Source organism: Triticum urartu, chromosome 7 (assembly GCF_003073215.2).
Source record: "Triticum urartu cultivar G1812 chromosome 7, Tu2.1, whole genome shotgun sequence".
Classification (NCBI taxonomy): Eukaryota; Viridiplantae; Streptophyta; class Magnoliopsida; order Poales; family Poaceae; genus Triticum; species Triticum urartu.
Genome location: NC_053028.1, coordinates 674,963,551 through 675,034,929, shown reverse-complemented (window position 1 = coordinate 675,034,929; position 71,379 = coordinate 674,963,551). Strand labels below are relative to the sequence as shown.

General features: G+C 46.0%; 3 protein-coding genes and 3 non-coding genes across 9 annotated transcripts; 5 read left to right on the top strand and 1 right to left on the bottom strand.

The window, feature by feature from the left end:
- Positions 1-33,753: 33,753 nt before the first annotated feature.
- LOC125519367 lies at positions 33,754-35,729 on the bottom strand. The gene is made up of 6 exons (XM_048684201.1): positions 35,175-35,729; positions 34,967-35,069; positions 34,595-34,650; positions 34,270-34,434; positions 33,962-34,075; positions 33,754-33,855 (listed from the first exon to the last, which is right to left on the bottom strand). Exons 1-6 carry the CDS (start codon positions 35,727-35,729, stop codon positions 33,754-33,756), a joined length of 1,095 nt encoding a protein of 364 aa, XP_048540158.1.
- A 3,418-nt stretch (positions 35,730-39,147) lies between these two features.
- Positions 39,148-39,220, top strand: TRNAE-CUC. Its single transcript has one exon. It is a non-coding gene; the product is annotated as a tRNA-Glu (tRNA).
- Positions 39,221-40,636: 1,416 nt separating this feature from the next.
- LOC125521711 (E3 ubiquitin-protein ligase GW2-like) lies at positions 40,637-42,051 on the top strand. Of its 3 annotated transcripts, none has more exons than XM_048686774.1 (5): positions 40,639-41,043; positions 41,145-41,196; positions 41,370-41,415; positions 41,640-41,721; positions 41,784-42,051. In XM_048686774.1, exons 1-5 carry the CDS (start codon positions 40,855-40,857, stop codon positions 41,829-41,831), a joined length of 417 nt encoding a protein of 138 aa, XP_048542731.1. In that variant the 5' UTR covers positions 40,639-40,854; the 3' UTR covers positions 41,832-42,051. The 3 variants fall into 3 exon arrangements, with proteins under 3 accessions (XP_048542729.1, XP_048542731.1, XP_048542730.1); XM_048686773.1 differs by having other exon boundaries at positions 40,642-41,043; positions 41,812-42,051; XM_048686772.1 differs by having other exon boundaries at positions 40,637-41,043; positions 41,640-42,051.
- An 857-nt stretch (positions 42,052-42,908) lies between these two features.
- TRNAE-CUC lies at positions 42,909-42,981 on the top strand. Its single transcript has one exon. It is a non-coding gene; the product is annotated as a tRNA-Glu (tRNA).
- Positions 42,982-47,011: 4,030 nt separating this feature from the next.
- Positions 47,012-47,084, top strand: TRNAE-CUC. The gene has a single exon. It is a non-coding gene; the product is annotated as a tRNA-Glu (tRNA).
- A 2,326-nt stretch (positions 47,085-49,410) lies between these two features.
- On the top strand, positions 49,411-51,259 carry LOC125525672 (fibroin heavy chain-like). 2 transcript variants are annotated; one of them, XM_048690672.1, is made up of 3 exons: positions 49,411-50,272; positions 50,357-50,602; positions 50,833-51,259. In XM_048690672.1, the coding sequence occupies exons 1-3, from the start codon at positions 49,465-49,467 to the stop codon at positions 51,084-51,086; spliced, it is 1,308 nt and encodes a 435-aa protein (XP_048546629.1). In that variant the 5' UTR covers positions 49,411-49,464; the 3' UTR covers positions 51,087-51,259. The 2 variants fall into 2 exon arrangements, with proteins under 2 accessions (XP_048546629.1, XP_048546628.1); XM_048690671.1 differs by having other exon boundaries at positions 50,357-50,650.
- Positions 51,260-71,379: the final 20,120 nt, after the last annotated feature.

Genomic DNA, 71,379 nt, shown 5'->3' with positions numbered 1-71,379 from the left:
TGGCAAAGGTTGGCTTGCCGAGGCGAAGCCCTCGGTCCAGCTAACGTGACGAAGCTGGTCGACTGGTGACGCCGAAGTCACCGGATTATGTTGATGAAGAAATAGCCAAGTCCCTGGTCTAGCCGAGGTGACGGAGCAGGCCGGTGAGGAGTTGTTGTAGCTGCCATGGCAGCCGAGGTGTTGAAGTAGTTCGGCGTGATGGACATTGGCTCGAAGAAGCAACAGTGCGGCCATGCTGACCCAGGTCGTAACTTGTGACGCGGCCAATGCTGGTTTGATGAAGTGACCATGCGGCGATGCGTGTGCCTGCTCTGTGTAATCCGTGGGGCGGTGATGTTGGTGATGATTTATCCTTGGCGATTCCGAACTCTTATTCGGCTCGCCAAGGTGAGGATCCGAAGAAGTTGAGCTCGGCTTAAAAAGCGACGACATGTTTAGCGCAGGTCGGCAGTCGTGGAGCTATATTGCTGGAGTGGTTTGACACCAGCGTGATGGCGAAGATTACCTCAAAGCGGGATTAAAATTTTATGGGCGCGTGTTAAAAATAACACACAATACCTTAGAAGAAAATTCCTTTTAAAAAGGTTGTCAAATATCACATTCATAAAGAAACATGAATTCGGGTCGGATCCGTATTCGCGCAGGAAACAGATCTGAAAAGTGATGCGCTAATCGGAAGGTTTCCGAAGTTTGGACGGTTGGATCAAGCTGAAATTTTGAGGGGTGGTAGATATGGGAATTCTGCAGTAGATGAACGGTTGGATCTTCTAAAGGACTTCCGAGCTGGGCTCTGGACACCACGCCCTAAACTCGTCCAGATTCCTGTCTGGATTTGACAGGGCTCCGGTATATCGTAGATTGTCAGAGATTACTCCATCGGAACTCGACGAAATTTTGCATGGTTTTTGTAGACTCAATTCCGCACAATTCCACCAAAGGAATCATCAAAGCGATACTCGAGGAGGTGGTGGCAGCGGATACAAGTTTGTTGTTTGGAAAAACAGCACGGTCGCCCGAGGGCAATGTTGACGTTGAGCCCCCGAGCTCCATGGACGATTCCTCCATGATCTTGATAGAGATCGGAGTTGGTGTTGATGAAGGCCATTGTCGGTATCAAAACCGGCGGATCTCGGGTAGGGGGTCCCGAATTGTGCGTCTAAGGCGGATGGTAACAGGAGACAAGGGACAGGATGTTCTACCCAGATTTGGGCCCTCTTGATGGAGGTAAAACCCTACGTCCTGCCTGATTTATTCTTGATGATCGGAGAGGCTAAACCCTAAAAGCTAGCCTATGGTATGATTGTATGTTGTCCTACGGACTAAAACCCTCCGGTTTATATAGACACCGGAGGGGGCTAGGGTTACACAAGGTCGGTTACAAAGGAGGAGATATACATATCCATATTGCCTAGTTTGCGTTCCACGCCAAGTAGAGTGCCATCTGGACACGAGACGAAGAATTCAATCTTGTATCTTCATAGTCTAACAGTCCGGCCAAAAGATATAGTCCGGCTGTCCGGAGACCCCTAATCCAGGACTCCCTCAGTAGCCCCTGAACCAGGCTTCAATGACGATGAGTCCGGCGCGCAATATTGTCTTCGGCATTGCAAGATGGGTTCCTCCTCCGAATACACTACGGAAGAATTTTGAATACAAGGATAGTGTCCGACCCTGCAAAATAAGTTACACGTTCCATCGTAGAGAGAATAATATTTCCACAAATCTAATCTGCTGACTTGTTTTGGCAACATGACATTATGCCATGGCCCGATGATTATTCGAACCGTTTCCTTTAACTAGCCTCGCACATAACACGAGGCAGTTTTTTGACACGTCTTGTCAAAGCATAGATCGTGTCCCCCTTATTACGGGATTCTCATCAATACGGGCGTGGGTAACCCAACTGCGCCATTGATTACGGCGCTTGGGGGATAAGAGACTTTTACCAGGCTAGTGGGGGCGCATAGTTTCGGCCGCCCTTATAAAGGGACAAGGTTTAACCTTTTTCTACCCACGCCTTCTTCCACCTTGCTCATCCACTCTTGCACACTCGAGCTCCAACGCCCAAGCCCACATCCTTCCCCTCAACCTTCTCCAATCATGTCCGGAGCGGGATGCAAATGGACGGCTTCCTCCGTTACGGAGGGACAAATCAAGAAGCTGCGCGGAGCCGGATACTTGGCCGCGAATATCGCGCATCGGCTACCCGCTGCGGGGCAGATTGTTCCTACCCCTGAACCTCACGAGAGGGTAGTTTTTCTCCACCACTTCCTCCCCGGACTAGGGCTACCCCTCCATCCATTCGTCCGTGGTCTCATGTTCTACTACAGGCTGGACTTCCATGATCTGGCCCCAAACTTCGTCCTCAACATCTCGGCATTCATCGTCGTGTGTGAGGATTTCCTCCGCATCCGGCCCCACTTCGGCCTGTGGTTAAAGACCTTCAATATCAAGCCGAAGGTGGTGGGCGGTCAACAAGCAGAATGCGGCGGAGCCATGGTGGGCAAGATGCCCAATGTTATATGGCTTGAAGGATCCTTCGTGGAGACCATAAAGGGGTGGCAGTCGGCGTGGTTCTACATCACCGAGCCGCGCGACACCAAATGGGTGGCTGCCCCAAGTTTCGATCCGGAATCCCCACGCGGCTCGCCTCCTAGAAAGAGAAGGGCCTGTCCTGGGGTTCATCGATAGAGCTGGACGGACTCCAGAAATGTATCTGGAACATGGCTGGCAAGAAGCTCAAGCTTGTCAACATAATCCAGGTCATGCTCATCCGCCGGATCCTCCCGTGCCGACAACGGGACTTCAACTTGTGGGAGTTCGACCCGGCCCAGCACCAGACTCTGAGCAAGCTCTTCGGCACGACGCACAAGGACGTCTGGAAGGTGTTGTTCAAGGGCGCCGAGGTCCCTCCCTCTCTCATCGAGGACCGCAGGCTAAGCGCGAAGCACCGAGCACATTCAGTGAGTTATATACATCTGGTAGGATATTTTATTTCCCCTAGCTTAATCATGTGTGGGGTCTGAGCTCCATGCCTTTGACAGGACTAGGTGGAGACGTCGGGGCAGATTAACTGTCCGGCCCCTCTGCCCGAAGACACTACGGACGCTCTCCTGACGGAGATGCTGACTCCGGCTCCTTACAAGGTGCCGGAGAAGACCAAGAAGGCCCGGGGAACCCGAAAGAGTTCTCGACGCCAGGTGTTATCGGACTCATCGTCCGATAACTCTGTGACGCACTCCTCCCCCGAAGATGAGGAGGAAGAAGAAGATGCTCCCCCTCCAGTCGGGGGATACAAGAAAAGGAAGGCCGCCCCAACCGGGGGGCCGAAGAGTCCACGAAGGGAAGGACTCTCCTTCCGGACTACTCCACCACCGCCGTCGAAGGCGAAGACGAGTGGCTGCTCAGGGCCAGGCCCCTGGCGAAGTCGTAAGTATTCGGATGCCAAAGTAACTCATAGCATACCTTTGTCGCACTGCCTCTCCTAACGCCGAATTATGACCATCCAGACCGCCACGAGCCCATATCGACGTATCGTCGGACGGCTCCCTGGGCTCGTCGGATATGGATAGCGATCCACTTCCGACCGCCACCTCCCCTTGCCCTATGGACAACGTCGATGTATTGTCTCAAGAGGCACCGGGTCGAGGGGCGACAGTCCCGGAGGAGCCTCAAGGCGACCTTACGGACTCCGGGAGCAGAGGGAGCAAGGCTCTCGAGGGCTCCGAGTTCGGCCCTCAGCCGAACACCGCGCCGGAACCCCCAGTGGTTCCGCACTCGGGCAGGCGGCCTCCTTCCAAAAGGGGCAAGACGCCTGTGCCGGTGACCTCTGTCCATCCATAGGCACCGGACGATCTGCTGGGAGCGCTTCGCAGCGCTTCCATCGACGAAGAGCACCGCACTATTATGAGTGCGGTGGTCCAGAAGCTTCAGTCCCCCAAGAGCGGACTGACTGAAGCCTGTGCCAGCCTTCTAACAGGCTTTGAGATAAGTTTTTGGAATATGGGGAAAATATTACCGCATAGATAGTAGCCCCTGGTGCTCTGTTCGGTGTTCACAAAGAAAAGCCGAACAGAGGATCAAACAATATCGCAGGAGTCTAATATAAGTATGTCAATATGCGTATGCAGGCTTCGCTGCTGGCCTCTGCCGCACTGACTACGGAGGTCGCCGCACTGAAGCAGGACCTTAAAGGGGCCAAGGACGAGCTCGGCCTTGCCAAGAGGCAGCTCGAGGAAAACAAAGTTAAGTAGTACCTAGTATATGGATATGTATAGAAAGAATGCAATTGCAAAATGACAGGATCATCATAAATTTGCCAGGGGCCACGACCGAGGTGGCGATCCTGAAGCAAGCGCTATCCGAGGCCGAAAACAAAGCGGCCACGGAGCGCACCGAGCGGGAAAGGCATGAGGCTCGGGTAGGCGAGGTGCAGCAAGAGCTCCACGCTCTCGTGACGAAGCACGAGGCGTTGGAGCTTGACTTGAAGACACGAGAGTCTGAGCTTGCCGCGGCCCTCGAGAGTGCAAAGAGTGTCAAGGCCAAAGCCCAAAAGGCCCTCCAGGAGATTGATGCAATGAAGAAGATAGCGGCGGGTAAGGCATTCTATATGCAAAGCAAGCATGTGAAAGTAAATTACCTATTACTTACCCGAATTTGGAGCTCTCCAGGAGCATTCGCAGATTTGGCCCGCAGCGTGTCGGATGTCGCACAGTTTTACCAGGCCGAGGAGGGAAGCTCAACGGAGAAGCTGTTCTGGTCTCAGTATACTGGGACCGAACACCCGATGCCTCTGAGCGACCAGCTGAAGCAACTGGTCGATCTACACAAGGCGGCCGAACAGGCCATGAAGGGCTTTATAGTCCGGATGTGGCCTGGCGACGCCCTTCCCAGCAGCTACTTCGGCCTGGTGAGGCGGCCTGTGGATGCCTGCCCACGGCTGGAAGTCATCAAGCGGCCCGTCTGCATCGAAGGTGCGCGCCGGGCTTTCGCCCGTGTGAAGGTGCAATGGGCCAAGCTGGACGCCGTGAAGCTGATTAGGGAAGGTCCGCCGGAGGGCAAGGAGCATCGCCACCCCGAGATGTACTATGAGGGTGTCCTAAAGGGTGCTCGCCTCGTAGCGGACGAGTGTACGAAAGATATAATATTCGAGTAAACTCGCTCGTGTAATCCTGTAGTTATGAAAACTTGTTCATATGAGCTATGCAACGCTTGTTTGAATTTAAAATATTACCTTCTGTTTGGCTGTTTATCAAATCTGAGAGATGGCTAGTCGTCGGCTTCTGCCCCCATGCTACGAGTGATGGGGTGTTCGGGATAAACCTGAGCACTCTTGTTCCCATTGTTGGGTCCTTCGAGGGAGGTGCTCAGCACAACGAACAAGGCAATCGGACTATAATGCGTTATCACTCTCACTTAGCCATAGAATTCTATAATTTTAAATTTCGGCGAAGCCCCTAGTATTCGGAAGGCCGAATTTGGGGCGCGATACACACCTTAAGCCGGACAGGGCCGACTCCTCGCTCTAAGCGGCATAAGTCTTTAGGGACTTGAAAACCTCTCAAACAGCGACCAGTCTCTCGCCTTATCATGACAGTCAGTTTTAGCTTTCTCTACTGAGGTGCTTAGCCCAGCAGAACCGGGGCACAATTGCAGTAGTTCTCCCAGTGCTACCTTAGCAGATATAGCGGAACGTAAGGTACCAAAACATGGGAGCCGGGCAAACCGAACTATTGACCCAAGACATGATTTGGAGCTGATGCATATAATTCTATAAGTTCGGGGTGCTGCACTGTCGAAAGTGTTCGGACTTCTCACGCCGTATTATGGGGTATGCTTAAGCCCCTAGCGTATTGGCCGTACCAGAGTGTACGGGTGCTGGTTGTCATAAGTGAACATATATATAAAAAAAGAATGCAATAATAGTCTTAATGCTATGCATTTTTTATTCAAAAAGGTGCGTTAAAGCAGAATGATACAAGTAGTGCGATAAGCAAAAAGTAGGACTATTTGACATGTCGCTTCCAAGGGCAAGCTGAGGAATAGTATTAAAACAAATATTTCACTCATTATCGTAATCCACCTGGGAGTTCCGTGGTGTGACGTAGCTTTCTGCCTCCTTGGTTGCTGCATCATGTGTTCGGCAATCACGCTGCCGGACAGGGTTTCCAGAGATTAAAGTCCTGAAAGAGAAAAATAACAAAGCGGGAAGCCCCTAGTGCGGTTTAAGCCACGACTTGGAGCGTGCCTCCGTCGTGCCCCCCTCCCCACCTGTGCCCATGGTATTTTTAATGCGTAATCATGTACGCGTGGCACGGATTTTGCCGTTTGGCTGGGGCCGGGGTGGGGGCCGCATTACTATGCGAGCTCGGGACGTGGCAGGCGGTCCAGTTGCCGATTACTCCGGGCGCGCTTGAAGTTGTCCGGGTCCTTAATCACCGAACTAGTGGATTGCCTTAAGAGGCCGCTTTGCGCTTCTACTGCGAGGGCCGCAGTGTGCCCCTCCGTGCGGAGAGAGCTCTCTGTGTTTCCATTGACTGTGATGACCCCCCGAGGTGCTGGCATCTTGAGCTTGAGATATGCATAATGCGGTACCGCATTGAATCTTGCAAATGCGGTTCGCCCGAGCAGTGCATGGTAGCCACTGCGGAACGGGACTATGTCGAAGATTAACTCTTCGCTTCGGAAGTTATCCAGAGATTCGAAGACTACTTCCAGTGTCACTGAGTCTGTGCAATGGGCCTCTACACCTGGTATGACGCCTTTAAAGGTCGTTTTAGTGGGTTTGATCCTTGAGGGGTCTATACCCATTTTGCGCACCGTGTCCTGATAAAGCAGGTTTAGGCTGCTGTCGCCGTCCGTTAGGACTCGAGTGAGGTGAAATCCGTCAATGATTGGGTCTAGGACCAGTGCGGCGAATCCACCATGACGGATGCTAGCGGGGTGGTCCCTGCGATCGAAGGTGATCGAACAGGAGGACCATGAGTTGAACTTGGGGGCGACTGGCTCCAACGCATATACGTCCCTGAGCGCACGCTTCCGCTCCCTCTTGGGGATGTGGGTTGCGTATATCATGTCCACCGTCCGCACTTGTGGGGGGAACCTCTTCTGTCCTCCGGTGTTCGGCTGCCGGGGCTCCTCATCGTCATCGCTATGTGACCCCTTATCTTTGTTTTCGGCATTTAACTTGCCGGCCTTCTTGAACACCCAACAGTCCCTGTTGGTGTGGTTGGCTGGCTTGTCGGGGGTGCCGTGTATTTGACATGAGCGATCGAGTATACGACCCAAACTGGACGGGCCCGGAGTGCTTCTTTTGAATGGCTTTTTCCGCTGACCGGGTTTAGAGCCTTCGAATCCGGCATTGACTGCCGTATCCTCGGTATTGTCACTGTAACTGCGGCGCTTATGCTTGTTGCGACGTGACCTGCCATTGCCGTCCTTGGTATCCGAAGTACCATGGTTCTTTGATATGTTATTACTGCGAGCCAGCCAGCTGTCTTCTCCCGCGCAAAAGCGGGTCATGAGTGTCGTGAGGGCTGCCATAGATTTCGGCTTTTCCTGACCAAGGTGCCGGGCTAGCCACTCGTCGCGGATGTTGTGTTTGAAAGCTGCTAGGGCCTCTGCATCCGGACAGTCGGCGATTTGATTTTTCTTTGTTAGGAACCATGTCCAGAATTGCCTGGCCAATTCCTCTGACTGCTGAATTATGTGGCTCAAGTCATCGGCATCTGGTGGTCGCACATAAGTGCCCTGAAAGTTGTCGAGGAATACAGCTTCCAGATCTTCCCAACAGCCAATGGACTCTGCTGGCAAGCTGTTGAGCCAATGCCAAGCTGGTCCTTTGAGTTTGAGTGGGAGCTATTTGATGGCGTGTAGGTCATCACCGCGGGCCATGTGGATGTGCAGGAGGAAATCCTCGATCCATACCGCAGTATCTGTTGTGCCGTCGTATGATTCTATATTTACGGGTTTGAAACCCTCTGGGATTTGATGATCCATCACTTCGTCTATGAAGCATAAGGGGTGTGCGGTGCCTCTGTACTGGGCTATATCGCGACACAGCTCGAATGAGTCTTGCCCGCTGAGTTCGGCCCGGCCGGACTTACTTTTACTCTATCCGGCATGACGATTATCGTCTCGCATAGTGGCGCGCCCTCGTGATCCGTAGATCGATCTTGCATGTTTTGCTTTGTTCTCCAATATGTCTCGCAGGTCTGGCGTATTTCCCCCTTCCTTTTTGTTTGAATGACTCCGGGGTGCGGGTTGAGCTTTTGGCTGGAATGTCTCTCTGTCGCGGCCACGAGGTGGCCGATCAACCGCGTCATACGCCGGGGATGTAGGTTTTGGTGCTTCCTCCTTCAGTCGGGGTAGCAACCTGCACTTTGGGTAACTCTTGGAGGGGCGTTCGAGTTTATACTCTTCGGCCGCCAGGACTTCAGTCCATCTGTCAGCTAGCAGATCTTGATCAGCTTGAAGCTGCTGCTGCTTTTTCTTAAGGCTATTTGCCGTGGCTATAAGCCTGCGCTTGAAGCGCTCTTTTTCGACGGGATCCTCTGGCACGGCGAATTCGTCATTGCCGAGGCTTTCCTCATTCTTTGGAGGGGGCATGTAATTATCATCCTCCGCCTCTCCATCTGCTGCTCTCTCAGGAGAGCTGGCTCCTCCATCCTCCTGCTCTAAATCTTGCTGGAGGGGATTGTTGTTGTCTTCGGCACTGTCCAGAGTGCTATTATCTCCGGTGCCGGTATCACCACTTTTGCCTTGGCGGGACTTAGAGCGGCGCCGCTGACACCGGCGCTTGGATTGCTTCTTGGAGGGGTCATCCTCCGTTGTCTCGTCGCTATTGCCTTCTTTGGATGTGTCCACCATGTATATATCGTATGATGAGGTGGCTATCCAGTGCCCTGTGGGCAGTCATTCCTCTTCGACTCCCGCATCGTCGTCCATACTGTCGATGTCTTCGGAGTCGAAGTCGAGCATGTCGGTTAAGTCATCGACAGTGGCTACTAAGTGGGTGGTGGGTGGGCGGCGAATTTCTTCGTCATCCATATCCCAATCCTGCCGGACGTAGTTCGGCCAGGATCCTCCTGACAAGAAGAGAGACCTTAATGAGTTCAGTATGTCGCCAAAGGGCGAGTGCTGGAAAATATCCACAGAGGTAAACTCCATGATCGGCGCCCAATCGGATTCGATAGGAACGGGCGCAGGCGGTTTGGAGTCTGTGGCCGGAGAAGGATCCGGCAGTTTGGCAACACGGCTCTCGTGAAGTGTAAGGTCGATATTCGGCTCGATCGCCACTGAGGGTGCGGCCTCCGTGACGGGGTCTATCGACCCGTCTACGGATGGCGAAACTGGCTCCGAATTGAGGGTCGGAACGGCTGTCGGCACGATCTCCTGAATACGGTCCGATGGTAGAGCTAAATCATACTCATCGTGACCGCGCGGTGCACAAGGCAGGGGCTCGAATCCGTCGAAGATCAAGTCTCCACGGATATCGGCCGTGTAGTTTAAGCTTCCAAACTTGACCTAGTGGCCAGGGGCGTAACTTTTGATCTGCTCCAGATGGCCAAGCGAGTTGGCCCGCAGTGCAAAGCCGCCGAACACAAAGATCTGTCCAGGGAGAAAAGTCTCACCCTGGACTGCATCGTTATCGATAATCGTAGGAGCCATCAAGCCTAACGGCGACGACACATAGGAACTCTCAATGAAAGCACCAATGTTGATGTCAGTGGATCTCGGGTAGGGGGTCCCGAACTGTGCATCTAAGGCGGATGGTAAAAGGAGGCAGGGGACACGATGTTTTACCCAGGTTCGGGCCCTCTTGATGGAGGTAAAACCCTACGTCCTGCTTGATTTATTCTTGATGATATGAGTATTACAACAGTTGATCTACCACGAGATCGGGGAGGCTAAACCCTAAAAGCTAGCCTATGGTATGATTGTATGTTGTCCTATGGGCTAAAACCCTCCGGTTTATATAGACACCGGAGGGGGCTAGGGTTACACAAGGTTGGTTACAAAGGAGGAGATATACATATCCGTATTGCATAGCTTGCCTTCCACGCCAAGTAGAGTCCCATCCGGACACGACACGAAGTCTTCAATCTCGTATCCTCATAGTCTAATAGTCCCACCAAAAGATATAGTCCGGCTGTCCGGAGACCCCTAATCCAGGACTCCCTCAGCCCTCGTCCGGACATGACGATCGGAGGCAGGGCACAGTCTTTGATCAAGCCAAGGTGACCAGTCGAGCCGGTGACGAAGATGTCGACGTCGTAGTTAATCTGCAGACAAGCCATCGATCCTTTTGCCGATCACACAGCGGAATGATAACCCACAAGTATAGGGGATCGCAACAGCTTTCGAGGGTAGAGTATTCAACCCAAATTTATTGATTCGACACAAGGGGAGCCAAAGAATATTTTCAAGTATTAGCAGCTGAATTGTCAATTCAACCACACCTGGAAACTTAGTATCTGTAGCAAAGTGTTTAGTAGCAAAGTAATATGATAGTGGTGGTAGCGGCAACAAAAGTAAAGACAGCAAAAGTAATGTTTTTGGTATTTTGTAGTGATTGTAACAGTAGCAGCGGGAAAGTAAATAAGCGAGAACCAGTATATGGAAAACTCGTAGGCACCGGATCAGTGATGGATAATTATGTCGGATGCGGTTCATCATGTAACAGTCATAACATAGGGTGACACAGAACTAGCTCCAATTCATCAATGTAATATAGGCATGTATTCCGTATATAGTCATACGTGCTTATGGAAAAGAACTTGCATGGCATATTTTGTCCTACCCTCCCGTGGCAGCGGGGTCCTATTGGAAACTAAGGGATATTAAGGCCTCCTTTTAATAGAGAACCAGAACAAAGCATTAGCACATAATGAATACATGAACTCCTCAAACTATGGTCATCACCGGGAGTGGTCCCGATTATTGTCACTTCGGGGTTGCCGTAACATAACACATAGTAGGTGACTATAGACTTGCAACATAGGATCAAGAACTCACATATATTCATGAAAACATAATAGGTTCAGATCTGGAATCATGGCACTCGGGCCCTAGTGACAAGCATTAAGCATAGCAAAGTCATAGCAACATCAATCTCAGAACATAATGGATACTAGGGATCAAACCCTAACAAAACTAACTCGATTACATGATAAATCTCATCCAACCCATCACCGTCCAGCAAGCCTACGATGGAATTACTCACGCACGGCAGTGAGCATCATGAAGTTGGTGATGGAGGATGGTTGATGATGACGACGGCGACGAATCACCGTCTCCGGAGCCCCGAACGGACTCCAAATCAGCCCTCCCAAGAGGTTTTAGGGCTTGGCGGTGGCTCCATATCGTAAAACGCGATGATTTCTTCTCTCTGATTTTTTTCTCATCGAAACTCAATATATGGAGGTGGAGTTGGAGTCGGAGATGCAACAGGGGGCCCATGAGGTAGGGGGCGCGCCCTAGGGGGGCCCACCCTCGTGAGAAGGGTGTGGGCCCCCTCGTCTTCATCTTTGGCGAGGATTTTTTATTGTTTTTTCTAAGATGTTCCGTGGAGTTTCAGGTCATTCCGAGCATATTTGCTTTCTGCACATAAAATAACATCATGGCAATTCTGCTGAAAACAGCGTCAGTCCGGGTTAGTTCCATTCAAATCATACAAGTTAGAGTCGAAAACAAGGTCAAAAGTGTTTGGAAAAGTAGATACGACGGAGACGTATCAACTCCCCCAAGCTTCAACCCTTGATTGTCTTCAAGAAATTCAGTTGACAAACTGAAAGAAAGAAAAACTTTTACAAACTCTGTTTGCTCTTGTTGTTGTAACTATGTCAAGCCATCATTCAAGTTTTCAGCATAGATCATAACTAACCACATTTGCAATAATTCTCAGGTCTCACAATTACTCATATCAATAGCATAATCAACTAGCAAGTCATAATAATAAATCTCGGATGACAACACTTTCTCAAAACAACCACAATATGATATAACAAGATGGTATCTTGCTAGCCCTTTCTGAGACCGCAAAACATAAATGCAGAGCACCTTTAAAGATCAAGGACTAACTAGACATTGTAATTCATGGTAAAAGAGATCCAATCATAGTCACACCCAATATAAATTAACAGTGATGAATGCAAATGACAGCTGTGCTCTCCAGCTAGTGCTTTTTTAATAAGAGGGTGATGGCTCAACATAAAAGTAAATGGATAGGCCCTTCGCAGAGGGAAGCAGGGATTTGTAGAGGTGCCAGAGCTCGGTTTTGAAATAGAGATAAATTGTATTTTGAGCGGTATACTTTCATTGTCAACATAACAACTAAGAGATGGCAATATCTTCCATGCTAAACACATTATAGGCGGTTCCCAAACAGAATGGTAAAGTTTATACTCCCCCTCCACCAACAAGCATCAATCCATGGCTTGCTCGAAACAACGAGTGCCTCCAACATACATCAGGTCCCATGGGGAGTTTTGTTTGCAATTAATTTTGATTTAGTTTGCATAAAGCATGGGACTGGGCATCCCGGTGACCAGCCATTTTCTCGTGAGTGAGGAGCGGAGTCCACTCCTCTTGAGAATAACCCGCCTAACACGGAAGATAAGGACAGCCTTTGTTGATACATGAGCTATTCGAGCATACAAAACAGAATGTTTATTTGAAGGTTTAGAGTTTGGCACATACAAATTTACTTGGAACGGTAGGTAGATACCGCATATAGGTAGGTATAGTGGACTCATCTGGAATAACTTTGGGGTTTAAGGGATTGGATGCACAAGCAGTATTCCCGTTTAGTACAAGTGAAGGTTAGCAAAAGACTGGGAAGCAACCAACTAGAGAGCGACAACAGCCATGTACATGCACTAAAATTAATAAACATTGGATGCAAGCATGAGTAGGATATAATCCACCATGAACATAAATATCGTGGAGGCTATGTTGATTTTGTTTCAACTACATGCGTGAACATGTGCCAAGTCAAGTCACTTAAATCATTCAAAGGAGGATACCACCCCATCATACCATATCATAATCATCTCAATAACATGTTGGCACACAAGGTAAACCATTATAACTCATAGCTAATCAAGCATGGCACAAGCAACTATGATCTCTAATTGTCATTGCAAACATGTTTATTCATAATAAGCTGAATCAAGAACGAGGGACTCATCATATTTACAAAAACAAAAGAGGTCGAGTTCATACCAGCTTTTCTCATCTCAGTCAGTCCATCATATATCATCATAATTGCCTTTCACTTGCACGACCGAACGGTGTGAATAATAATAAGAGTGCACTTGCATTGGACTAAGCTGGAATCTGCGAGCATTCAATAAACAGGAGAAGACAAGGCAATATGGGCTCTGGGTTAAATCAACAATAATGCATATAAGAGCCACTTCAACAATTTAATTATGGTCTTCTCCAACCGACCCCCAAAGAAAAGAAAAGAAATAAAACTATTTACACGGGAAAGCTCCCAACAAGCAAAAGAAGAACGGGAAATATTTTTGGGTTTTCTTTTTAATTATTACTACTACAGCAGAAAAATAAACTACTACTAATTTTTTTGGTTTTTCTTAAGGTTTAACAAACACACAAGAAGAAAGCAGGAAAAAGAACATAAACTAGCATGGATATTACAGTGAAAAAGTATGAGCACCGACATCTAGCAATGAGTGTATGTGAGCATAAATGTAATGTCGGTGAGAAATACGTACTCCCCCAAGCTTAGGCTTTTGGCCTAAGTTGGTCTATGGCCACGGCTGGCCTGGCGGATATCCATAATAATAGTTGTTGGGGTCGTACTGAGATGAGGAGGAATAGTTGGGATCATACTGATGTGCAGCGGTTATCGCCTGCTAAGCTGCAGCGTGGAGTCGAGCTGCCTCCGCTCTCCTCTCGTACTCTTCTGCCTCCTCTCTGGTAATAACATATCTTCCCTTTGTCTGTGAATCAAAGAAGGCAGGAGCAGGGAGAGTAATACGGAAAACACGTCGTTTATCAAAAATTAAACGATATAAGAGAGGTGATTCAGGCCTCTCGACAAACTGGTGCGAAGCCATAGAGTTATAATCTAAATATGCAGGAGGCAACTCCATATCACCCTCAGGAATGTCTATTTCAAGAAAATGAGCTAAGCGGGTTGCATAAATTCCTCCAAAGAAATCTCCTCTATTATGATGCAACCTATGAGCTACAATGGCTCCCATATGATAAGATTGGTCTCCTAACACAGCACACCTAAGAATGCTAAGATCAGGGACACACATGTGACATGCTTCATCCTTAGCATTTATGCATCTACCGATGAAAAGAGCAAAATAATGTATAGCAGGAAAGTGAATGCTCCCTATGGTAGCCTGCGTTATATCTCTGGATTCCCCCACAGTTATACTAGCAAGAAAGTTTCTAAATTTAGATTTAGGGGGATCCCTAACACTACCCCATGATGGAAGTTCGCAAGCAGAAGTGAAATCCTCTAGGTCCATGGTATAAGATTTGTCATAAAGATCAAACATGACTGAAGGAGAATTACGCGAAGATTAATACTCAAACCTCCTCACAAATGAACTTGTGAGACCATGATACTGGGGGCATTTGTTAGCCTCAAAATCTTCAAGACCGGCATTGCGCAAATATGCTTTGAATTCTTCTTTAATTCCCGCACGGTCCATAAAATTTTTCGACGGCCATTCGCAAGGCCGTACTGGAGCGTCTCTTGGTGGATCCTCGTCAGCATCGCGCATAGCAATACTGGGTCCTTGCTTCTTAGAGGAACCACCTTGGAACATCTTCCTAAACATATTGTTTTTCTCTGAAAAATTCTGAAATTTTTAGTAACTTCAAAATAAAAGTAAACCAACTTCAATAAAACTGATAGCAACTACTCCTACAAGTGCCTAGAGCCTATATCAAGCATTAGAACTACTTAGAACCATATAAATTTGACATGCAAGCTCAAGAACATGGTCACCTATGCAGCACAAATTTGCAAAGAATAAAGCACTAGAACAAAAACTAATTGGACCAATGGAGGAGTCACATACCAAGGAACAATCTCCCCAAGCAGTTTTGCGAGAGGTGCTTTGAGCAAGGAGATCGAAAATCACAGCAAAAGTGGCTGGAACTCGTGCTTGAGTTGGTTTTTCGGGTTTGTGTGAGATAGAGGAAGAAGATGGGTGCTGGGACAAGTGGAGGAGGGCCACCGTGGGCCCACGAGGCAGGGGGCGCGCCCTATAGGGGGGAGGCGCCCACCACCCTCATGGCCAGGTGGCAGCTCCTCCCGCGGTAATTTTTGCACAGTAAATCCTCAAATATTCCCGGAAAAATCATATTAAATTGGCATGTCATTCTGAGGACTTTTATTTTCGGGATATTTTTATATTGCACGGATAAGTCAGGAAATAGATAGATAAATACTATTTTTACTTTATTTAATATAAATAACAGAAAGTATAGAGAGGGTACAGAAGTTTGTGCTTCTAGTTTCATCCATCTCATGCTCATCAAAAAGAATCCACTAACAAGGATGATCAAGTCTTGTTAACAAACTCATTCCGATAATCATGAAACCGGAGAAATTTCGGATAACACTAAGTTACCTCAACCGAGATATGCACATCCCCAATAATAAGAATATCATATTTCTTCTTGACAGTAGGAAGAGGGAATTCAAAACCTCCAAATATAATCGATGGAATTTTTCCAATAGAGTTGATACTATGAACTTGAGGTTGTTTCCTCGGAAAGTGTACCGTATGCTCATTACCATTAACATGAAAAGTCACATTGCCTTTGTTGCAATCAATAATAGCCCCTGCAGTATTAAGAAAAGGTCTTCCAAGAATAATAGACATACTATCATCCTCGGGAATATCAAGTATAACAAAGTCTGTTAAAATAGTAACGTTTGCAACCACAACAGGCACATCCTCACAAATACCGGCAGGTATAGCAGTTGATTTATCAGCCATTTGCAAAGATATTTCAGTAGGTGTCAACTTATTCAAGTCAAGTCTACGATATAAAGAGAGAGGCATAACACTAACACCGGCTCCAAGATCACATAAAGCAGTTTTAATATAATTTCTTTTAATGGAGCAAGGTATAGTAGGTACTCCGGGCTCTCCAAGTTTCTTTGGTATTCCACCCTTAAAAGTATAATTAGCAAGCATGGTGGAAATTTCACCTTCCGGTATCTTTCTTTTATTAGTAATGATATCCTTCATATATTTAGCAGAAGGATTTGTTTTGAGCACATCAGTTAATCTCATACGCAAAAAGATAGGCCTAATCATTTCAGCAAAATGCTCAAAATCCTCATCATCCTTTTTCTTGGATGGTTTCAGAGGAAAAGGCATGGATTTCTGAACCCAAGGTTCCCTTTCTTTACCATGTTTCCTAGTAACAAAGTCTCGTTTATCATAACGTTGATTCTTTGATTGTGGGTTATCAAGATCAACAGCAGGTTCAATTTCTACATCATTATCATTACTAGGTTGAGTATCATCATGAACATCATCATTAATATTTTTACTAGGTTCATGTTCATTACCAGATTGTGTTTCAGCATCAGACATAGAAATATCATTTGGATTATCAGGTGGTTCAGCAATAGGTTCACTAGAAGTTTGCACAGTTCTATCATTTTTCTTCTTCCTCCTCTTAGAAGAACAAGGAACATCAATATTATTTCTTTGAGAATCTTGCTCGATTCTCTTAGGGTGGCCTTCAGGATACAAAGGTTCCTGGGTCATTCTACCAGTTCTAGTAGCCACTCTAATAACATAATCATTTTTCTTACTATTCATTTCATTAAGCACTTCTTTTTTAGCCTTAAGTACTTGTTCTACTTGAGTGGTAACCATAGAAGCATGTTTGCTAACAAGTTTAAGTTCACCTTTAATATCAGCCATATAATCACCCAAGCGTCTAATCATATAAGCATTTTCTTTTAATTGTCTACCAAAATAAGCATTGAAGTCGTCTTGTTTAAACATAAAGTTATCGAACTCATCCAAGCACTGACTAGCAATTTTAGTAGGAGGGACTTCAGCTTTATCATATCTATAGAGAGAATTTACCTTTACTACCTGTGTCGGGATATCGGGATCAGGAGGTTCTTCAGTAAATAAAGAATTAAGATCATATGTTTCTTCAACAGGCGGTGAATTAAGACCATGTATTTCTTCAATAGTAGGTAAATTCTTAACGTCTTCAGCTTTAATACATTTTTCTTTCATAGATTTCTTTGCCTCTTGCATATCTTCGGGACTGAGAAATAGAACACCTCTCTTCTTCGGAGTTGGTTTAGGAATAGGCTCAGTAATTGGAGCAGGAGTTGGCTAAGGAGCTGGCTCAGGAGGTGCCCAATTATTTTCATTTGTCAACATATTATTCAATAGGATTTCAGCTTCATCTAGTGTTCTTTCCCTGAAAAGAGAACCAGCACAACTATCCAGGTAATCTCTGGAAGCATCGGTTAGTCCATTATAAAAGATATCAAGTATTTCAGGTTTCTTAAGAGGATGATCAGGCAAAGCATTAAGTAACTTGAGAAGCCTCCCCCAAGCTTGTGGGAGACTCTCTTCTTTAATCTGCACGAAGTTGTATATTTCCCTCAAAGCAGCTTGTTTCTTATGAGCAGGGAAATATTTAGCAGAGAAGTAATAAATCATATCCTGGGGACTACGCACACAACCAGGATCAAGAGAATTAAACCATATCTTAGCATCACCCTTTAATGAGAACGAAAATATTTTGAGTATATAGAAGTAACGCGATCTCTCATCATTAGTGAACAGGGCAGCTATATCATTTAACTTAGTAAGATGTGCCACAACAGTTTCAGATTCATAGCCATAAAACGGATCAGATTCAACCAAAGTAATTATATCAGGATCAACAGAGAATTCATAATCCTTATCAGGAACACATATAGGTGAAGTAGCAAAAGCAGGGTCAGGTCTCATTTTATCTCTAAGTGATTCTTTGTTCCATTTAATTAATAACCTCTTAAGCTCATATCTATCTTGGCAAGCAAAAATAGCGGCAGAAGATTCCATATCAAAAAGATAACCCTCAGGAATAACAGGCATATTTTCATCATCACTATCATCATCGTATTCAGATTCAATAATTTCTTTTTCTCTAGCCCTAGCAATTTGTTCATCAAGAAATTCACTAGGGGGCATAGTAGTATCAGGCATAGAAGCAGTTTCATCATAAGTATCTTGCATAGCAAAAGTGGCATCATCAATAACATGCGACATATCAGAACGAATAGCAGAAGCAGGTGTAGGTGTCGCTAACTTACTCATAACAGAAGGTGAATCAAGTGCAGAGATAGATGGCAGTTCCTTACCTCCCCTCGTAGTTGAGGGATAGATCTTGGTTTTTGGATCTCTCAAGTTCTTCATAGTGTCCAGCAGATATAAATCCCAAGTGACTCAAAGAATAGAGCTATGCTCCCCGGCAACGATGCCAGAAATTAGTCTTGATAACCCACAAGTATAGGGGATCGCAACAGCTTTCGAGGGTAGAGTATTCAACCCAAATTTATTGATTCGACACAAGGGGAGCCAAAGAATATTCTCAAGTATTAGCAGCTGAGTTGTCAATTCAACCACACCTGGAAACTTAGTATCTGCAACAAAGTAATATGATAGTGGTGGTAGCGGCAACAAAAGTAAAGACAGCAAAAGTAATGTTTTTGGTATTTTGTAGTGATTGTAACAGTAGCAGCGGGTAAGTAAATAAGCGAGAACCAGTATATGGAAAACTCGTAGGCACCGGATCAGTGATGGATAATTATGCCGGATGCGGTTCATCATGTAACAGTCATAACATAGGGTGACACAGAACTAGCTCCAATTCATCAATGTAATGTAGGCATGTATTCCGTATATAGTCATACGTGCTTATGGAAAAGAACTTGCATGACATATTTTGTCCTACCCTCCTGTGGCAGCGGGGTCCTATTGGAAACTAAGGGATATTAAGGGCTCCTTTTAATAGAGAACCGGAACAAAGCATTAGCACATAGTGAATACATGAACTCCTCAAACTATGGTCATCACCGGGAGTGGTCCTGATTATTGTCACTTCGGGGTTGCCGGATCATAACACATAGTAGGTGACTATAGACTTGCAAGATAGGATCAAGAACTCACATATATTCAACTCACATATATTCATGAAAACATAATAGGTTCAGATCTGAAATCATGGCACTCAGGCCCTAGTGACAAGCATTAAGCATAGCAAAGTCATAGCAACATCAATCTCAGAACATAATGGATACTAGGGATCAAACCCTAACAAAACTAACTCGATTACATGATAAATCTCATCCAACCCATCACCGTCCAGCAAGCCTACGATGGAATTACTCACACACGGCAGTGAGCATCATGAAATTGGTGATGGAGGATGGTTGATGATGATGACGGCGATGAATTCCCCTCTCTGGAGCCCCGAACGGACTCCAGATCAGCCCTCCCGAGAGGTTTTAGGGCTTGGCGGCGGCTCCATATCGTAAAACGCGATGATTTCTTCTCTATGATTTTTTTCTCATCGAAACTCAATATATGGAGGTGGAGTTGGAGTCGGAGACGCAACAGGGGGCCCACGAGGTAGGGGGCGCCCTAGGGGGGCGCTCCCCCCACCCTCATGAGAAGGGTGTGGGCCCCCTGGTCTTCATCTTTGGCGAGGATTTTTTATTGTTTTTTCTAAGATGTTCCGTGGAGTTTCAGGTCATTCCAAGAATATTTGTTTTCTGCACATAAAACAACATCATGGCAATTCTGCTGAAAACAGCGTCAGTCCGGGTTAGTTCCATTCAAATCATACAAGTTAGAGTCCAAAATAAGGGCAAAAGTGTTTGGAAAAGTAGATACGACGGAGACGTATCACGGAACTCTCAATGAAAGCACCAATGTCGGTGTCAAAACCGGCGGATCTCGGGTAGGGGGTCCCGAACTGTGCGTCTAAGGTCGATGGTAACAGGAGACAGGGGACACGATGTTTACCCAGGTTCGGGCCCTCTCGGTGGAGGTAATACCCTACTTCCTGCTTGATTGATCTTGATGATGTGAGTATTACAAGAGTGGATCTACCATGAGATCGTAGAGGCTAAACCCTAGAAACTAGCCTATGATTATGATTGTTTTTATCTCTCTATCGACTAGCCTGGCCTTGGTTTATATAATGCACCAGAGGCCTAGGATAACAAGAGTCCTAGCCGAATATGCCGGTGCGGGAGGAGTCCTTGTCTTGACCACCAAGTCTTGTGGAATCTTCCTTGTATGCGGCAGCTGTCCGAACTGGCCCATGAGTATACGGTCATGGGGGTCCTCGGCCCAGTCTAACTGACCGGGAGACGACGTGGTGAGTACCCCCCTAGTCCAGGACACCGTCAATGCTTAAGTTCGTCTGAATCATGTTAGAAATTGCCGCATTTTATGATTATGAAATTTGGCAAATGGATGTAAAGACTGCATTCCTGAATGGTTTTCTGGAAGAAGAGTTGTATATGATGCAACCTGAAGGTTTTATTGATCCAAAGGGTACTAACAAAGTGTGCAAGCTCCAGCGATCCATTTATGGACTGGTGCAAGCCTCTCGGAGTTGGAATAAACGTTTTGATAGTGTGATCGAAGCATATGGTTTTATACAGACTTTTGCAGAAGCCTGTATTTACAAGAAAGTGAGTGGGAGCTTTGTAGCATTTCTAATATTATATGTGGATGACATATTATTGCTTGGAAATGATATAGAATTTCTGGATAGCATAAAAGGATACTTGAATAAGAGTTTTTCAATGAAAGACCTCGGTGAAGCTGCTTATATATTGGGCATCAAGATCTATATAGATAGATCAAGACGCTTAATTGGACTTTCACAAAGCACATACCTTGATAAAGTTTTGAAGAAGTTCAAAATGGATCGGGCTAAGAAAGGGTTCTTGCATGTATTACAAGGTGTGAAACTGAGTAAGACTCAATGCCCGACCACTGTAGAAGATAGAGAGAAAATGAAAAGTGTTCCCTATGCTTCAACCATAGGCTCTATCATGTATGCAATGCTGTGTACCAGACCTGATGTGTGCCTTGCTATTAGTTTAGCAGGGAGGTACCAAAGTAATCCAGGAGTGGATCACTGGACAGCGATCAAGAACATCCTAAAATACCTGAAAGGGACTAAGGATATGTTTCTCGTTTATGGAGGTGATAAAGAGCTCGTCGTAAATGGTTACGTCGATGCAAGCTTTAACACTGATCCGGACGATTCTAAATCGCAAACCAGATACGTGTTTATATTGAACGGTGGAGCTTTCAGTTGGTGCAGTTCTAAACAAAGCGTCATGGCGGGATCTACGTGTGAAGCAGAGTACATAGCTGCTTCGGAAGTAGCAAATGAAGGAGTCTGGATGAAGGAGTTCATATCCAATCTAGGTGTCATACCTAGTGCATCGGGTCCAATGAAAATCTTTTGTGACAATACTGGAGCAATTGCCTTGGCAAAGGAATCCAGATTTCACAAGAGAACCAAGCACATCAAGAGACACTTCAATTCCATCCGGGATCAAGTCCAGGTGGGAGACATAGAGATATGCAAGATACACATACGGATCTGAATGTTGCAGACCCGCTGACTAAGCCTCTTCCACGAGCAAAACATGATCAGCACCAAGACTCCATGGGTGTTAGAATCATTACTGTGTAATCTAGATTATTGACTCTAGTGCAAGTGGGAGACTGAAGGAAATATGCCCTAGAGGCAATAATAAAGTTATTATTTATTTCCTCATTTCATGATAAATGTTTATTATTCATGCTAGAATTGTATTAACCGGAAACTTAGTACATGTGTGAATACATAGACAAACAAAGTGTCACTAGTATGCCTCTACTTGACTAGCTCGTTGAATCAAAGATGGTTACATTTCCTAGCCATAGACATGAGTTGTCATTTGATTAACGGGATCACATCATTAGAGAATGATGTGATTGACTTGACCCATTCCGTTAGCTTAGCACTTGATCGTTTTAGTTTACTGCTATTGCTTTCTTCATGACTTATACATGTTCCTATGACTATGAGATTATGCAACTCACGATTACCGGAGGAACACTTTGTGTGCTACCAAATGTCACAATGTAACTGGGTGATTATAAAGGTGCTCTACAGGTGCCTCTGATGGTACTTGTTGACTTGGCATAGATCAATATTAGGATTTGTCACTCCGATTGTCCGAGAGGTATCTCTGGGCCCTCTCGGTAATGCACATCACTATAAGCCTTGCAAGCAATGTGACTAATGAGTTAGTTGCGGGATGATGCATTACGTAACGAGTAAAGAGACTTGCCGGTAACGAGATTCAGCTAGGTATAGAGATACCGGCGATCAAAACTCAGGCAAGTAACATACCGATGATAAAGGGAACAACGTATGTTGTTATGCGGGTTGACCGATAAAGATCTTTGTAGAATATGTAGGAACCAATATGAGCATCTAGGTTCCACTATTGGTTATTGACCGGAGACGTGTCTCGGTCATGTCTACATAGTTCTCGAACCCGTAGGGTCCGCACACTTAAAGTTCTGTGACGATCGGTATTATGAGTTTTTGTGTTTTGATGTACCAAAGGTAGTTCGGAGTCCCAGATATGATCACGGACATGACGACGAGTCTCAAAATGGTCAAGACATAAAGATCGATATATTGGATGACTATGTTCGGATACCGGAAAGGTTCCGGGAGGTTTTGGACATTTACCGGAGTACCGAGGGGTTACCGGACCCCCCCCCTCCTCCCCCGGGAGTATATTGGGCCTAATGGGCCTTAGTGGGAGAAGAGGAGGGTCAGCCAAGGGCAGCCGCGCGCCCCCTCCCCCTCTAGTCCGAATTGGACAAGGAGGGGGCGGCGCCCCCCTTTTCTTCTCTCTTCTCTCCCTTCCTTCTCCTCTCCTACTCCAACTAGGAAAAGAGGGAGTCCTACTCCCGGTGGGAGTAGGACTCCCCCCTTGGCGCGCCCTCCTCCTTGGCCGGCCGCCTCCCCCTAGCTCCTTTATATACGGGGACAGGGGGCACCCCAGGGACACAACAATTGATCTGTTGATCTCTTAGCCATGTGCGGTGCCCCCCTCCACCATAATCCACCTCGGTTATATCATAGCGGTGCTTAGGCGAAGCCCTGCAACAGTAGCTTCATCAACATCGTCACCACGCCATCGTGCTGACGAAACTCCTCCCCGAGCTCTACTGGATCGTGAGTTTGCGGGACATCACCGAGCTAAATGTGTGCTGAACGTGGAGGTGCCGCACGTTCGGTGCTGAGGATTGGTCGATCGTGAAGACGTATGACTACATCAACCGCGTTGTTATAACGCTTCCGCTTAATGGTGTACGAGGGTACGTGGACGACACTCTCCCCTCTCGTTGCTATGCATCACCATGATCTTGCGTGTGCGTAGGATTTTTTTTTGAAATTGCTACGTTCCCCAAACGGCCTCCTAGGCGCGCCCCAACGGTAGTCCTACTCCCACCGGGAGTAGGATTCGCCCCCTTGCCTTGTTGGATATAGGAGAGAAGGAAGTAGGAGGGAGGAGGAAGGAAAGGGGGCGGCCCCCTTCCCAATTCGGATTGGGCTAGGGGGGCACCCCCTCCTTTGCTCCTTTCCCCTCTCTCCCACTAAGGCCCAATAAGGCCCATATATCTCCCGGGGGGTTCCGATAACCTCCCGGTGCTCCGGTATACTCCCGTTTTTTACCCGGAACCATTCTGATGTCCAAACATAGGCTTCCAATATATCAATCTTTACGTCTCAACCATTTCGAGACTCCTCATTATGTTCGTGATCAAATCCGGGACTCCTAACTACCTTCGGTACATCAAAACACATAAACTCATAATACCGATCGTCACCAAACTTTAAGCGTGCAGACCCTACGGGTTCGAGAACTATGTAGACATGTCTCCAGTCAATAACCAATAGCGGAACCTAGATGCTCATATTGGTTCCTACATATTCTACGAAGATCTTTATCGGTCAAACCGCATAATGGTATACGTTGTTCCCTTTGTCATCGGTATGTTACTTGCCCGAGATTCGATCGTCGGTATCTCAATACCTAGTTCAATCTCGTTACCGGCAAGTCTCTTTACTCGTTCCGTAATTCTACATCCCGTAACTAACTCATTAGCTACATTTCTTGCAAGTCTTATAGTGATGTAAAGACTGCATTCCTGAATGGTTTTCTGGAAGAAGAGTTGTATATGATGCAACCTGAAGGTTTTATCGATCCAAAGGGTACTAGCAAAGTGTGCAAGCTCCAGCGATCCATTTATGGACTGGTGCAAGCCTCTCAGAGTTGGAATAAACATTCTGATAGTGTGATCGAAGCATATGGTTTTATACAGACTTTTGGAGAAGCTTGTATTTACAAGAAATTGAGTGGGAGCTTTGTAGCATTTCTAATATTATATGTGGATGACTATTATTGATTGGAACGATATAGAATTTCTGGATAGCATAAAAGGATACTTGAATAAGAGTTTTTCAATGAAAGACCTCGGTGAAGCTGCTTATATATTGGGCATCAAGATCTATAGAGATAGATTAAGGCGCTTAATTGTACTTTCACAAAGCACATACCTTGATAAAGTTTTGAAGAAGTTCAAAATGGATCAGGCTAAGAAAGGGTTCTTGCCTGTGTTACAAGGTGTAAAATTGAGTAAGACTCAATGCCCGACCACTGCAGAAGATAGAGATAAAATGAAAAGTGTTCCCTATGCTTCAGCCATAGGCTCTATCATGTATGCAATGTTGTGTACCAGACCTGATGTGTGCCTTGCTATTAGTTTAGCAGGGAGGTACCAAAGTAATCCAGGAGTGGATCACTAGACAGCGATCAAGAACATCCTGAAATACCTGAAAAGGACTAAGGATATGTTTCTCGTTTATGGAGGTGACAAAGAGCTCGTCGTAAATGGTTATGTCGATGCAAGCTTTAACACTGATCCGAACGATTCTAAATCGCAAACCGGATACGTGTTTATATTGAATGGTGGAGCTGTCAGTTGCTGCAGTTCTAAACAAAGCGTCGTGGCGGGATCTACGTGTGAAGCGGAGTACATAGCTGCTTCGGAAGTACAAAATGAAGGAGTCTGGATGAAGGAGGTGTCATACCTAGTGCATCGGGTCCAATGAAAATCTTTTGTGACAATACTAGAGCAATTGCCTTGGCAAAGGAATCCAGATTTCACAAGAGAACCAAGCACATCAAGAGACACTTCAATTCCATCCGGGATCAAGTCCAAGTGGGAGACATGGAGATATGCAAGATACATACGGATCTGAATGTTGCAGACCCGCTGACTAAGCCTCTTCCACGAGCAAAACATGATCAGCACCAAGACTCCATGGGTAATAGAATCATTACTGTGTAATCTAGATTATTGACTCTAGTGCAAGTGGGAGACTGAAGGAAATATGTTGTAGAGGCAATAATAAAGTTATTATTTATTTCCTTATTTCATGCTAAATGTTTATTATTCATGCTAGAATTGTATTAACCGGAAACTTAGTAGATGTGTGAATACATAGACAAACAAAGTGTCACTAGTATGCCTCTACTTGACTAGCTCGTTGAATCAAAGATGGTTAAGTTTCCTAGCCATAGACATGAGTTGTCATTTGATTAACGAGATCACGTCATTAGAGAATGATGTGCTTGACTTGACCCATTCCGCTAGTTTAGCACTTGATCGTTTTAGTTTACTGCTACTGCTTTCTTCATGACTTATACATGTTCCTATGACTATGAGATTATGCAACTCCCGATTACCGGAGGAACACTTTGTGTGCTACCAAATGTCACAACGTAACTGGGTGATTATAAAGGTGCTCTACAGGTGTCTCCGATGGTACTTGTTGAGTTGGCATAGATCAAGATTAGGATTTGTCACTCCGATTGTTGAAGAGGTATCTCTGGGCCCTCTCGGCAATGCACATCACTATAAGCCTTGCAAGCAATGTGACTAATGAGTTAGTTGCGGGATGATGCATTATGAAACGAGTAAAGAGACTTGCCGGTAATGAGATTGAGCTAGGTATTGAAATACCGACGATCAAATCTCGGGCAAGTAGCATACCGATGAAAAGGGAACAACGTATGTTGTTATGCGGTTTGACCGATAAAGATCTTCGTAGAATATGTAGGAACCAATATGAGCATCCAGGTTCCGCTATTAGTTATTGACCGGAGACGTGTCTCGGTCATGTCTACATAGTTCTCGAACCCGTAGGGTCCGCACACTTAAAGTTCTGTGTCGATCGGTATTATGAGTTTTTGTGTTTTGATGTACCGAAGGTAGTTCGGAGTCCCGGATATGATCACGGACATGACGACGAGTCTCAAAATGGTCGAGACGTAAAGATCGATATATTGGATGACTATGTTCGGATACCAGAAAGGTTCCGGGAGGTTTTGGACATTTACCGGAGTACCGAGGGGTTACCGGACCCCCCCCCTCCTCCCCCGGGAGTATATTGGGCCTAATGGGCCTTAGTGGGAGAAGAGGAGGGGCGGCCAAGGGCAGCCGCGCGCCCCCTCCCCCTCTAGTTTGAATTGGACAAGGAGGGGGGCGGCGCCCCCCTTTTCTTCTCTCTTCTCTCCCTTCTCCTCTCCTACTCCAACTAGGAAAAGAGGGAGTCCTACTCCCAGTGGGAGTAGGACTCCCCCTTTGGCGTGCCCTCCTCCTTGGCCGGCCTCCTCCCCCCTAGCTCCTTTATATACGGGGACAGGGGGGCACCCTAGGGACACAACAATTGATCTGTTGATCTCTTAGCCGTGTGCGGTGCCCCCCTCCACCATAATCCACCTCGGTTATATCGTAGCGGTGCTTAGGCGAAGCCCTGCGACAGTAGCTTCATCAATATCGTCACCACGCCGTCGTGCTGACGAAACTCTTCCCCGAGCTCTACTGGATCGTGAGTTTGCGGGACGTCATCGAGCTGAACGTGTGTTGAACGTGGAGGTGCCGTATGTTCGGTGCTGAGGATCGGTCGATCGTGAAGACGTACGACTACATCAACCGCGTTGTTATAACGCTTCCGCTTAACGGTCTACGAGGGTACGTGGAGGACACTCTCCCCTCTCGTTTCTATGCATCACCATGATCTTGCGTGTGTGTAGGAAATTTTTTGAAATTACTACGTTCCCCAACACGGCCTCCTAGGCGCGCCGCAAGGGGAGTCCTACTCCCAGCGGGAGTAGGATTCGCCCCCTTGCCTTGTTGGATTTAGGAGAGAAGGAAGAAGGAGGGAGGAGGAAGGAAAGGGGGACCGGCCCCCTTGCCAATTCGGATTGGGCTTGGGGGGCTCCCCCTCCTTTGCTCCTTTCCCCTCTCTCCCACTAAGGCCCAATAAGGCCCATATATCTCCCGAGGGGTTCCGGTAACCTCCCGGTGCTTCGGTATACTCCCGTTTTCACCCGGAACCATTCTGATGTCCAAACATAGGCTTCCAATATATCGATCTTTACGTCTCGACCATTTCAAGACTCCTCATTATGTCCGTGATCAAATCCAGGACTCCGAACTACCTTCGGTACATCCAAACACATAAAATCGTAATACCGATCGTCACCGAACGTTAAGCGTGCGGACCCTACGGGTTCTAGAACTATGTAGACATGACCGAGACATGTCTCCGATCAATAACCAATAGCGGAACCTGGATGCTCATGTTGGTTCTTACATATTCTACGAAGATCTTTATCGGTTAAACCGCATAACGGTATACGTTGTTCCCTTTGTCATCGGTATGTTACTTGCCCGAGATTCAATCGTCGGTATCTCAATACTTAGTTCAATCTCATTACCGGCAAGTCTCTTTACTCGTTCCGTAATGCTACATCTCGTAACTAACTCATTAGCTACATTGCTTGCAAGTCTTATAGTGATGTACATTACCGAGAGGGCCCAGAGATACCTCCCCGACAATCAGAGTGACAAATCCTAATCTTGATCCATGCCAACTCAACGAATACCATCGGAGACACCTGTAGAGCACCTTTATAATCACCCAGTTACGTTGTGACGTTTGGTAGCACACAAAGTGTTCCTCCGGTATTCGGGAGTTGCATGATCTCATAGTTATAGGAACATGTATGGTTATGGAGAAAGCAATAGCACAAACTAAACGATCATCGTGCTAAGCTAACGGATGGGTCAAGTCAATCACATCATTCTCCTAATGATGTGATCCCGTTAATCAAATGACAACTCATGTCTATGGTTAGGAAACATAACCATCATTGATTCAACGAGCTAGTCAAGTAGAGGCAAATTAGTGACACTTTGTTTGTCTATGTATTCACACATGTACTAAGTTTCCGGTTAATATAATTCTAGCATGAATAATAAACATTTATCATGATATAAGGAAATATAAATAACAACTTTATTATTGCCTCTAGGGCATATTTCCTTCATGGGGTTCGAGACTTTGAAGTTTTCAACCAAGCATTTTGCTCTCCAAACAGGCTTGGTGGATTCTATCTAACCCGTTTGTGCTAGAGTGTTGAAAGAACGACATTTTCAAGAGACGGGATTTCTAGACGCCACATGCCCAAAAGAACACATCATACACTTGGTGTAGCATCATGTTTGGGCGAGAACTGTTGAAGGTCGGCCTTGTTTGGTGCATAGGGGACGGGTCTACTGTCGATGTCTGGGTTGATGGCTGGATCCTGAGAGCTAGATCAACTAAACCACCGGGAGCGCTGGACCGCACCAACATTTCCAAGGTGGTCGATTTGCTAAACTACTCGGGAAGAGAATGGGACGTGCCTACCTTGGAAAGAACAATGCTTCCAAGTGAGGACATTTTGAAGGTGCCAATTAGTGGCGTAGGGCAAGAAGATTATACTGCATGGGTGAGCCATGCTATGAGACTCGGGATCGGAGAGATCAGCCATGGAGACGTCTGGCAATAGGGGCAGCAGGTCATCTGGTCGTAGCATGCGTCACCACCGGTCATAGGAGGCTCGATGGAAAAAGCTTGACGAAGTGGCGAGGGGTGGAGTGGAGTTATTGAGTAGAACAACATGGAACGGGAAGTATGTACGCATCGATCAATTAACTCACGGTCATACCAATGCCATTTTGGGCTTGGGCTGACCAACATGTTTGGAATTGGGGATAAGGAATTCTCATGGCCATCCTAGCGAACTCATGTGCTACGTCATTAGCTACTCTACTACAATGATAAAAAATAGCGGGAGTAAACTCGCAAGCAAGATTGTAGTAGTCATCAAAAATCGCTACCACTTTCCCCATTGATCGACCACCATTCTTCATAGTTTCCACGACTTCTAAGTTGTCCGAGTTGATCAACTACTTGTTACATCCCACTGTTTGGGATAGAGATAAACCGTAATGGAATGTCATAGCTTCAGCAGATAGTACATCCATGAAGACGTCGATCTTCCAATTAGCTACAGCTAGGAAATTACTAGATGAATCACAATAGACTGGTCTAGATGCACCTTTTACGAGGTCTTGATCAAAATTTGCATCCAAATTAAGTTTGACAAAACCACCTGGTAGTTTCAGCCACCCCAAAGTCGTTGCCATAATTTGGATCCAATGAGAGGACAAAATTCGTTGTCAAAGCTTTGATGGTTGATACTATTTGATTAGAATTATGTGTTTGCTCGCCATGGGCAATTTTTCTTCTTTCCTACCAAAGGTACCAAGAGGAGATGGCTATTATTTCATGTATATTATTCTCACCGAGAAAACCAAGGTCTTGTACAGGATCTGAATAAAAAAAAGTCTAGTACAGCTTCACCTGCCCTGTCGACGTCGCATGCCCTCTTCATAATCCCGTCCAAAAAGGCGCCATAACGCGGCCGCTTCATTGCACTTAAACAGGAAGTGAGTTACAACAATTGGACAACTGACTAGCAATTCATTTCGTGAACTAGTCATGACGTACTTTGGACACATCTCCCACTTCATCGTGTTGTGAGCACACGTAACGGGTGTCTGCCAGAGCCATGTTATGGACCAAGACAAGGCCCCGCTCACAAGTACAAGGTTGTAAGTGTAAGTCCTCACACCTATGCCTATTTCAATATTATTTTTTACATCTAAAAGGTCGTTTAAAAGGTCCGGACCCTAGACAATTTTACGAGAACAATATCTTGTTTGAATCTTTGTCATAAGCACATCCTCCCGTGGGTTCAATGCCCAAGATCACTCCTTGGGGAAAAGGTAAGATGACTATCTACAATTCGAAACCGGATCACAAATGGTCATCAACCATGTTTTTGTGTGACATTGTCGGGAAGGGCTGTCACTAGTCATTAGAGTAGAGTTTTTGTTTAAGTTCTTTTTCTGTTTTTCTTTTTATCTCCATTTGTATTTCTAGTTCTTGTTTCAATCAAAAACCCAAAAAATAGCATGGCTAAGAAACTCGGAGAGTTTGCAACTCCCGATGAGAACTTTATGAGTGCACCAACCGCATTGCCCAATGTTGCTACTAAACAATTTGAAATTAATCCCTTTTTTGCTAATGTGGTTTAACAAAACCAATTTTGAGGCTCTACATTCGAAGATGTCGGTATGCGTTTGCATACTTTTACTAAACTGTGCGACATGCCGCATATTAAAGATTATGAACCTGACACTTTGAAGTTGCTCTATTTTCTTATTATTTAAAAGAAAAAGGAAATGATGACTTCTAGCTTTGCCTATAGGAATTATAACTTCGTGCAATTTATATTGAAACATGTTTATGGCTAAGTTTTGCCCATACAAATATAATGCAACTATGATCACAAATTGCAGGTTTTAAGCAGGAAGATCGTGAGGCACTAGCACCTACATGGGACCGCATGAAGGAGGCCATAAGTAACTTCCAGAACCATGGGGGGGAGGGGTGGTGAAAAAGTGACTTATTATTCATATATTTTATAATGCCCTTAACCACATGTCAAAATCCATAAATCCATGTTAGACACAGCTGTGTAGGAGGAATCATCATGGGACGACCAATTGAGTAAGCTAAGAAACTACTTTATGACTTGCAAGAAAACCACAAGAAAGGTGAACTCCATCTCTGAGGAGATGAACGATGGGCTGACTGCCAAGATTGATGAATTGATCAACACTATCCAAGGTAAAATAATAGGTAAAGATTTGACTATATCCTAGCTCGCACTGTTTCGGACGAAACCCTGATGCGTGGGCCCCACACCGTCTTGCCATTTGTCCGGCGTCGAAAGGGGCAAACGCGCACGAAAGACAGAGCGAAGGAAGTTGATGCGCAGCAGCGGACCCACACCTGCAAACCTGCTGGCACTACCGAGAAGACGAATTCGAACGAACGGCAGTCCCTCCCTCCCTTCCCGCCATTAATTATTCCCCATGCAATAATGGGGACACGAACCTATCCACTTTATTCTGCTCCAGAATTTCGAACGTCGATGGTGCCTATATATCCACTTTTCAACTTCCAAGGTAGTAGCAGTATAAAGCGCGAGTAATCAACCAATAATCCCACACCCCACGCTCGACCCGCACGGATAGTACTTCGTAGCCATGGCCTACACGTTCCGGATCCACTGCCGCGCCTCCGACGACCTCAGCCTCGCCCTCGTCGACGGCGAAGTCGTCCTCGCCGCCGCCGACCCCAGCGACGACCGCCAGGCAGGGCTACCTTCCGTCGTCTGCTTCCTCCTCTTTCCTGTGTACTACAGTCCTACTCCTGTGTGACCCTTGTGCATTCTCCCCACGTTCGATGCAGCTCTGGCAGAAGGACGTGATGTACGCCGGCGGCGTCAAGGACGAGGCCGGTAACCCGGCGTTCGCTCTCGTCAACAAGGCCACCGGAGACGCGCTGAAGCACTCCCTCGGCTACAATCTTCCCGTCAGAGCCATCCGGTTCAACCGGGGGTACCTCGACGAGTCGGTCCTGTGGGCGGAGACCGGGGACGTGGGCGGAGGCTACCGGCTAATCCACATGGTAAATAACATGGATTACATATTTGACGCAGAGAAGGCGATCCCGCAGTTCGGCGGCGCGCGCGACGGCACGCGGCTCATCCTCTTCCGCTGGAACCGCGGCCACAACCAGCTCTGGCGGATCTCCGACGCGCTGGCTGGCCGCGGACCGCCGGTGCGGGTCTCGTGTGAGTGCAACGACGAGCTGAGCCTCACCGTCCGCGACGGCGCTGCCGTCCTCGCGCGCACGGATCTGGAGGATGACAAACAAGTCAGTTAACCTTGCTGGTTGCTTTAGATGCGCAGAGACCATCTGCATTTCGCACGGCGTGTTATCATGGCTTCTCTCTTCTTGTACGTAGGCTTGGATCCAGAGCTTTCGGAACACCGGGCGCGTGACGGACGAGGAGGGGCGCAGCTCGTTCGCCCTGGTCAACAAGGCCACCGGGAAGGCGCTGCGGCGCTCCCACAGCGACCAGAAACTTCAAGTGGTCGGCTACTGCCCGGACTCGGTGGACGTCGCGCTGCTGTGGACGCGGGGCGGCGACCTTGGAGAAGGGTTCCACTGCATTCGCAGCGTCAGCTACCTTGGGTACGTCCTCGACGCTGCGGAGGGCATGTCCGAAACCGGCGGGGCGCACGACGGGACGCCCGTCATCCTGTTCCAGGCCAATGGCGGTCCGAACCAGAAGTGGAAGATGGCGCCGTTTCATTGACCAAGGAGTTTGTTACAGCGATTTGCTCTTGCATTAGCTCGGGGACTAATGTTCCCTTGTTGGCCGCAGTGTGTATGCGCTGTGTCTGCAGATGAGAGTGCCTGCTATGAACTTTTGCTTATGTTTACGTTTACCTTATTTTCTTGAATTGCCCTGATTATGTGCATCTGAAGAAGCTTTGCTTGATGAGTTGAAGACTTGAAGTACTCCCAGATCTTCCTTCCATTCAGTTTATAATCATCCTCGTATTTGGGTCAAATTTTAGCTGTGAATTTATGTACAAGTTATGTGACAAAAATTATACTACCATTTTAGAGTTAAAAACTACAGAATTGGCCTTGAATTTGAGTACAAGTTATGGGATCAAGCGGTCGTCATCTGCAAAATTTGAGGTCGAGTTTGCAGAAAACATCGATTTTCAAAAGTTTAGAAAAAATCCATCCAGGTGACGTGTGAGAAAACTAATGATAGTGTAGAGCATTCCCAATTTTCGATCACAGAATTTTAATGGATGTTTAACTCCCATCTCAATATCTCAATGCAAAACAGGGAGATAGGAGAAAGGTGAGAAAACCATAGTATACGAACCATGCAAACCAGGGACTTGAAATAATTTGTTTATTCTTTATAGATTTAATTAATACACATGAATTACTTGCAGTGTTCTTGCCAAAAAATGGTGGTTTCATGTAGAATTGAAGATAGTTTACAAGTAATTTGAATTAGAAAGGTACAAGCGTTCATCCTCATATTCTAGGATAATTTTACAAGCAATTTGAAGTAGTCTTTTTGCAAGTTCATCCATGACTAGTGCCTAATACGAACCTCATATCTTAAGCTAAAAATTGAAAAAAAAAAACACTCAGTGCCCAATCAAAACTGGAGTTTAGCTCATCATAATTGCCGCGATTGGATTCCAGTATTTACTCTAAATGATTTTACTTATTGAGATGGCACTTAAAAATGATCAGGGCATCTAGGAACATGAGAGGTACGTCATCCTAGTAATCACTCAGGGGCTTCAGATTAGGATAATCCGCAAGAAGCCGCTCTTCGGAAAGAACGTCGTTCTCTTCTTGAGGAGTCCATAAAACATTAACACCCTGAGATAGCAGGAACAAGTAGGAATTAATTATCAGTGATGTCAGATGAAATTACATCTGGCAGCAGTTTTGAATTATGGAATAGTAGGAAAGATGCTCCATATACCCGGATTTCTCTTGTAGGTATAGAGTTAAGTTTTTCCAGTACTGCTACCAGATCAGCGGGTCTTTTGATTTCTGGGAACTTCATTGCTCCATCCGCAGCTACTAGGATGGTTACCTGAAGATATTGTGAATCATCACAAAAAGTCATTATCTGCAAATATGCAACTTCACATTTGTAGCAAAAGAATAACAGGTTATGAAAAGTACTAATTCACCAACATGTCCCAATCAATTAGTAATTTGGTAAGGAAACATAGAAGGCCAATTTTCTGGAATCATTGTAAATTGGACGAAGATAGTATACCAGACCACTATATATTCGTTGCTGAAGCCATCTGGTTTTTTGGAGTACTCTTTCTTCCGCTTGATTCCGTCCAAGTTGTAAAGTGTTTCTTCATCAAATTTGCTCCTCTCTTCCAGAGAAATTTTATCGAAGTGCCCCTCCCAAGAATCCGATCCAACTTTGACATCAGCCTAAAGTAAACAGAACATACAAAATTTAAAAGTTCCAGTGAGCTAAAATACAGGGGACTGCATTTTTTTTTCAAAGGTCCTAGTCGTCATCTCAACAGAAAAGATCAAGCCACATAAACAATATTTATCAGGCAAGATATATACTGTATATGTTTCTTACTGATAAGCTTGAAGAGACACAGCAATCATTGTGACGGTTCAAGGCGCATATGGTCTCTGCATAATGAGTCACATCACATGAACGGGATAAACAAGATAGTACTGATGAACAATTGATGTCAGTGGGAGATGTATTAGTAGTAAAAACATCTGATAGCGATCACTACACAGATAAATGGCCAATATTGCAGATAATCAGCAACGTTTATATATGATCACTAATCATTTTCTTGGGAAAAAAAATCTTATATTCAGGTTGCACAGTGCAGAACTTTAGGGCTAATAACAAATTAACTGAAGCTATTGCACGATGCATGGAAGTCGATGCAGAGGATTCATATTGATGTATACACTTAGAAAGCACATTCATTACCTGTCAATATGAACTTATACCAACGCTGGTTGGAAGCCTCCACCTTGTCAGCAATCTCGTTCAGTTCCTTCTGAAACGGCTTTGCCAAGCCCAGCAACGCAACCTGAAATCATCATGAACTCCATTGATCGACCAGCATCACGATTTTGTAAGTAGAGGTAAAAAGGTACTCCTAAATTGCTTGTGAATGAGAAAGTATCAGGAGAACCTGGAGCTTGACCACGGTCCTCCTCGGCCGGGTGTAGTGCCACACGGCGATGGCCAGGAGAATGAGGCCGATGAGCATCAGCCACGCTTGCACGAGTACGGCGGGGTCGACGTCCGCAGCAGCCCGGGGTGGTGCGGCCGCCGTCCCGACCGACTCGTGGGTCGTCGAAGAATCGTACCAAGATGGTCCTGAGGAGGACGAGCTGGAGGATGTTGAGGAGGACCAGGAGGAGCTGCTGGATGTTGAAGAAGAGGAGCTAGAGGACGAAGACGATGAGGAGGAGCGCCCGCCCATGGAGCCGCCGGAGGCAGCGATCGCGGTGGGCGGGGTGGCCACGCTCGCGGCCGCGGCCGCGAGTAGCAGGGCGACAGCAACCGGGATCTCGCGGGCCGCCGCGTCGTCATGGCTAGTCTGCGGCAACTTCGAGGCTGCACGACTGGGCGGGGGCGTGACGGGGAACCGGAGATTGGGCGCCCGTGCCGGCGCCGCCGCGTGGCGTCGCGCTTCCGAGAGGGGAACCGAACCGTCGGAGCAGCCGGCGGCGGTGACCGCCATCAGAAGCGGAGGTCCAGGGGTTTGGCCAAAGGTTTAGCCCCCGTTTTCAACGCGAAGATTCTTTTACCAGCCCCCTTTGCCAGCCGTGTAGATATTTATGTGCAAATTTTTGAACAAGCTACTTAGTTTTACTAACACATACTACACGGGTATCCCAAAATACAAACTGCAATGTACTAAACACTAAAATGTCTTCCCCACTAACACTAAAATGATCAGGAAGACATCTCTCGAAATAGGCTTTTAGAGCATCTTGACTACAACTGCAACTTGCAAATTTGGGCCCTCAACCTTCTGTGGGCGCGTCTGGACGAGCCAGTGGACAGTGACCGGACGGGTCTCAAATTTTGTTATTTGCAACCACAAAATCTATTTTCAAAACATCAAATACATGCAAATACATGCACGTCGATCATTTTGAATGTTTAGTCCGTATTGGGCCGGCAGGGTTGTTAGTAAGCACCAACTAAATTGCTTGTATTTCAGATTTTCACATCCGTATTGTGCCGGTAGAATTCGGGGTTTCGTCTCACCTCACCGCGTGAGGAGCGAGACGACCGACTTAAATAGTCGTGTCGTTCAAAAGCGATAAGCTTCGATCATCATTGCACCCTTTGTTAAGGATATAGACTGTCATTATTAATCTTATCTGCTTATCACAGAGAAGATTAATAATCATGATCTATATCCTTCACAAAGGGAACATTGATGGCTGCCCGACTCTTGTTGAATCACAATGTGTCGAATACATAGAGAGCAAGGTGCAGTCCAGTGCAAGGGTGGTAGCGAAGCTAGCAGACGTCTTGCACGGAGGAGCAAGTGAAAAGGGGTAGGTCGAAGGGGGAATTTGGTTCATTTTTTGTAGAGGGCAGGCTGTCAGTTCCGACGGGACAGATGTGCCCGGGCCACCTCATATCCGCCCCAGATTTGAGCTGGATATGAGTGGTGCCGGTCAGCCTGGACATTTGAGGTCGGTTTGAGGCGCCCATCTAGGTCGGGTTTTCCGGCCGGTCAGTGACTGGGGCGTCCGATCCGGTGTTTGGGGACGGTTTAGGGTGCCCAGTTATAGATGCTCTTGCTTCACTTTATAAATAAAGTCAACACCACGTCCGTACAAGATTTACAAGTTCAACACAAAAGAGGATCCTGTTGGGACATCAACACAACCATGCCTAAGGAAAGTATAACAAAAATCCAGAAAAAAGACCATCAAGTGGCTAAAGAGTCAAGGGGCCTGCTACGAGGCAAGGCGACAAGCGGCATCATGCAGTGCGTCCATCATTAGTCCTTGCCGCTTTCGGTCGCATTGCCTAGACAGCGGGTGCCAGTGCTGCAAAAGTGTCAGGAATTTCAAGCCCGAGTGAGAGGCCTGTCGAAGAAAGACTCTCTCAATCATCATCTTATTATGTGTCGTCCACAGAGTCTAAGCTAACATAACAAACACAAACCAAAAGACCCACCAGTCTGGTTGGCTCTGGTTTGATTGAACCCATCCAAGTCTAGGGCCTCCCAATCAGGCCCTAAAGCCTCACATACAGAACTCCAAAGAAACCTAGCTGTGGTGCAAGGGAATAGGATGTGGTCCCCATCTTCGGGACCACACACAAAGGGCACGGCCATTCCCCGGGATATGTCTCTTGATCATCTCCATCTCGAATGGAAGGCGACTCCTCAATAATTGTCAAACAAAAATATTAATCTTCAAGGACAAGGGCACTCTCCATAGCGGTGATGCCCAATCAATAATCGGCCTATGACACATAGTATGGTATGCTGAGCAGACGAAGAAAACCCCCGAATGGGGCTAGGAAATGGTGTCTGGATAATCTGCAAGCACCAGCGAGATGCGGGAGGGAGGCCCACAAATTACCCCACTCTTCTGACGTCATCGAGTGCGTTGGCAGGTTCGCAGAGCTCGTCCGTATGATCAGCTAGATATGCGCGGAGGTCGGACCGTCCATCCCATAGCATAGTAGGCTAGTAGCTTGGGCTAGAAGTAACCATGTCGCCGCATCGATCACCTCTGCTCCTCTCGGCTCTAGCAGGTGCTCGTGTCTCTGAGATTAAACAAGTTTGGTTTCCAGCCATATATTGCCACACTTTGTCACATCTCACCTTAGGCAAGTTTGACCAAGTTAGATGGGTGTTTGGTTCTAGCCATACCTAAGGCAAGAATTTTTTTATGAGCAGTGAACCCCACATGTCATAGACACAAAAAGTGTGACAAGATTCCCTTAGAGCCAAAGTGTGACTAACAATTTGAACAACTCAAGTTAGGCAAGTGTGATAAGTGTGGCAAAAATAATATGGCAATATAAGACAAACATAGTCACAATTCAAACAGCCCCTAACTGTCGGAGCCGCCTCGAATCTCCTCACCTCCAGACCAAGCTCCACCAATGGAGAGAATAAGCGTGCACGCCACGACCACCTCAGATCCTACGCCTCGTCTCCCAGCTAGGCGGATGTAGGCGAGGGAGTAGGGAGGATTAGGGCGCCGACACCCGGTCGTGGTTGCCATTCGGTCGCCGATGCTCCTGCAAGGTCATGGTGTGGGTTGTCGCCTTCATCACCTTCCTCGTGTGCCTCCTTGTCGCTGCCGACAGTGAGCGTAAGGTGATTGTCCTTCACCGAACTTCACCCGGAATCGACAGATCATGGCGATTGAGTAATTAACCGGTTGTGGCTCTTGCCTTTTTTTGGTCTTGCTCAGCTGGATTAGCTGCTGGGGGAGATGCAGTGCCGATGGAGAGGGTGGTGTGGGGTGCGGGTTGACCAGTTTTGTAGTTCAGGTTTAAAACTTAAACCAAGTGACAAATTCAGGGTCGTAATGTGGACTTTTCTCGAAGTACAACATGTGTCGTTATGAACCGTAACCACATTCATTTCTTCACTAGTGTTAAGACCGCGGGGTGAAGTTTTAGTAACAAACAATTTGAGATATCTTTCTGGAGTGCTCCGTGAAAGCAAAAGCCTTGCAAGAGATAAGCATGATGCATGATGAGCTGATGACTAGTTTGCGGTGGTATTTGAATTTTTGATCAGTTGCGTAGCGTACCGCGTGTGTGGTTGTCTGCTCAACGTAGGGAGGCACGTAGATTTCTCCAACTTTGTCCAAATAAGAGCACAACATACGAGTTGGCTTGGATTCTCACGGTCCGCCTTGTCTGAATTTTCAACAGTCCATGTGCATGCATTGATGCACGGAGGAATTCAAATTTGCAAGGGATCAAATGGTGTAAATGTAGTTTTTCTCTCGGTTTGTGGTTGGTTACTAGCCATGTCAGCTTATGCCCAGCTGGCCAGCTCTATCGTTCGTGCTGTTTTGTGATGCCAAGAACAGCCTGCCTCTGTGCTGGTGCGAATTTTGTGCGGTATCCACAAATAGATACGCTTTAGTATTCTCACCATCAATCATTCTGTCGTAGTCTAGGTGGTTAGGATACTCGGCTCTCACCAGAGAGACCCGGGTTCAAGTCCCGGCGACGGAAAATTCCTTTTTTGTATTCTTTCCTCATTCTTTTCCAAGGGAATTTTCACTGAAGTTGAATGATCATTCTTCCTGATCCCGCTGAAGGATAAAATCTGGCAATGCTGTTCATATCAAAATTTATCTTCATTTTGAGATTGCTTTTGTAGTTTTGGTGAAAGCAAATGCTTGCAAGGTAGTAAATCTAGCAAGCTAGATGCTTGATGAGCTGATGGCCAGTTTGTGATGGCAGTCCTAAGTCCTAACCTTTTGAGACACCGATCCACCGGGAGGCATTTGATCATGTGTTGCCATGGGAAGGTCAGAGATGTGTTATGGATCAAAGAAAACGCCGCGGCGAGGAAACATGGCATGCTCCTCGTCCTAGTCTAGAAATCTATTTTCATTTCCCTATCTATTTTTCATCACTTTGATATAAAAAGTTCTCGGCGACGGAAAATTCCTTTTTTGTATTCTTTCTTCATTTTTTTCCAAGGGAATTTTCACTGAAGTTGAATGATCATTCTTCCTGATCCCACTGAAGGATAAAATCTGGCAATGCTGTTCATATCAAAATTTATCTTCATTTTGAGATTGCTTTTGTAGTTTTGGTGAAAGCAAATGCTTGCAAGGTAGTAAATCTAGCAAGCTAGATGCTTGATGAGCTGATGGCCAGTTTGTGATGGCAGTCCTAAGTCCTAACCTTTTGAGACACCGATCCACCGGGAGGCATTTGATCATGTGTTGCCATGGGAAGGTCAGAGATGTGTTATGGATCAAAGAAAACGCCGCGGCGAGGAAACATGGCATGCTCCTCGTCCTAGTCTAGAAATCTATTTTCATTTTCCCTATCTATTTTTCATCAGTTTGATATAAAAAGTTCTCGGCGACGGAAAATTCCTTTTTTGTATTCTTTCCTCATTTTTTTCCAAAGGAATTTTCACTGAAGTTGAATGATCATTCTTCCTGATCCCGCTGAAGGATAAAATCTGGCAATGCTGTTCATATCAAAATTTATCTTCATTTTGAGATTGCTTTTGTAGTTTTGGTGAAAGCAAATGCTTGCAAGGTAGTAAATCTAGCAAGCTAGATGCTTGATGAGCTGATGGCCAGTTTGTGATGGCAGTCCTAAGTCCTAACCTTTTGAGACACCGATCCACCGGGAGGCATTTGATCATGTGTTGCCATGGGAAGGTCAGAGATGTGTTATGGATCAAAGAAAACGCCGCGGCGAGGAAACATGGCATGCTCCTCGTCCTAGTCTAGAAATCTATTTTCATTTCCCTATCTATTTTTCATCACTTTGATATAAAAAGTTCTCGGCATGCTGTTCGGCTTCACCAAAGCAATCTGCTTCTCCGGAAAGCGACGTCACGACGAGCGCATCACGGCCGTCCACTCTGGTCTGAAAAGAAGAGGAGTCCAAAAATTGATTCCTTTCTTCCTTCCCTCCGCTTCTCCTTTCCCTCCGCCGATCAAAAAGCAGAGCCACCCCACCACCACCTCCACCCACCGACGGCCACCTCCCGCTCTCCTCCTGGCTCTGCTCCTTCCACACCAGCAGGCCGCAGCGATGCCGCCGCGCCGGGGCTATAAACCCGGCCTCCGGCCGTAGCAGCCCAGCCTTCTGCTCCTACACCCCTAATCGCAACCACAATGGGCAACGCTGCGCTGCGTGGTCCGGCGGTGGAGGAGCGGCTGACGCAGCCGCGCCGCCTGGTCCGGCAGCTCTCCGACCTCGACCCCGACCGGCTCCGGCGGCTCATCCGCTCCGGCGACCTCGCGCCGTGCTTCGACGCCGCCGACGAGGACGGCCGCGCCGTGGAGTGCCCCATCTGCTTCCACGTACGTATGCGCATGACGACTCCCTCCTAAGTTCGACTGACAGTTGGGCTTCTCTGGTGCGTTGTTCTGATGGTTCTCTTTTTTGTCCTCGATGGATGCAGTTCTACCCGAGCTTGAATCGATCCAAGTGCTGCGGCAAAGGGATCTGCACAGGTGACCCCGTTACAATTATCTGTCCAGTTTTTTGCTCGAATTTGTACTGAAATTCAGAAGTAGTACTCCTGTCAACTGAGAACTGCACAATTACACTGTACTTATAAAACATGGTTCACTGTAATGACTCTGCCAAGTTCTCAATCACCCTGCCCTGTTTCATTGTCCTGCAGAGTGCTTCCTGCAGCTGATGCCGTCCAAGGCTTCCAGGGCTGTCCAGTATCCTACTCTGCTACCTTGTGTGCGATACTCTGTGCATATGTATCTCATCATGAACATCTTTAATCACTAAATTTAATTTGGTACTTGTTCTGTGATTCATGCTTCTGCATTTACACTGAAGAATTTTAAGTTGAGTCGTTCATGTATTGGGCCTGAAATCTGACTGTTTTCTAGCTGAATTTTGCACCTGAATACCTCTGGGCCCTTAACTAGCAATGCAGCTGCCCATTCTGCAAAACCGCAGCCTACGCTGTCGAATACCGCGGTGCTAGAACCTTGAGTGAGAAGAAACTTCAACGAGAAGTAAGCTTTCAGCCCAGAGATTCTGATCAACATACAGCATCATACTACCTGATATTTGCCAGCAAAACTTTTATTCTGAATTTCTTACAGGAAGAACAGAGCGTTCATGAGGGTGCGACGAGAATACATTCCAAGAACGCCGGTCGACATATCCTACTACCATAGGAGTCGCAATCCCGATTTTGCCACGCTAAAAGCTCGAAAACCGAACTGTTGATTTTTCTGACCCTTTGAGAGAGATTTCATTGCTGCCTTGACAGTACCTGAAATGTTTCAGATGTTATTTGTCTGCATAATTTTTAGACAATGGAAAGAACTGTTTTAGATATATATCTTTGCAGAACAGAGACACAGAGTAAATGCTACTACTGCAAACTGAAACAAAAAATATTCTGCCAGTGAGCACTAGTAGAGTGAGGATTTGGTGCAGAAGTGTGGAATGATTATGTTGACGGCTCTGAAGACAAAGATAAAGTGTTGATGCCTAAATTATATTTGTGGTGGCCAAGAACTCCACGTTAGCGTCCACTCATCATGCAACCGCAGTCTGTAGTTCTTCTACTTCTATCTTTTCTACTGCTGATGTTCAGAATGTGACAGCATCAGCATCAAATGTATTCTTCAGCTCGGTTGAAAACCTTTTGCTCGTTTCCGGATTCTTCAGTTACGCCACGAACTTCCTACTGTATCGTTAGAATCTGAAGGCTGTTTAAGCACCATGTGCATTTACAGTATGCTTACTGAATCGAATTGCAGAACATTTACAGAATGCAGTTTACCTGAACTGTTCATGAATGGCATCCATTTCCATTTTCCAGCGATGCGATGTCGTAACAAAACCGGCAGGAACCCTGTCTAGAAACTTCCAATGTAGGGAGGAGGAGGGTGGAAGATTGCTGGAATTTTGTCCAAGACAAACAATTCTCAGGATCCGCTTTGTCTGAATCTGGAGCAGTCCATGTGTTCGCATGCATGGCGGAATTCACATATGTAATGGATCAAATAGAGCAAATGCAGTTTGTTGTCGGTTTTTCGATGTTTTCTAGCCATGTCTGAATCAAACAAAGCTGCGATTCAGCTCGTGCCCAGCCCTATCGTTCGTGCAAGAATATGGCTTGACCTCTGGTGGTGCTAATTTTCTGTGGTGTGCGCGAACAGATATGTTCCAATATTCATTCTGCCATTGTTCCGTCGTAGTCTAAGTGGTTAGGATACTCGGCTCTCACCCGAGAGACCTGGGTTCAAGTCCCGGCGACGGAAATTCAATCTTTTTAAAATAATAAAAAAAATCCTAAAGTTTGAACCCGCATTGACACTGAAAAGTACTCCCTCCGTCCAAGAGCCTTTTCATTTTCTCGATTTTTTCAGTTCAGACTGGTAATCTGCTTCTTCGGAAAGCGCCGTCACCATTGGGATCGGCCCATCTCAGCCGTCCACTCCGATCCAATCCCACTTGGAAAAAAAGAGGAGTCCAAAATTTGATTCCTTGCTTCCTTCCCTCCACTTCTCCATTCCTCTCGCCGATCAAAAACCCGCTGCCAGACGTAGCAGAACTACTAACTGAATATCATCCCTTATAAAGGATATGCCCCTGTTTCTTTAAAATAATGCTTCATCTCAGACAAGTTTTTCACTGTCATCAATATTCCAAGAAGTTCTCAAATATCCTGTTCTGTCTGTTTCATTGCTTTGCAGAGTGCTTCTTGCAGTTGATACCGTCGAAGGCTTCCAGAGCTGTCCATTGTCTAGTATCCTGCTGCTCCCTCCGTCCCAAAATAAGTGTCTCAACCTTAGTGCTTTGCAACCTAGCTAGTGTGCAATACTCTGTATACGTGCCTCATGAGCATCTGTACCAGATTTAGTCCGATACGTGCTTATGTTGAAGAAAATCTTTACTTTGTTTGATGTATGCGCCTAAAATCTTACTGTTCTCTAGCCGAGTCTTGCACCTGAATCCCTTTGGGCCCCTAACAAGCAATGCAGCTGCCCATTCTGCAAAACTGCAGCCTACGCTGTCGAATACTGTGGTTCTAGAACCTCAAGTTAGAAGAAGCTTCGCGAGAAGTAAGCTTTCTGCCCAGTGATCCTGATCAACAACACCATAGTAGTTGCAAGCCCAATTTAGCATTGCTAAAACCTTGCTTATTGAACTGCTGATGGGTGTATACGTACGTATGCGCATCTAATTCTCACAATTGCGCTTCTCTGGTGCATTGGTCTGATGGTTTTTTTTTCCTCCATCGATGCAGTTCTGGTTACAGGTAAATTGGGCTTCGGCAAAGGGATCTGCCCAGGTAATCCGTCGAGTTACAGTTATACTTCTCTTCATTTCTAAATTTGTACAGATTCAGAAGTTCGTAGTTAATACCTATATTAGGCCAAGTGAAGTGAGAACTACATATTAACATTCTAAGAGAAGTTTCTCTGAAGCTTTCAATCATTCTGTCCTGCAGAGTGTTTCTTACAGCTGATGCCGTCGAAGGCTTCCAGAGCTGTACAGTATCCTATTTTGCTACCTAGCTAGTCTCCAATACTCTGCATATTGTATCCCTTTGAACATCTTTACTAAATTCGATCTCAAAGATGCACTGTGCATGATGCTTATGTTTCATACTGAAGAATATATTTTGCCTTGATTGTTGTATCTGAATTCAGTGTGGGTGTCCTTAACTAGCAATGCAGCTGCCCATTCTGCAAAACCGCCAACTACGCGGTTGAATACCGCGGTGCTAGAACCTTGAGTGATAAGAAACTTCAACAAGAAGTAAGCTTTGTGCCCAGATATTCTGATCAACAGCACCATACTACTTTATAATTTCCAACAAGCCTTCTATTTTGAACTTGCTGCAGGAAGAACAGAACGTTAATGAGGCTACGATGAGAATACATTCCAAGACTCGGAATATCGGTGGACAGATTCTCCCACCGTAGGAGTTGCAAGCTCGATTTTGCAGTGCTAGAAGCTCCCTACCAAACTATTGATTTTTCGAACCCTTCGAGAGATATTTCAAGGCTTCCATGATTGTACCTGAAATGTTTCAGATATCATTTCTCTGCATTATTTTGGGACAATGGAAAGAACTGTTTTAGATACAAGAGGTATGCAGAACAGAATAAATGCTAGTACTGCATGCTGAGACAAAAAATATTCTGCCAGTGGCACTGGTAGAGTAGAGTGAGGATTTGGTGCAGAAGTATAGAACGATTCTGTAACTGGCTCTGAAGACAAAGATCAAGTCCAAAGTTTTCAGGCCCTAAATTGTATTTGTGGCAGCCAAGAACTCCACGTTAGCGTCAGCCATCAGGCAGCCGGAGTCACTCTGGTGTCGTGCGGTGCACCTTTCCTGCTGCAGAATCCCAGCCTGTCATTCTTTTGTTTTTATCATTTCTAGTTTGGTAAGCTTCGGAGTGCGCTTCGAAGTTACAGAATGTCACAATATCAAATGTATTCTTCAGCCCGGATGAAAACTAGTTGCAATTCATTTGTTAGACCTTACTATCAATATCAGAATATTCGATTTCAGTTTCTTGCAATAGTACGTTGGAATCAGTTGTGCTATGAACTTTGTACTGTACTGTTAGAAGCTGAAGGCTGTGTAAGCACCAATGTGCATTCACAGTATGCTTACTCAGGGCCGGCCCTGGGTAGGGGCAAGAAGGGCGACGCCCTAGGGCCCAGCCTGATGGGGGGCCCCGACCCAGAGTATGTACTATACTACTACACTGCCGCCTGCCAAACAAAAAGCGCCGTAAAGCCTGAAGCCCAATTAGCAGGTTATGTTCTATTAAAAAAAGCAGCAGGTTACGTGAATTCTGAAAGCCACTATCCCAATTTCGATTTAATCGATCCATCTTGTAACACCAACCGTCATCGTTTCTTCTCCCTCGGTATGCTCGTTCCCTGTTCTGCTCCTACTCCCGAAGCACCCAACATGTCTAGCAAATTAATGGACATTACTGCTGTAGCTGATTTCTTTTACCCACTTTGAGTTTCACCATCTCACTCCCCTATGGGTTTGCCTATAAGGCTGGTCATAGTGGGGAGTAACTTATACTAGTGTCATGCATATGACACTAGTCTAAATTACTACCTTTATAGTGCAAAGTAACATAGTAGTAGTGTCATAGAGGACTTCATTTATTAGTTTGTAGACTCATCTTGTATTGGGAAGCGCTATGTTACAGTAACATATTATGTTACCACTTCTCATTAACTACATGCCACATAAGCAAAATTTTCTTGAAGTGCGCTATGTTACTAACTAAGTTACTCCCACTATGACTAGCCTAAGTATTCTTATGTAACGGACGGCAGCACGCAAAGGCAACACTTCATAAGCACGGTCGCTTTGCAAGTTGCAACAGGACAGCTTCTTGGGTCAAAAGCCTACAAAGTTCTTGTAATTTTAGAGTCTTTTTCCGCTTGATCTTTGTACTGTTTTTTTGGTTTTCTAGCGATTCACCGACAGGTCTTCTATATCTGTACATGTTGCTTATTTGAGGATACGGGGACCCTAGAAAGATCTGATATGCTTGGGTTGGATATATAGTTGAATTTCTTCTATTTTTCATTCGACAAATTCAGGTATTTCCACTCCTTTCTTGTAAAATGTTGCCTAAAAACATAATTTGAGAAAAGAAGAAAGAAAATGCTAGCAGATAAGTTAGATCCAATATATTTTATTTGGTAATGAAAAAGAGATGCTTTTAGGCCGAAAAAAATGATGTGCTTTGTTTCTCTTTTTTTTGCGCTGATTATGCTTTGTATCGATATAATTTATTTTTTTCACTATATTAGGCCCACCTTTTGCATTCGCCCCGGGCCTCCAAAAAGTTAGGACCGGCCCTGTGCTTACTGAATCAGATTACAGAACATTCAGTGCACTGTCTGAAAAAGAATGCAGTTTACCTGAACTGTTCATGAAGGGCGTCCATTTCCATTTTCGAGGGATGCATTTTCATACCAAAACCAAGCCTAGAAACTTCCAACGTAGGGAGGAGGCTGGAAGATTGCTGGAAATTTTGGCCAAGACAAACACATGATATGTTGGTTTGGATTCTCATGATCCGCTTTGTCTGAATTATGGACAGTCCATGTGTTCGCATGCATGGCGGAATTCAAATATGTAATGGATCAAATAGAGCAAATGTAGTTTTCTCTCTGTTTGTGGTTGGTGTCTAGCCATGTCACTTTATGCTCAGCTAGCCAAGAATATGGCTTGCATGTACTAGTGCATGTTTGTGTGGTGTGCCGAAAGAGATATGCAGTAGTATTTGCATTGTTACTCATTCCGTCGTAGTCTAGGTGGTTAGGATACTCGGCTCTCACCCGAGAGACCCGGGTTCAAGTCCCGGCGACGGAAGCTTTTTTTTTATAACTGCTTTTTCTAAAGTTGAACCCTCATTGACACTGAAAAGTACAGTATATTCAGAAGCCTTTTCATTTCTCTATCTATTTTTTCAGTTCAGTTTGGCAATCTGCTTCTGCGGAAACAGACGTCACGATCGGCGCATCGCGGCCGTCCACTCCGCTCCGATCCCGTTTGAAAAGAAAGAGGAGTCTAAAATTTGATTACTTTTTTCCTAAAGTTGAACCCTCATTGACACTGAAAAGTAAGTATATTCAGGAGCCTTTTCATTTCACTATCTATTTTTTTCAGTTAAGTTTGGTAATCTGTTTATGCGGAAAGAGACGTCATGATCGGCTCATCACGGCCGTCCACTCCGCTCCGACCCCGCCTGAAAAGAAAGAGTCCAAATTTTGATCCCTTGCTTCCTTCCCTCTTCTCCTTTCCCTCCGCCGATCGAAAAGCAGCCACCGACAGCCACCTCCCGCTCTCCGGCTGTGCTCCTTGCACACCCGCAGGTCACACCGATGCGGCCGCGGCGGGGCTATAAACCCGCTCCCAGAAGTCACTACTAACTGAATATCATTGCTTATAAAGCATATTCCCCCATTCCTCCAAAATAATGCTTCATCTCAGAGAAGTTTTTCACTGTCATCATTATTCTAAGAAGTTCTCAAATAGCCTATCATGTTTCAAGGTTGTGCAGAGTGCTTCTTGCAGTTGATGCTGTCGAAGGCTTCCAAATCTGTCCAGTATCCTACTTTGCTACCTAGCCGTGCAATACTCTGCACATGTACTGTACCCCATGAACATCTGTACCAAATTTAATCTGATACGCGTTTATACTGAAGATTCTTTACTTTGAATGATGTATTGGACCTAAAATCTTACTGCTCTCTAGCTGAATTTTGCATCTGCCCTTTGGAACCTTAACTAGCAATGCAGCTGCCCATTCTGCAAAACCACAAACTACGCTGTTAAATACCGAGGTGCTAGAACCTTGAGTGGGAAAAAACTTCAGCAAGAGGTAAGCTTTCTGCCCAGTGATTCTGATCAACATACAGCATCATGCTACCTGATGATTTCCAACAGGTCCTTCTTCTGAATTTCTTCCAGGAACAACATAGCATTAATGAGGCTGCGACGAGAAGACATTCCAAGAACACCGGTGGACACATATTCTACCACCATAGTAGTTGCAACTTGCAAGCCCACTGCAGTGCTAAAAGCTCACTTGGTAAACTGTTGATTTTTCTGACTTTCAGAGAGAGAGATCTCATGGCTCCCATGACCGTACCTGAAATTTTTCAGATATCATTTGTCTGTATGATTCTGAGACAATGGGAAGAAACTGTTCTAGATATAGATGTATGATGAACAGAGTAATTGCTACACTGCATGTTGAAAGAAAAAACAAATCTGCCAGTGGCAGTTAGAATGGCGATTTGGTACAGGAGTGTAGAATGATTAGTATTATTCATGGGAAGGAGTGTAGAACGATTCTGTGGGCGGCTCTGAAGACAAAGATAAAGTCCCAAATGTTCAGGCCTAAATTATATTTGTGGTGGTCAAGAACTCCACGTTAGCGTCCAGTCATCATGCTGCCGCAGTTGCTTTTGTTCCATGCGGTGCACCTTCCCTACTACAGAATCCCAGCCTGTAATTATTTTGTCTTTATCATTTTTATTAGCCCGTTAAGGTTCGGAGGTTTGCGCTCACTCTTAACTACTGTCAAAGTTCGGAATGCGACATCAGCATCAAATTTATTCTTCAGATCAGATGAAAACTTTTTGCTCGATTGGAGATTCTTCATATGAGATGCAAACTAGATCCACTTCCTTTGTTAGATGTTACAATAAATATTTGATAACTCCATTCCAGCTTCTTGCGATGATATGTTGGAGCTCAGTTTTGTTTTGAAAACTGTTTACTCACTATGCGCATTTACAATATGTTTACTGATGAATTACATTGCAGAACATTCTGCATGCTACTATGCTTACATTACAGAGTCCATTTTCAGGGATGCATTTTCATACCAAAGCCATCTGGAACCAGTCTAGAAACTTCCATCCAGAACTCACGAGAAGTACCAGTATATAGTATTAGCAAACTGGCAATAGCGACCATAGATTGAGCCAAACCCCTCGTCAGCTCCTAAGATAACACGAACCGCCAATGGTTAAGCTCCAAAGAGTTAGGTCATGTTTCACATGCCATAGCGCCCGTGAAGGAATCCGTCCAGTCACCGTTCGCGCCACCTTTTACAGTAAGCATCATGTGCCACCAATACATTATGCATCAAGCCGCGGCTATATAAACACGCATACACGGCACAGGACTGCACACATCACCAGCAAAGATCATAGTACTAACACAGTCACATCAATCGCCAATGGCGTCGTCCCGTCGGGTTCTTCTTGTGGCGCTGCTAGTGTCAATGGCAGCAGGTGTTGCAATGGGCAGGCCGGTGAGAAGCGACTTGGGTCTGGGTTTAGGTGGTGGGCTAGGCATAGGGCTTGATCTTGGGCTCGGTGGATCGGGTTCGGGCCAGGGGTCGGGTTACAGTGCTTGGTCGGGTCAGAACGGTGGCTCTCACACCGCGTCCGGTCGTGGGTCGGGCACGGGCTCCGGTTACGGGTATGGCTCGGGCTCTGCTAATGGGGGCTCAGCTTCCGGTTGCGGTTCGGGTACGTCGTCTTGCTCGGGTTCGGGTTCTGGCTCTGGCTCCGTAGGCTTGGACACATCGATAAATGTCGGTGTTGGTGTCGGCGTCGGCTCGAATGGTGGGGCGAACGGTGGTCCGGACTGTAACACGGGTACCGGGTCGAACTATGGTTCCGGAGCGGGCTTGGGTTCGGGCTCTGGGTCTGGGTCCGGGTCAGGTGGAGGTTCATATTCCTCACGTGGGCGTGAGTCATCTGGTATTGGGTCGGGTTCGGGTGTATCGTCCGGGGTTGGCGGCGGGTCGAATGTCGGGCCAAGTGGTGGGTGCTTATCTTGTGGTTCCGCCACTGGTGGTGTTGTTGGTGGCTCCTCGTCGAATTCAAATTCGAATTCGGGGACTGGTTCAGGCTCCAACTCGTATGGTGGGTCGAATGCCGGTTCTTACTCGAATTCTGCAGCTGGGTCCGGCTCAAGCGTAGGCTCGGGATATGATTCCTCTGGCTCAGGTTCAGGTTCAGGTTCATCTTCTGGGTCAGGTTAGTGTTGTGTTTGGTTACTCTTCTCGTTGCTAACATTCACGCTTTTTTTCACGTGTCTCACCAAGGTTTTGCGTGTCTCAGGTGCGGCTTCATTTGGTGGATCACGTGTCGGTTCAAACTCCAACTCTGGCTCTACGTCGGGTGCAAACTCAGGGTCAAATTCTGGTGCAATCGGTGCATCAGGTAGTGGATCAAACTCCATGTCAAGTGCAAACTCGGGCGCGTTCGGTGCATCAGGCGGTGGATCAAACTCCATGTCGGGTTCGGGGTCAAGCTCTAACTCCGGCTCTATGTCGGGTGCAAACTCGGATGCTGGTTCGAGCTCTGGTGCGTTCGGTGCATCCGGTAGTGGATCAAACTCCATGTCTAGTTCAGGTTCCGGCTCAAGCTCAGCATCCGACTCGATGTTTACTCCTCGTCGTTACTGGAGTACTTTACAGGATTGCACGTTGATATGTAACATTGCACAATGTTCTAATCCTACGTTTGCAACCCCACAAAAAGTTTTATTCATTGCAACTGCAATCAAGTGTAACACGTGCTTGATTTTTCTACAGGGTCTACTGGATTCGGTTCCAGCACGGGCGCCGGTTCTAGCTCGAGCGCCTGGTCCGGCGCCGGCTCCGGCTCGAACCCCGGCTCATTCTCCGGAGCAGGATCCTCCAGCTGGTCCAGCTCGACGTCCGGCTCAACCTCGGGCGCAGGGTTCGGTCCCGGGGGACGGCCGGGGTTCGGCGTGGGCGGAGGAGGAACAGGCTACGGCGCGGGTTACGGGTCCGGTGGCGGGTCTGGCTGGGGCAAGCACCACTGAAAACTGATCCTCGTCGAGTGAACGAGTGATCGTTCACGTGCACTTTTTAAGGCCTTCATCACGCGTGATATTTTTCGTTTGTTTCTGGTTGGGTGGTGTAAGCATGCACCAACTTGTTTATTTTACGTCTCGTGGACGAGTTTGCGATTTCAATCGAATGGATCGTTGCAGAATCATGCGTTTGTGAAGAACAAGTCATGGAAAAGTTGAGCGAAACTCCTCGGCAAGTCACGTTGCCGGCAGGCTGTTCCCTTGTCGGGTCGTCGAAACCGGCATTGCTTGAGCTCTTGTGCCACGTGATTCCCGGCCGCGGTCGATCGGTCGATCTCGTCCCGTCCGGCGATCCGGCGGACCCGGCCGGTGAATGGGCCGATGAGACGTCACCGGTATCCGTTTCGATCGTCCGTGCCGGCAAGGGCACCGGAAAAGGCCGATCTGGGCAGGCACGCACGTACCGCCGGCCGGACCCCGTCGCCATGCACGAGACGGGCGCTCCGGCGATCGATCCTGACGCGCGACTCCATCCGGCCGCCCGGCCGTTCCGCTGCTCTCGGCACGGGTCGGGACACGCGTTCGTGGAGCACATGGAGCGCTCCGTATGCGCTGCTCTGCTCTCCGCCCGGCCGTCGAATTAGCGTCAGATGAAGTGGACGTATTGGTGTAGGTACAAATTTTTACTACTCTACTTTTCTAACAACCACTATTCTTTTTGTTCTAAAAAAACACTATTATGCTTTTGGAACGGAAATTTTTGAAAAGAAATCATCACCAGTGCATAATAATATCTTGATAACAATGTTTATGAGAGAGAATATAGAAGAGACATATATGTTTATAAAACATTTTTGGTTGGATTCTCCCCTCCCCTCCCCCCTCTTCATGTTCGAAATGATGCAACCATTTTTTTCCCTTGAAGAGAGGAACACAGCTTCTAGTTTCATTGCTGAACCAAAGTATACCGCGTGACTTCTACGCCAGGTTTTAAATCCGACACCTAGCTCACGACGCCAAACACCGAAACACTAATGGGGGTGTTCTATATTTCAGTGGGCACCACATGCGCACGCTACAAGGGCCGTCATCTTCTTCATCCATCGATCCATCCTCATATCCGATACTGACGCATCGATCTTGCCAGGCCTCTCTGCCATCGACGCCACCACGACGCCAGTCAGTATCGTCCTCCTACACGAGTCCATCGCCACCCATCAAATACCGAGCATTCATTATGAGTTTTCCAAACTGTCCAAATTCACAACCGAAATACCAAAAGAAATCACATTTCTAGCTCTAGCATCAAAAGTGTTTACAGATATTTACCTGAGACAAAATAATCGCTACATGTTTTGCGATGTTATTGAGAGTTATTTATCCAAAACCACCACACTTGGGGCTAGGGTAACCGGTCAGTACCACATTTAAGCCATGTCACAAAAAACCATCAACTCTGGGACTAATCGGTACCGCGGAGCACTGACTGGTCATTTTAGCCGTGAAAACAGCGAAACCGACAGGTCGGGCCCACCGGTCGGGTCGACGTGGCGCGGGCTGACGGACGCCGTTAGACGGAGGGGGACGGCCGTTTCCGCGACCGTGTATTAGTGGACCGTGCGGGTCGCTCGTCGGACCAGACCGCACCAGTGCACATCTGACCCCTCTGTCTCGACCTCGACGACCGCTGCCGCCGCCGCCACCGTCGTCTCGCCGCCGTCCGCCGGTCCGCCATGGTTTCCTGGAGCGAGGGGTCAAGCTCTTCTTCTTCGGACGACGAGTCAGTGACTAGCCAGGTACGTTCATTTGAGGATTCCAACATTTAGGGTTAGGGTTCTTGAGTTGGGGATTTCTTACCAAGTCGCTGATTTCTTCAATCTCTTTGGTTTTAAGCTTTCTAGGACTATCCCATGCTATGAACGGAGTGGCATTGCTCATGAGCTCTCCTCTCGCTGTCTGCATCGCGAGCCTTGCCTCAGGCTAGTAGCATTTGAATCTACGGACACTGGCCAACGTTTTCTTGCTTGCGCTGAGGAGAAGGTATGTTGGTTAGTACCGTATTTCGTTAACCTTAGTTAGGTCTTGCTCCATTCAAATGCCAGAAGGAAATTTTGCTCTGCTTATTAGTGTGAACAATTGTCATTGCCCACAGTTGGATTTAATTATGCTCTGACAGTAGTAAATTATGCTACGCCAGTGTAATTTGCTCCAAATAATTAAGTAGTGTACAACATTGTTAGTGCCAGTAGGAAATTATGCTATGGCAGTGTAATTTGCTCAAATAATTAAGTAGTGTACAACATTGTTAGTGCCAGCACTAAATTTTGTACTTACTAATGACAACATATATTTAGTTTATATGCTGTTAAAAGTGACAAAAATTTCTTATTGACAACACATATTAATTTGATAGGCTTTCTTAATTGTTTGTGCATTTAAATGAACACAATTTGATAGGCTTTCTTATTGACAACACATATTAATTTGATAGGCTCTCTTGTGTAGTATGATTGACAATATTTTTTCTGAATTATAGGCTGAACTAAAGTGCAACTATCTGGAGTGGATAGACCCTGAGTGGTCAGTGGCTATGCAGTTCTGCCTAACTGAATTGTGGGGCATGTATGACAAAGAAATCAATGACAGGGTGAGAGACAATGTTCAGCTTGGTGATCAGAATTACAAATTAGTTGGAGAAAAGAGGAATATGGAAGAAGAGCTGAGCTTTTTCAAACTTGATTTTGCAAAAATGGTGGCTGACAAGGAGGATGCTATTACTGAGCTGGGCAATACTAGGTTGGCTCTCAATGATCTGAAAGAGGAGATGGAGAAGAAGAAGCTGGCAGACCATGGTTGCACAAACCTACATCAGTTACTCAGGGCAAAGGCAGAGAAGGAGAGGGACAAGCTTGTGGTAGAGAGAGACCAAGTGCTCACAGAGAGAGACCAACTAAAGGAAGAGAAGAAAAAGCTAGAGTACATCATCTCTGGATTTGCTGAAACAGAAGCATGGCTACAAGGACAAGATCAAGAAGTTGAAGGAGATCTATGATGAATTTTAATTATGTAATGTGGCATTGTACTGGTGTAGTTGTGCTCTGTTGCACTGAATAATCAACCCTACTAGAAGTGCACTGTACTGTTGTAATGGTTAAATTTGTACTGAATTATGCAGTTTATCTGCAAGTCTAGATTTTGAACTTATGGCATGAATTTGAACTTAATTTGTAGTGCTATCTCTTGTATCATATTGAGTACTCTATTATATTTACTTCACTCCAGGTGAAACTGGTGTGATAGTCAAATTATTGTGCATAGAAAAATTTGAAATACTAGTAACTTATGGCATGAGTATACCAGGAACTTTCTGGCATTATTATTATGCACATAATGTGATGATCAGGGAGTGCAAACAACATAGCAGTACAGAGTAAATGTAGTAGTGCAAGCACATAATTATAGATAGGTACATGATGATTGAAGCAAGCCAACATAGCAGTACACAAGAATAATAGATAGTAGTTCCTCATAGCATAAAACCAAGATCCATACATAGGTTTAGCATAACATTACACAACAGTAGTTCATAGTGGCACACATAGGTTCAACACAGCATTACATAAGTTCAAATTTAGTGTTGGCATAGATAAAGTGCTCTAGTGCCTGATGGAGCACACATGCACTTGGATACATAGTCAAACAAGAACTCTCAGTAGTTCCCACTGGCATAGAAGTACCCCTCCATCCTTTTGCTCATGTATCTTGCCCTTTTCGGCCTATATCCTATTGGCTGGCTAGTTGAAGCTTCTGCAGTAGTTCTTGGAGGATTGAAGCTTCTTGCACCTGTTTTTGCACCTCTCTTTGCAGCAGCAGTACCAGCACCAGAAGGAGAAGAATTTGCAGCTCTAGCAGATGAACCAGCAGCTCTAGCAGATGTAGCAGCAGCTCTAGCAGATTTGCCCCTTGAAGCAGCAGCAGCAGATCCCCTTGAAGCAGATGTAGAGCTTGCACCCCTAGGAGTTGTTGTACCAGATGTTGAGCTTCCCCCTTGCTGCCATGCAGGGGCTGTCCTGTTTTCCTGCAATTATTTTTGTTGGATAAATTTCAGTGATACTTAATGAGTGGTGAGATAGAGAAGGAAGTAAAAAATAACATACCATGTGTTTGTTCTTCCTAATTTGCAGATCTAGCCTCAATGGCTTTGCACAACTTGTGTATTTGTGGCCCTGCAACTTGCAGTTACTACAAGTTATTGTAGCCATTCTTGATGTCTGCTTTGCTTGAGGAGGCTCAAACCTGCCTTTCTTCCTTTTCTCTTCTGCTGGTCCATTCTTGTCTTCTTTGAACTGAGGTGGGTCAATGTCAGGAGTTGCAGTTTTCACCCAACAATCAGGACCAAGAACTGGGTAAATGATAGGCTTGTATGACTCCAAGTACATAGCCTTTTTGAAGAAAATATTTACATGGTCATCTGGTAGTTGTTTGGACCTGTAGATGGCAGAACAACCATGGTTGCAAGGAATTCCAGAGATGTCCCACTTCTTACAACCACATGTTTTCAGATTAGTGTCAACAGAGTAGGTCTTATCCCCACTACTCACTTGGAAAAGACCTGGTCCAACTATCAATGATTTGCAGTCCCTTGCATATCTCTTGTTCATCTCTAACCTCTCAACATAAGTTGGTGCAATTTCCCATCTTGAAACTAGTCCACCCTCTCTCTTTTGCTGATACCTTACCAGAAGTTTGTCCTTGATCCCATTGATCATGGTGACAATTGGCTTGTTCCTTACATCAAGTATGTACTTATTAAAAACTTCACTTAAGTTATTGATAACCAGATCAGTTTTGCAGTTAGTATCCATTGCATGTCTTGACCAAGCTTTTGGAGGAATCCTTGACATCCACTCCCAAGCAGCCTTGCACTCAGCCTTCATGCTTTCCATTGCCAACTGAAAGTCATGTTCAGTGTAAGCATATGCAGCTGCATCCATGCATTTCTTCAAGTCTTCTCCTCTGAATCCTGCTCTCTGAAAGTTGGCATAAATGTGCCTCAAGCAGTACCTATGAGGGCAGTTGGGAAAGACTGCTGTGACTGCATTCAACAGACCCTGCAAAGGATTTTGAATTTTTTAAAATGAAATAAATTATCAAAACAAATTTTAATTCAATTTAATTGTTGTAGTAATATTATATTGATTTAATATTACATTGATTTAATTCAATTTAATTGTTGTAGCTTGTCCTATGTTGGCCCATAAGGGTCACCCTAGGCTACCTTGACCGAAGTGTCGACAAGATGCGTTACCACTCGACACATGCCAACTAGGGTAGGTGGGAGGTTGGTTGGGCTATGGTGGCCCATAAGGGTCACCCTAGGCTATCTTGACCGAAGTATCAACAAGATGCGTTACCACTCGACACATGCCAACTAGGGTAGGTGGGAGGTTGGTTGGGCTATGGTGGCCCATAAGGATCACCCTAGGCTATCTTGACCGAAGTATCGACAAGATGCGTTACCACTTGACACATGCCAACTAGGGTAGGTGGGAGGTTGGTTGGGCTATGGTGGCCCATAAGGGTCACCCTAGGCTATCTTGACCGAAGTATCGACAAGATGCGTTACCACTCGACACATGCCAACTAGGGTAGGTGGGAGGTTGGTTGGGCTATGGTGGCCCATAAGGGTCACCCTAGGCTACCTTGACCACTATACACATGCCAACTAGGGTAAGTGTTCAACAAATTAATGAACTAAATACACTAAATGCAGAACTAATTAGACTAAATACACTAAATGCATAAATAATTAAACAAATTAATGAACTAATTAGAGTACTATTTTAGGGACAAGTGACGATGTAGATAAACTCACCTTCTATCTATCAGACATGAATGTGTACTTCCCAAATTTTCCCTCTTCAGTCCCTCCTAGGGCATATTTGAGTTGGGTCAAAAACCATGACCAATTTGGTGTGTCTTCAACTCCAACCACTCCAAATGCTATGGGGTACATATTGTTGTTTGCATCCCTTCCAGTAGCAGCTAGTATTTGTGCCCCACTAGTTAACTTAATGAAACAACCATCTAGGCCTATGAATGGCCTGCATCCATTCAAAAATCCCTCAACACATGCATTCAAACAGAAAAAAGACCATGAAACCTTGGTCCTGCAGTTGGGTTTTCTCTTGTTTTTCCACTCACAGTACTGACAATGCATCTTGATCCAGGATTTGTAGCCTTCACAGTCTCCAAAAAATCTCTCAGCCTCTTGTATTGCCTCTTGTGATCTCCAAGCACAATCTCCTTTGCTTTCCTCTTTGCTCTCCATGCCATCATCTTGGGCACCTCAACACCAAACTGCCTCTTTACCTTGTCAACTATAGCAGGTACAGTAGTGTTGGGGTTTGATCTGATAGTTTCAAGCATTTTGTTGCCAAGCCACTTGGAGCTGATCCTTGTCTTCTCAGATTGGGTGGGACAGGTGTGCTCCAATACCATCTTCTTAATGCAGAAAGTGGGCTCATTACTGATCTTTGCTGCAACAATGTGGAACTGACAGCCCTCTCCATCACAACACACTATTACCCTATCATTACAGTTTCTGTGATATTTGTATCTTCTAAGTTGTTTCACATGCAAATTCACAAGAGCCTCTCTAAATTGGTACACATCTCTGAAACAAAGCCTAAGCTGGAATTGCTGCTCTGGATGCAGCCTGCCCTCATCATACCAGACCCTAGGTGGTCTTTTCTTAGCTCTGCTCTTTCTACCAGAGGGGATTATAAAAGACATAGGTTCATTGCCATCATCATCAGCTTCAAAGCCTGTATCATCCTCTTCTAAAGATGGATACCAGTCCTCATTCATGCTTCTGTTAGCACTAGAGTGGGACCTACTAGTAGGCCTAGGCCTCTTTATCTTCTTCTGAACAGGCTCATGAACTGCTATCTCTTGACAGTCATCATCCTCTTCCTCCAAGTCTATGCCATATAAATCTTCAGGGTCTGTGTCTCCTTCACAGTGTGTACTGCTCATGTATTGAGCTCTCTTCCTCTTAATGTCAGCAATTGTGTCTTTCAGATCACTGTCCACTTTCCTCCTCTGTTCTTCTTCTCTAGCTACATTATCTTCTTCTTCATAGTCCATGGAATCTGAATCTGCATCTGAGAGGTCTTCATGAGCTACAAAGTCTTCATCAAATACTGAGTCATCATCTTCATCAGATGTGTCCTCATTTCCTGCATGCTCTTCCTCATCTATATCAAACTGGAAATCTGCATAATTAACACTAACTTGAGTGTTAACCTGTTGCAATGCATTATTTTCCTCATCTGCATCTACCATCTCTGGCTCAATTGGGTGATCTTGTGTCCCAAGCAGTAACTGGCATGGTGGAGGAACTGATTTTATTGGCATATAGTTCACACTTTCTTGTGTACCAAGAAAATATGATGAGCCAACATGATCAGTGTTTGTTTTGTGCACAACACCTGACTCATTAACAGCAAATACAACTGGTGGGTCCACTGTTAAATCTTCAATTGTTTCATCTGGGTCCACTTCTTCATCTTCTGCACTTTTGTTAACTGGTGCTTGCTTTATATCTAATTTCCCCTCTTTAACATACAAACACAGTGTCTGACTGCTTTTAAACTGCTTTATCATCTCATCCACTTCAGTGTTGTTTCTGATGAAAGTAATCCCTTGCAGCCCTGTGCAATCCTTCCTCAAGTAGCAAATACTGTCATCACTTCCATATCCATTTCTGACCATCACATTAAGCAAACTGCCATAAGTGATGTCTCTCTCATACATCTTCACAAGGGCATATTTTTTGGCAGCATCTTTAGAAGGAAACTGAAAATATAATGACCATGGCTCCTCAGGCCTACAAAACACAAAACATATTAAAACATATTAATGACCATGACATTTTCAGTAACATTTTCAAGCCTACAGAATACAAATCAAATTCATGACCATGACATTTTGAGTGCCACAATAAAAACTATGACATATTCACATATAAAACAAAGTAACAACAATAAGATCTATGCCACAAGAGCCAACAAATGCAGAATAAACTATGATACATTTAGTAATTCAGAAAAAAAACAAAGGAAAAAACTTCATCTAGGCATAGGAGCTTCCTCCCCCAACGAAGCAGTATTGCTAGAAGTAACCCTAGGCATCCTAACTAACTGAGTACTCCAACTAAGCAGTATTGCTAGAACCCTAACCCTAGGTTTTTGCACTGAGATTTACCTGGGTGGAGATGGATGCCCGGGGGGTACTTCCTCCCCCAACGAATCAGCCGCCGCCGACGCCTTCTCCGCATCCGCAACATCCTTCTCTGCCTCCTCCGCATGCTGCGACGGTGGCGGCAGGACAACTTTTCCCCAATCCGCCGTCGAGTGCGAATCGCCATCGGGGTTGGGGCCCAACTTGCCAACGGGGTCGCATTGCTGGCGGCGGCCACCGGAAGAATGACCACCGCCGCCGGAGCCGTCGAGACCTTCTCCGCCATAGCCGTCACCGGAGCTGGTCGCCATGAGCAGAGCGGGAGGAACGCGCGGGAGGGAAACTGAATCAGGGATTGGACGACGAAATGGCAGGGGCGTGACCTAATACACGGGTGCAGAAACGACCGTCCCCCTCCGTCTAACGGCGTCCGTCAGACCGCGCCACGTCGACCCGATAGGTGGGCCCGACCTGTCGGTTTCGCTGTTTCCGCGGCTAAAACGGCCAGTCAGTGCTCCGCGGTACCGATTAGTCCCAGAGTTGGTGGTTTTTTGTGACATGGCTTAAATGTGGTACCGACCGGTTACCCTAGCCCCAAGTGTGGTGGTTTTGGGTAAATAACTCTATTATTGATGACGTTACCAGCGCTAAAAGTACGAAACTGGTTTTCGTAATGAAATAATGTACATGGTGCAAATAATTAACTCAAAAAGAAAGCCCAATGAGACTTTGTGTTGAATCAGCATTTGTTGAATCTCAGTCCATGCTATATTTGTTAGATCTTGAGTGAACATTCATGAAGAATTTTTCTTTTTAGTTTTTTCTTCATACATCTTATGTCACTTGACTAAGACCTAGACATAGTCATTTTGAATATTCTTCAGAGAAGTTAGTTTATCCTTCTTGCTGGGCATCCCCTATGTGTACGGCCGAAAAAGTGAAATTGTAAATGTATTTTTACCATAAGTGCTTCCAACATTAGAAGACAGATATAGCAATAACAAACACCAAAATATATAACAATCTAGCCACTCAAATGCGTGGGTCACACTCACAGCCACTAACAAATGTATGAAGCAGCACATGCATGGAGTTATTTAGACTTGTAGGCATCAGTAACCGTGTGAGGCATCCAGATCTTGATCTCAAGCCCTGGTTGGCTCGTCATCGTCAAAACTCAAAGATTGGATGGGACGCACATCAGATCCTGCTCTGTATGATAGTTAACTTGCCTGCCAATTAAACCTAACAAGACGGCTGCAACAGTCGGGCTGTCAGGCGTTGTGCAGTGAACTCATAGCATGCCCTATCATCCAGGGATACCCACATATACACTTCGGGTTCGTTAATCTGATGCAAATCTGACAGGCACGTAGACTGACTTCCATTGATATTCACTCCACCTCGAAATATCATGCAGGACGCTCTATAACAAATCTGAAGGCTGCGAATATGACACACCTGTTAGTGTTGCTCCTAGTCATCGTCAGAACTGAGACGGGACCCACATTAACCCTCATCTGTCTGCTAAATATACCTGACAAGACGGCCGCAACGACCGGGCTGGACCAAAGGACCGCGGGACACGGTCCGGTGCAGCCAGCTACAGTATTGATATACCATCATAAGATGGATTACCTACATGCGGTTCAGTTTGGTTATCACACGATAGGCACGCAGACTGACTTGTAGTAGTACCCTACCTCCACAAACATCTCGGAGACGGACAGCGAATGATCATCAGCCTACTCTATGTAATTACTAATTAGTGCCCCTCCTCACCTGCAACTCCCCCATCTCAATTTTGGTACGATAACGTTGCTACCAAAGAAAAAAGAAGCAGTTCGAATCGAGCAGTTTAGGCCAATTTGGTTTTTGAATGTGAGTTTCAAAATACTCGCAAAAGTCGGAACCAATAGACTGACACGGATCGCACATTCGGTGGTGCAACCGAGTCAAACCGCTTTCATGCCTGGGAGACATGTCCTAAAAAGGATTGTTGTCTTAAATGAAACGTTGCATGAAATCCATTAGAAGAAACTTGATGGAGTGATCTTCAAAGTGGATTTCGAGAAGGCATATGATAAAGTCAAGTGACCGTTCCTTCAGCAGGCCATGCTCATGAAGGGGTTTAACAAAACATGGAGGAATTAGGTGGATTCCTTGGTCCAAAAAGGTAGTGTCAGGTAAAGGTAAATGATGACATCGGTCATTATTTTCAGACTCATACGGGTTTAAATCAAGGAGATTCGATGTCTCCTATCTTATTCAGCATAGTGGCTGACATGTTGGTCGTGCTTATTGGTCGTGCAAAGGAGAACGGCCAAGTGGGTGGACTCGTCCCTCATCTGGTCGATGGGGGAGTCTCCATCCTACAATATGCCGACGACACTGTCATTTTCATGGAGCATGATCTTGCAAAGGCTAGGAATATGAAGCTACTGCTGTGTATTTTTTGAACAACTGTTGGGACTAAAGATTAGCTTTCATAAGATCGAATTGTTTTGCTTTGGTAGGGCTAAAAAGGACCAGATGTATATCGGCATTTGTTCGGATGTGAATTGGGATCCTTACCGTTCAGTTATCTAGGTACTCCGATTCAACATCGTAAATTGACTAATAAAGAATGGAAATGCATCGAAGATCGATTTGAAAAAAAATAAGCTGCTGGAAGCGTAAGCACTACAAAAAAAGACACATCCGTGACATTTTGGGCCGAATGAAATTTTTTTCTGTCATAGATATGACACTTCTATGACGATAATTGTGACAAAACCCGGTATCATCATAGATGTGGTGGGCTCCTACTTCTATGACAAAAAATCATGACAGAAAATGGGTTTTTCGTCTTGGGCAGGCCGGAGACGTAGCTGTATGACATTCTTTGGGCCGTCCATGACAGAAAAAACCGTGGTAGAAGCGAGGGGGGGGGGGATTTCGAGGAGTTCCCGGTTACGGTGGGAGGTCGGGGGCCGAGCGATGCGCGTTTCTCTCGTACACGTACGCGCGTGTGTGCAAGGCGTTGGCTCTAACTGAACCCGAGCGAGGCGTTGGGCTCTAACTGAACCCGAGCGATTGCACTGCAGGCTATGCGTTATTGAACCCGAGCGATCGATCGATGGCTGTTAACTGAACCCGATCGAGTGATTCCTTCGCTACTGCTGCTAACTGAAGCCGATCGATTGGATGAATAGTGAGCGTTGCCGTGGGGGTTGGATGAACAGTGAACGGTGGCGTTGCCTCTTGATGAACAGGACCCCGTGGTGTGGTGGAGGGCTGGATGAACAGTAGACGGTGGAGGGGTGCCCGTGGAGGGGTGGTTGAACAGAACCCCGTGGTGTGCAGGGCTGGATGAACAATAGACAGTGGAGGAGTGGTTGAACAGTAGTCGGTGGAGTAGCGCGCGGTGGAGGCTGGATGAACAGGAGCCCGTGGAGGCTGGAGGAGGTCGACGGTAGCCCGTGGAGGCTGGAGGAGGTCGACGGTGGAGATGAACAATATCCCGTGGAGTCCTGTTTTGCGATACACCACACCCCTCCTGATGAACAGGACCCCCGTTTCGACCGTAGGAGGTCCGTTTCGTCCGTTTTGCGGTACGCCACACCCCTCCCGATCAATAGGACCCCCGATTCGATCATAGGAGGTCCGTTTCCTCCGTTTTGCGGTACGCCACACCCGTCCCGATCAACAGGACCCCCGTTTCGACCGTAGGAGGTCCGTTTCCTCCGTTCTGCGGTACGCCAGGCCTCGTTTCCATCACCTGTTCCGTCCAAGCCCTCCCGACGACCACACATTCCGTTCCGACCCAACCGGTTGGCTCCCACGCGTTTCGTTGCCTCCCGATGAACACGAGGCATTCCGTTGCCTCCCCATGAACACGACGCATTCCGTTGCCTCCCCATGAACACGACGACGACGTTGTTTCTCCGTTCCGACCCAGCCATGTACACGAGCCCTCGCCGTACATATGCGCGAGTAGGCGTTCGAGACCCCGCCCGTATGTACACATACGTGGCCGTATTTTCTTTCTTGCACCCTGTCCGCTATACGTACGTGTACATGCTATTTGCGCGCCTCTATATCCACCAGTATATATGTACATACACGTTCGCGACCAGAATGACAACGCTACGTACGCTTCGACCATGTGGTCCCGACTGTCAGGCACTTCCTTGCGTGCGAAGATGTAGCTGGTGGGTCCCAGCAATCAGGGGGGCGAATCATTTTTTTTGCCCAGACGCACTTCCTTGCGTGCGAAGATGTAGCCGGTGGGTCCCAGCAGTCAGGGGGTCGAATCGTTTTTTTTGCCCGGACGCACTTCCTTGCGTGCGAAGATGTAGCTGGTGGATCCCAACAGTCAGGGGAAAACGTTTTTTCACGAAATATAGTGGCCTGTCCGGTGGGTCCCAGCTGTCAGGTGGAGGAATCATTATTTTCTGCGTAATAAGGAGGCACTTCCTTGCTGCGGCCGTGGACCCAGCTGTCAGCCTCTCCACGTACAGTCCACATCCGATGGAAGTCGTTCCTTGACCACGTTGACCACGCCGCGCCGAGAGCACCAGGGCGGTGGACGACGGCGAGGCCTAGGAAGGGGACGACGCGGCAGTGGAAGCCCGCGCGGAGAGGAGTACGAGGGTTCACTGGTTCGGCTACGGTGTGAGGCTGCTGTCGCCGTAGGGCCTGGCCAGCGGTGGGAATAGTAGGGGGTGGTGAGGCCTCCGCGGTAGCACATTCGGCCACGGGAGGCAGGAGGATGTGGCACGACCGGCGCTGCTTTGGGCGGCTGGAGCAAGAAGATCATAGGTTGAAGAAGCACTACGGCCGTTGGATGGACATCGTACGGTCACTAGAGCTAGAGTCGTTTATATTGACTAAGTTGACAAAGCCCTCCGTCCCCGTCAACTTAGTAGGCCCACAAGTCAGCCTCCCACCAAGGTGAGTCCCAGCTAGCAGGGGGTATTCATTTTTTTGTGCGTAATAAGGAGGCACTTCCGGTGGGTCCGAGCTGACAGCAGGGGGTGTTGGGGAACGTAGTAATTTCAAAAAAATTCCTACGCACACGCAAGATCATGGTGATGCATAGCAACGAGAGGGGAGAGTATTGTCTACGTACCCTCGTAGACCGGCAACGGAAGCGTTGACACAACGTAGAGGAAGTAGTCATACGTCTTCCCGATCCGACCGATTGAAGTACCGAACGTACGGCACCTCTGAGTTCTGCACACGTTCAACTCGGTGACGTCCCTCGAGCTCCGATCCAGCCGAGTGTTGAGGGAGAGTTTTGTCAGCACGACAGCGTGATGACGGTGATGATGTTCTACCGACGCAGGGCTTCGCCTAAGTAGTGCTACGATATGACCGAGGTGGAATATGGTGGAAGGGGCACCGCACACGGCTAAGGAATGATCACGAAGATCAACTTGTGTGTCATGGGGTGCCCCCTTGCCCCCGTATATAAAGGAGGGAGGGGAGAGGTGCGGCCGGTGTTGGGGAACGTAGTAATTTCAAAAAAATTCCTACGCACACGCAAGATCATGGTGATGCATAGCAACGAGAGGGGAGAGTGTTGTCCACGTACCCTCGTAGACCGAAAGCGGAAGCGTTAGCACAACGCGGTTGATGTAGTCGTACGTCTTCACGGCCCGACCGATCAAGCACCGAAACTACGGCACCTCCGAGTTCTAGCACACGTTCAGCTCGATGACGATCCCCGAACTCCGATCCAGCAGAATGTCGGGGAAGAGTTCCATCAGCACGACGGCATGGTGACGATCTTGATGTTCTACTGTCGCAGGGCTTCGCCTAAGCACCACTACAATATCATCGAGGGCTATGGTGGAGGGGGCACCGCACACGGCTAAGAGATCAATGATCAACTATTGTGTCTGGGGTGCCCCCCTGCCCCTGTATATAAAGGAGCAAGGGGGAGGAGGTGCGGCCAGGCAAGGGGCGCGCCAGGAGGAGTCCTACTCCTCCTGGGAGTAGGACCCCCCCTTTCCATGTTGGACTAGGACTTGGGGGGAAAGGAGAGAGAGGGAAAAGGAAAGGGGGGGGGGGCGCCGACCCCCCTCCTTGTCCAATTCGGACTGGGGGGAAGGGCGTGCGGCTGCCCCTTGGCCTCCTCTCCACTTCCTCCACTAGGCCCATTAAGGCCCATTAGGTTACCGGGGAGTTCCGGTAATCTCTGGATACTCCAGTAAAATGCCGATTTCACCCGGAACACTTCCGATGTCCAAACATAGGCTTCCAATATATCAATCTTCATGTCTCAACCATTTCGAGACTCCTCGTCATGTCCGTGATCATATCCGGGACTCCGAACAACCTTTGGTACATCAAAATATATAAACTCATAATGAAACTGTCATCGTAACGTTAAGCGTGCGGACCCTACGGGTTCGAGAACAATGTAGACATGACCGAGACATCTCTCTGGTCAATAACCAATAGCGGAACCTGGATGCTCATATTGGCTCCTACATTTTCTAGGAAGATCTTTATCGGTCAGACCGCATAACAACATACGTTGTTCCCTTTGTCATCGGTATGTTACTTGCCCAAGATTCGATCGTTGGTATCTCAATACCTAGTTCAATCTCGTTACTGGCAAGTCTCTTTACTCGTTCCGTAATACATCATCCCGCAACTAACTCATTAGTTGCAATGTTTGCAAGGCTTAAGTGATGTGCATTACCGGGAGGGCCCAGAGATACCTCTCCGACAGTCGGAGTGACAAATCCTAATCTCAAAATACGCCAAACCAACAAGTACCTTCGGAGACACCTATAGAGAACCTTTATAATCACCCAGTTACGTTGTGACATTTGGTAGCACACAAAGTGTTCCTCCGGTAAACGGGAGTTGCATAATCTCATAGTCATAGGAACATGTATAAGTTATGAAGAAAGCAATAGCAACAAACTAAACGGTCAAGTGCTAAGCTAATGGAATGGGTCAAGTTAATCACATCATTCTCCTAATGATGTGATCCCGTTAATCAAATGACAACTCATGTCCATGGCTAGGAAACATAACCATCTTCGATCAACGAGCTAGTCAAGTAGAGGCATACTAGTGACACTCTGTTTGTCTATGTATTCACACATGTATTATGTTTCCGGTTAATACAATTCTAGCATGAATAATAAACGTTTATCATGGTATAAGGAAATAAATAATAACTTTATTATTGCCTCTAGGGCATATTTCCTTCAGCCGGCCCCTAGGGGTGCGCCTGGAGGAGTCCTACTCCCACCTCTTGCCTTGTTGGAGAAGGAAAGGGGAAGGGGGAAAGAGGAAAGGGGGGCGCCACCCCCCTTCCTTGTCCTATTCGGACTAGGGGGAAGGGGTGCGCGGCCTGCCCTGGCCGGCCCTCCTCTTCTCCCTTAGGGCCCATGTAGGCCCATTAACCCCCGGGGGGGTTCCGGTAACCCTCCGGTACTTCGGTAAAATCCCGATTTCACCCGGAACGATTCCGATATCCAAATATAGGCTTCCAATATATCAATATTTATGTCTCGACCATTTCGAGACTCCTCGTCATGTCCGTGATCACATCCGGGACTCCGAACAACCTGCAGTACATCAAAACACAAAAACCCTAATTACAATCGTCACTGAACTTTAAGCGTGCGGACCCTACGGGTTCGAGAACAATGTAGACATGACCGAGACATGTCTCCGGTCAATAACCAATAGCGGAACCTGGATGCTCATATTGGCTCCCACATATTCTATGAAGATCTTTATCGGTCAGACCGCATAACAACATACGTTGTTCCCTTTGTTATCGGTATGTTACTTGCCCGAGATTCGATCATCGGTATCTCAATACCTAGTTCAATCTCGTTACCGGCAAGTCTCTTTACTCATTCCGTAATACATCATACCGTAACTAACTCATTAGTTGCAATGCTTGCAAGGCTTAAGTGATGTGCATTACCGAGAGGGCCCAGAGATACCTCTCCGACAATCGGAGTGACAAATCCTAATCTCGAAATACGCCAACCCAACAAGTACCTTCGGAGACCCTGTAGAGCACCTTTATAATCACCCAGTTACGTTGTGATGTTTGGTAGCACACAAAGTGTTCCTTTGGTAAACGGGAGTTGCATAATCTCATAGTCATAGGAACATGTATAAGTCATGAAGAAAGCAATAGCAACAAACTAAATGATCAAGTACTATGCTAACAGAATGGGTCAAGTCAATCACATCATTCTCCTAATGATGTGATCCCGTTAATCAAATGACGACTCATGCCTATGGTAAGGAAACATAACCATCTTTGATCAACGAGCTAGTCAAGTAGAGGCATACTAGTGACGCTCTGTTTGTCTATGTATTCACACATGTATTATGTTTCCGGTTAATACAATCTAGCATGAATAATAAACATTTATCATGTTATAAGGAAATAAATAATAACTTTATTATTGCCTCTAGGGCATATTTCCTTCAGTCTCCCACTTGCACTAGAGTCAATAATCTAGTTCACATTGCCATGTGATTTAATACCAATAGTTCACATCACCATGAGATTAACACCCATAGTTCACATCGACATGTGACCAACACCCAAAGGGTTTACTAGAGTCAATAATCTAGTTCACATCGCTATGTGATTAACACCCAAAGAGTACTGAGGTGTGATCATGTTTTGATTGCGAGAGAAGTTTAGTCAACGGGTCTGCCACATTCAGATCCGTAAGTATTTTGCAAATTTCTATGTCAACAATGCTCTGCACAGAGCTACTCTAGCTAATTGCTCCCACTTTTAATATGTATCCAGATTGAGATTTAGACTCATCTGGATCAGTGTCAAAATTTGCATCGATGTAACCCTTTACGATGAACCTTTTGTCACTTCCATAATCGAGAAACATATCCTTATTCCACTAAGGATAATTTTGACCAATGTCCAGTGATCTACTCCTAGATCACTATTGTACTCCTTTGCCAAACTCAGGGCAGGGTATACAATAGGTCTGGTACACAGCATGGCATACTTTATAGAACCTATCGCTGAGGCATAGGGAATGACTTTCATTCTCTCTCTATCTTCTGTCGTGGTCGGGTTTTGAGTCTTACTCAACTTCACACCTTGTAACACAGGCAAGAACTCCTACTTTGACTGTTCCATTTTGAACTACTTCAAAATCTTGTCAAGGTATGTACTCATTGAAAAACTTATCAAGCGTCTTGATCTATCTCTATAGATCTTGATGCTCAATATGTAAGCAGCTTCACCGAGGTCTTTGTTTGAAAAAACTCCTTTCAAACATTCCTTTATGCTTTGCAGAATAATTCTACATCATCTCTGATCAACAATATGTCATACATATACTTATCAGAAATGCTGTAGTGCTCCCACTCACTTTCTTGTAAATACAGGCTTCACCGCAAGTCTGTATAAAACTATATGCTTTGATCAACTTATCAAAGCGTATATTCCAACTCCGAGATGCTTGCACTAGTCCATAGATGGATCGCTGGAGCTTGCATATTTTGTTAGTACCTTTAGGATTGACAAAACGTTCTGGTTGCATCATATACAACTCTTCTTTAATAAATCCTATTAAGGAATGCAGTTTTGTATATCCATTTGCCAGATTTCATAAAATGCGGCAATAGCTAACATGATTCGGACAGACTTAAGCATAGATACAAGTGAGAAATTCTCATCGTGGTCAACACCTTGAACATGTCGAAAACCTTTTTGCGACAATTCTAGCTTTGTAGATAGTAACACTACTATCAGCGGCCATCTTCCTCTTGAAGACCCATTTAATCTCAATGGCTCGCCGATCTTTGGGCAAGTCAATCAAAGTCCATACTTTGTTCTTATACATGGATCACATCTCAGATTTCATGGCCTCAAGCCATTTCGCGGAATCTGGGCTCATCATTGCTTCCTCATAGTTCGTAGGTTCGTCATGGTCAAGTAACATGACCTCCAGAACAGGATTACCGTACCACTCTGGTGCGGATCTCACTCTGGTTTACCTACGAGGTTCGGTAGTAACTTGATCTGAAGTTACATGATCATCATCATTAGCTTCCTCACTAATTGGTGTAGTAGTCACAGGAACAGATTTCTGTGATGAACTACTTTCCAATAAGGGAGCAGGTACAATTACCTCATCAAGTTCTACTTTTCTCACACTCACTTCTTTCAAGAGAAACTCCTTCTCTAGAAAGGATCCATTCTCAGCAATGAATAACTTGCCTTCGGATCTGTGATAGAAGGTGTACCCAACATTTTCTTTTGGGTATCCTATGAAGACGCACTTCTCCGATTTGGGTTTGAGCTTATCAGGTTGAAATTTTTTCACATAAGCATTGCAACCTCAAACTTTAAGAAACGACAGCTTACGTTTCTTGCCAAACCATAGTTCATACGGTATCGTCTCAACGGATTTAGATGGTGCCCTATTTAGCGTGAATGTAGCTGTCTCTAATGCATAACCTCAAAACTATAGTGGTTAATCGGTAAGAAACATCATAGATTGCACTATATCCAATAATAGTACGGTTATGACGTTCGGACACACCATTATGCTGTGGTGTTCCAGGTGGCACGATTTTGTGAAACTATGCCACATTGTTTTAATTGAAGACCAAACTCGTAACTCAAATATTTGTCTCTACGGTCAGATCGTAGAAACTTTATTTTCTTGTCACGTTGATTTTCCACTTCACTCTGAAGTTTTTGAACTTTTAAAATGTTTCAGACTTATGTTTCATCAAGTAGATATACCCATATCTACTCAAATCATCTGTGAAGGTTAGAAAATAATGATACCCACCGCGAGCCTTAACATTCATTGGACTGCATACATCAGTATGTATTATTTCCAATAAGTCAGTTGCTTGCTCCATTGTTCCGGAGAACGGAGTCTTAGTCATGTTGCCCATGAGGCACGGTTCGCAAGCATCAACTAATTCATAATCAAGTGATTCCAAAAGCCCATCAGCATGGATTTTCTTCATGCGCTTTACTCCAATATGACCTAAACGGCAGTGCCACAAATAAGTTGCACTATCATTATTAACTTTGCATCTTTTGGCTTCAATATTATGAGAATGTGTATCACCACAATCGAGATCCAACAAACCATTTTCATTGGGTGTATGACCATAGAAGGTTTTTTCATGTAAACAGAACAACAATTTATTCTCTTACTTAAATGAATAACCGTATTGCAATAAACATGATCAAATCATATTCATGCTCAACGCAAACACCAAATAACACTTATTTAGGTTCAACACTAATCCCGAAAGTATAGGGAGTGTGCGATGATGATCATATCAATCTTGGAACCACTTCCAACACACATCGTCACTTCACCCTTAACTAGTCTATGTTCATTCTGCAACTCCCGTTTCGAGTTACTACTCTTAGCAACTGAACCAGTACCAAATACCGAGGGGTTGCTACGAACACTAGTAAAATACACATCAATAATCTGTATATCAAATATACCTTTGTTCACTTTGCCATCCTTCTTATCCGCCAAATGCTTGGGGCAGTTCCGCTTCCAGTGACCAGTCCCTTTGTAGTAGAAGCACTTAGTCTCAGGCTTAGGACCAGACTTGGGCTTCTTCACTTGAGCAGAAACTTTCTTGCCGTTCTTCTTGAAGTCCCTTTCTTTCCCTTTGCCCTTTTCTTGAAACTAGTGGTTTTGTTAATCATCAACACTTGATGATCTTTCTTGATCTACCTTCATCGATTTCATCATCATGAAAAGCTCGGGAATCGTTTTCATCATCCTTTGCATACTATAGTTCATCACGAAGTTCTACTAACTTCGTGATGGTGACTAGAGAATTCCGTCAATCACTATTTTATCTGGAAGATTAACTCCCACTTGATTCAAGCGATTGTAGTACCCAGACAATCTGAACACATGCTCACTGCTTGAGCTATTCTCCTCCATCTTTTAGCTATAGAACTTGTTGGAGACTTCATATCTCTCAACTCGGGTATTTGCTTGAAATATTAACTTCAACTCCTGGAACATCCATATGATCCATGACGTTCAAAACGTCTTTG

Bases quoted from the DNA above. Each gene is read 5' to 3' on its own strand.
- LOC125519367 (XM_048684201.1), bottom strand. From the start codon at position 35,729: ATGGCGGTCACCGCCGCCGGCTGCTCCGACGGTTCGGTTCCCCTCTCG. The intron at 34,076-34,269 runs GTCTGGTATACT...CAATATCTTCAG, and splicing joins TCAGCAACGAATATATAGTG to GTAACCATCCTAGTAGCTGC. The intron at 33,856-33,961 runs GTATATGGAGCA...CTGCTATCTCAG, and splicing joins TACCTACAAGAGAAATCCGG to GGTGTTAATGTTTTATGGAC.
- LOC125521711 (XM_048686772.1), top strand. From the start codon at position 40,855: ATGGGCAACGCTGCGCTGCGTGGTCCGGCGGTGGAGGAGCGGCTGACG. The intron at 41,044-41,144 runs GTACGTATGCGC...CGATGGATGCAG, and splicing joins AGTGCCCCATCTGCTTCCAC to TTCTACCCGAGCTTGAATCG. The intron at 41,416-41,639 runs GTATCCTACTCT...CTAGCAATGCAG, and splicing joins AAGGCTTCCAGGGCTGTCCA to CTGCCCATTCTGCAAAACCG.
- LOC125525672 (XM_048690671.1), top strand. From the start codon at position 49,465: ATGGCGTCGTCCCGTCGGGTTCTTCTTGTGGCGCTGCTAGTGTCAATG. The intron at 50,273-50,356 runs GTTAGTGTTGTG...TGCGTGTCTCAG, and splicing joins AGGTTCATCTTCTGGGTCAG to GTGCGGCTTCATTTGGTGGA. The intron at 50,651-50,832 runs GTTCCGGCTCAA...ATTTTTCTACAG, and splicing joins AAACTCCATGTCTAGTTCAG to GGTCTACTGGATTCGGTTCC.